Below are 72,089 nucleotides of genomic sequence, written 5' to 3'. Positions count from 1 at the left end.
GTATACGAAAAACGTAAAACGTCTTATCATTTCTATTATCATTTATTATAACTATAAATAAATCGTTGAAAGTGGAGCAATTTTTGCAATGGTCTCTCTCTCTTCGTTTGTAGGTATGTGTATTTACATACATACATACATACATACGTACATACATATATATATATATATATATTAAAAAAAAAAAAAAAGAAAAAGAAAGGAAAAGAAAAGAAAAAGAAAAAATTCAGAGATTTTTTTTTAAATGAAATATTCATATTCAAATTTGATTCTTATTTGTGCAAAAGAAAAAAAAAGGAAAAGAAATAAGAAAAAAAAGAAAAAGAAGAAAAAAGCTGTGCCTAGAAAATAAATAGAGGAGAATGTTTTCAAAGAGGAAGAAAAGAAAAGGAAAAAAAAAGAAAAAGAGGAAGTCAAATTTAATGATGTCCGGAGAGCTACGCGATATGTGAAAGATAAGGGGGAATGTTACGTGACGATTTTTATTTAATATTTTCTTTTTTTTTTTTTTTTTTTTCAATGGAGAGGATTCACCGACTGTAGGAAAATAGAAAGTATATATGTGAAACGAAAAAGGGGCAAAAAGGATATTTATAGAGCTTCACGAAGCAAAAGGAAACACGCATGAACTTGACTTGTTTAACTTATCGCGTACTATATATATATATATATATATATATATATATATATATGTATGTATGTATGTATGTATATATTATTCGTGGGCATGCACGTGCTTGTGTATCTATATCTATGTGTGTGTGTGTGTGTGTGTGTATATTACGTGAAGTAGACTTACATACCGGATATCCTAAGATTAATGTGTGTCCACGGTATTATCAATTGTAATTATTATCGAATGTAGGTGCTAATGAAAACAAAGAAAAGGAAGGGAGAAAAAAAAACAAAAAAAAAATATAAAGTAACAAATGGAAAGGAAGAGGAAGGAGAAGGAAAAATTCAAATACCAATTAGAAAAGAGAATAGATCAAAGAGAGAGAGAGAGAGAGAAAAGAAGGAAGAAAAAAACTGTATATGAGAAAAAAATGTTTGGTTAAAAAAAATTCTTATCGACTAACATCGATCTTCTGATGATGATGATGATGATGATGATGATGATGATGATGATGATGATGATGATGATGATGATGATGATGATAGTAATTACGATGATGATCGAATGAAAAGTAAGGAGGAGAAAAAATTAGGGGTGATGTTAATAGTTCGAGGAAGATCATGCTAAAGGAACGAAAAAGAAAAAGAAAAAAGAAAGAAAAGAAAAAAAAAGAGAAAGAAAAGAAAATAAAAGAAAAGAAAGAACCAAAAAAAAAGAGAAAGAAAAGAGAGAGAGACTGAGAGATCACGTGATATAATTATTTTTTTACTCGCATATTATTATGTAAGTTGAATATTTCGCCGTTTCATCGTGTAATGTTTAATTTTCCTTTTCTCTAATTTTTTTCTTTTTTCTTATATTATGTTTCTTTCCTTTTATTCTTCCTTTCGTTTTTTCTTTTTTTTTTTTTTTTTTTTTTTATTCTGTCAAGGACGAGAAATCGATTTAAAAAAACAAAGAGAGAGAGAGAGAGAAAGAGAGAGAGGGGGTAGTCGCTGGTTCGATCATATTTCTTTATTTTTTCGTTTGTGTTTTCTTTTTTTTTTATCTTTCTTATTTTTTATTATAAATTTTTCATTATAAATTTTTCATTATTTTATGGCACTATTGTTCGCGCGCACACACACGCTCGGCCCCTCCTCCCCGGGTCCCACGTACTTCTTTAATTGATTTTTCATTTCCTGCGTATATATACATATATATATATATATATATATATATATATATATATATATATTTATTAAAAGTAAATTCATTGAAAGTAACTACATAATCGTAAGAACGGATGGTTGGCTGATTTGACGAGTGTAAAAAAGGAAAGACAATCGTTTGCCGTTTGCGGTTAATGCATATTTTATAAATACGCGCGCGATTTGTATGTGTCCTGAGTGTTTAAAAATTAATGTGTGTGTGTGTGTATATATATATGTATATGTATATATATATATATATATATATAGAAAGAGAGAGAAACAGAGAAAGAAAGAGGAAGAGAGAAACAGAAAGATATAGAGAGAGAAAGAGAAAAAGAAAGAGAGATATGTGTATTATGTATACTCGTCGTTTATCTAAGCGAGCGATTAGGAGCACGAAGTGAAAGCACACACTTCTCTGTGATTCTTCGTTCTTTTTATTTTATTTTATTTTATTTCATTTTATTTTATTTTATTTTATTTTATTTTATTTTATTTCATTTCGTTTTATTTTATTTTATTTTATTTCATTTTATTTTATTATATTATATCATGTTATGTTATATTATATTATATTATATTATATTATATTATATTATATTATATTATATTATATTATATTATATTATATTATATTTTCTTCCTCATTTGTTTATTCTTTTTCTGTTTTTTTTTCTTTTTTTTTTTTTTTTTTTTTTTTGTAGTTCGCAAGAGAAAAACGGGAAATAAAATTAAGAAAACGAAAAGGATAGAAGAGAATTAAGTGGAAAGCATCCTCTTTGAGGGTGATAAACAGATTTATTTCCTTTTCTTTTTTATTTCTCTTTTTAGATTAACTCGTGGAATTTTTCGTTTTTTCCCTCCTCTCCCTCTCTCATTTATCCTTTTCTTTTTCTTTTTTTTTTCTTTTTTTTTTTTCTTTTTTTTTTTTTTAAGATTAAAGTCTGTCATCTTAGAGTTGTCAAGCTTTTAATACTTTCATATAAAAAAATTCCATTCTATACATACATATATATATATTTTTTTTTTTTTTTTAATTAATCAATTAATTAATGTGTATTTTCGGATCAGAGAACAAATGAGAGAGAGAGAGAGAGAGAGAGAGAGAGAGAGAGAGAGAGAAAGGTAGAAAAAACAAGAGTATTGTTCATTAAGAAAAAGAAATAAAAATTTCATTTATCCTTGTAGTTCATTTATTAAAGAAAAAGAAAAAAAAATTGTGTTCGTAAAAAAATGTTATATATCTTTTTTTTCTCTCTCTCTCTCTCTCTCTCTCTCTCTCTCTCTCTCTCTCTCCCTTTCTTTTTTTCTCTCTGTTTTTAATTATCTTCAAAAAAGTTTAAATAAAAGTGACAGAGATATTTGGAGTGAGCAGAACGACAAAAAGTGGATTTATACGAGCGTGTTTAACGAGTTTAAGGCCTCGGGTGTTGCGAGCATCGTGCCGTTGCATAATTCATAAGGTCAAACGCGTTCGTCGGGCGTCATCGGGCTTCTGTTCCATGTCACCGATCTCCTCTCACACGATTTCACAAACTATTGAGAGGGAGAGAGAGAGAGAGAGAGAGAGAGAGAGAGAGAGAGAGAGAGAGAGAGAGAGAGAGAGAGAGAGAGAGAGAGAGAGAGAGAAAAGAGGGAAAGATGGATGATAGAGACTCAGATATATTATATATATATATATGTATTATTAATAATGTTTAGTTAAATAATATACATAAACTGAACACAAGAATCGATAGATCAATTCAACGAATTTGAAAAATCAAATAAATAAATAGAAAGTCAAAATGACTATTTTTTTCATTGGAAAAGCGAAAAATAAAAAAAGAGAAAGCTACAAAACATATGTGTATATATATATATATATTTTTTTTTTTTTCTTTATTTTTCATTCTGTAAAAAAAAAGAAAGAAAAAAAAAAGAAAAAATCAATCTTTTTTATTTCAAATTGCAAGTTAATTCGTCTTTTTTTTTTTTTCTTTATATTTTTCATAGATCAAATTTTTTATTAATTATTATCGTACTTCGTATAGGATACTCGCTGAAAGAAAAATTGGAAGAATGAGAGAGAGAGTGAGAGAGAGAGAGAGAGAGAGAGAGAGAAAAGAGAGAGATTTATACGCGTATAATAAAGAGATTTTATGTTTTTCTATGTACCTTGTACCTTGTGTGTCATAATATATTAAATTATAAAGAGAGAAGAAGCGAAGAGGCGATGAAAAAAAAAAGAAAGAAAAATCGATGGCAGTTAAGAAAAAAAGAAAAAGAAAAAAAAAAGAAGAAGAAGAAGAAAAATTAGCAGGAAACGGGCACAGGAGTACATTACTGTCTATCATTATATTTTATTGTCATAAAAATCTTGCGCATTACGTCAGACGAGATCTTTAATGTAATTAAAGTGATAATTAAATAGTAAAGCACGACGTTTAATCATTTTTCAATAGAGTGAAATAATTTGATAAGGAAAATGAAAGAATGAGAGAAAGTATGAGAGGGTGTGAGAGAGATTGTGTATGAGAGAAAAAGAGAGATAGAACAAAACCGAGCGAACGAAATAAATGGCGTGATAAATGTAAATATATACACAAAGTAGCTTTACGTACGCGCATATATTAGTGTGATATCTAAATATATATATACACAGCGATTTTGTTTGTTAAGAGAAAAAGGGTGATGGGAAAGAAAGGAAAAAAGAAAAGAAAGAAGATGATGGAGATGATAAAAGTAGAATAAATGGAAATCATGAAAAAGAAAAATGGACGAAACGTTTATGCGACCGGTTATGTCGTTTTATGCAAAAAAAAAAACCAAGCCCCTCTATTATTAATTCGAGACAAATTGGAAATAAAAAGAAAAAAAAAATACATATATATATATATGTATGTATATGTATATTTATGTGTAAAACGGCACGAATAATTCGTGCACGAATAATAGTATATGGATATATAAAATTAAGTATTAATAATATACATAAATGTACACGAAAGAACACATCCGTCTATTACATCTTTGGAGTATTTCAATAAGATAAATTCGAGATCGATTATCGATCGCTCTCGTATCTTTCTCACATTATCGACATCACTTATTACTATTACTATTACTATTACTATTACTATTACTATTACTATTACTATTACTACTACTACTACTATTATTATTATTACTATTACACTACCGTCTATGTCATGTAATTGTAGCTGAGTAAGATTATTTTTAGTCGTTAAGACTTTAAAACTCATACTTGCTCAAATTTTCTTTGGTCTTGTTAATAATAAGCGGCGACGAAGGAAGAAGAAGAAGGAAAGACAAAAAAAAAAAGAACAAAAAGAAAAAAGAGATGAAAAGAAGAATCGCCTTATTTAAAAAAAAAAAAAAGAAAAAAAAGAAAAAAAAAGAAGAAGAAAAAATGAAAAGAAAAAATGGCGAATATTCTCCCACGAGTTCTCTCTAAAATAATAATAATAATAATAAGAAGAAGAAGAAGAAGAAGAAGAAGAGGAAGAAAAAAAAGAAAAAGAAGAAGTAAACAACAAAATTTATATATACTGATCATTGAAGACGCCGCGCGTATCGCGTGTGTTCCATTAATCCTCTCATACCGACCAATAATTAATGAAGGAAGTAAATAAGTAAGTAAAGAAGGAAGGAAGGAAGGAAAGACGAAATGAAGAAGAAGAAGAAGAAGAGAAAAAAGCGATACAAAAAAGAAAATAAGAAAAAGGGAGGGAGGAAGTGGGTGGGATGGTTGGATGGATTGATTGCGTTTGAGTGGTGTTTAAAAATTTCGTGCCAAAATACATCGAGAGAAACGTCTCGCTATATATTCTTACTACGTGAAAATAATAAAATAATTATTAATACACATGCATTACATACATTAATTAATTAATACATTCATTGCGCGTGAATAACGAGAGAGAGACTGGAATAAAAAAGTATATCGTTTGCTTAACAGTACCGTCCCCCGAAATTTTCAAGATAAGAAAAAAATGGAGAAAAATGTTTTAGAAAAAAAAAATAAGAGAGAGAGAGAGAGTGAGAAAGTAAGAGTGAGAAAGAGAGTGAGAAAAAGTAAACGAATCCATATTTCATCGCATTGTTTCTTCTTTATTCATATTATACAGACTTTTCGAAGGTATGAGGGGCTTATTAAGTGTAATGAAAAAACTTATATACATATACGTATAAAATTATAGTGTGTGTGTGTATACATATATATATATATATATATATGTATGTATGTATGTATGTATGTATGTATGTATGTATGTATCTATGTATGTATCTATGTATGTATCTATGTATGTATGTATGTATGTATGTATGTATGTATGTATGTATGTATATATATGTGTACATACATGTATATCGTATGTGCGTGAAAGTAATTTTCACTTCGTCGTCGTCGTCATCGTCGTCGTCGTCGTCGTCGTGGAATGCCTCGGTGATGCCAGATTTTTCTTATTGTTAGTGATTTATTTTATACGAGCGAAATCAAATAATCTTAATACACGTTGAGTTCTTTTCAACTTTATCGGGATCGAAATAGGAAAAAAAAAAGAGAAATGAAAATGTTTGTAGAGAAAAAAGAATAGAGAGAGAGAGTGAGTCATTGAGTGTGTGTGTGAGAGAGAGAGAGAGAAAGAAAAGACGATCTAAAAATAATGTTACATATATATATATATATATACATACACACACACATACACACATAAATTGTACACCTTTGCGCATAAGTAAATACATACACACATTGGTATGTTTACAAAAGAATTCTTTCTTGGATGTTTACAGAATGTACGTACGAATGATTGAAAAAAGAAATGAAAGAAAAGAAAAGAAAAGAAAAAATAAACAAAATAAACGATTATAAGAAAAAAGATAAATAATATTAAAAAAATAAATAAATATGTATAGTAACTATGCGGAGAACAAAAAAAGAGAAAAGATAGCATTTTCGATCTGGCATCACAAACGAGGCGAAGCAGAATGGCGAAAAGAAGGCAAAATAAATAAATAAATAAATAAGTAAATAAATAAATAAGTAAATAAAAAGAGCACAGGGTTGTACCGGAATAAATAATATACTATATCGCGTTTTACTCGAAAATATGGCGACCATTTTCTGGCGTGATGATCGATCCTCGTGTACGAACGTTAATTTTTTTCCTCATGGAAAAGTGTCATTAAAATCTAAATTGACAAATAAAGTTTAAACAATAACAGCAACAAAATAAAAAAAAGAAATTCTAAATATTTTCTAACGCACACGTTCGCTAAGATCGGATAAAAAACATGCATTAACATGGACGGTGGAAAATGGTCGACCATTTTGTGGCACTAACTTTTCTTTCCTTATTGTCTATCTTTCTTCTTTTTGTAATTATTTTTTTTTATTTTATTTTTTTTTCTTTTCTTTTTCTTCCTTCTTTTTCTTTTTTTAACTCTGTGGTTCCTCATCTTCATTTTGAGAACTTATATAAACAATTATTTATCGGCGCGAAAAGAGTTCGAAGTTCGATCGTACACACGCGTATACGTAACACACACACACACACAAATAAACATAAAAAGAAAAAGACAGAAAAAAAAACATAGAAATCGAAATACCATGATGCGTTCGCGCGTTATTACAAAACACTTAACATATATGTGTGTGTCTGTGTGTATATATATATATATATATACACACATGTAAATAAATATAATTACAAAACCAACATAAATGTGCGTGTATATATACGTAATTAAGTTACGATGCACTTAGAAAGAAAGAAAAAAAAAAAAAAGAAAAAAAAAGGAAAATGAAATAATACGAAACACAAACACACACTTACATACATGAACACAATGAACAACGACGCACGCATATCGCACGAATGCGAATCGTATTGACTATACTACTACTATCACTACTACTACTATACTACTATAATACTATATTATTACTATTACTACTATTATTACTACTACTACCACTACTACTACTACTACTATTACTACTACTACTACTACTACTACTACTATTACTACTACTACCACTACTACTACTACTACTACTACTATTATTATTACTGTTAATTACTGATGATTTACTGGTACATAACTTACGATGGTTAATAATTAAAAGTTAACATTAATCGTTTGTATATTAAGATGATGGTAAACAGAAAAAATATTAAGAAGGGCTCGCGCGTATTTTGCGTGTGTGCGAGATAGAGAGAGAGAGAGAGAGAGAGAGAGAGAGAGAGAGAGAGAGAGAGAGAGAGAGAGAGAGAGAGAGAGAAAGATAGAGAGAAAGATAGAATGCATGTGAATATGCGTGAGAGGAAGAGAAAAAGCGATCGAGAGAGAGAGAGAGAAAGAGAGAGAAAGAGAGAGAAAGAAATATTTACTATTTTCAGCGCGATATATACAAATATACAAATGATGATGATGATGATGATTATGATGATGATGGTGATGAGAATGATAATAAGGGTTGAGTATGATAATGATGATGATGATAATGATGGGCGCCGAGACCTGGTTAATTTCTTTTTTTATCTCTCTGACTTGCCCATGGATATATATATACATATATATATTTATATATATTTATATATATATATATATATATGTATATATATATATATGCCCACATGTAAGAATGTTATAAGGATATCTATAAAAATTGAAAATAAAATATCATGTAAACACCGAGAATATGATCCTATGTCGTTTATTAAACCTATCAAAACGATGTTTTCTTTTTTCTTTTCTTTTTTTTTTTATTCTATTTTTTTCTTCTTTTTCTTCTGGCGTATCTTCAAACGCAATGAAATTTTTTGTTGGAATAAAAATTTAAAAAAAAAAAAAAGAAAAAGAAAGAAAAAAAGAATAAGCCCGTATATATAATTCTATTTTATAATTAAAAATGATGAAGGTCAAAATAAAAAATAAAAGAATAAAAAAATAAAAAAGAAAAGGAAAAAAAATTTTAATTATACGAATTGAAAAAATCGATGAACGAAGTCATAATTATTACTTTCTTCTTTTCTTACTAATTTTTTTTCCTTTCTTTTTTTTTTGTGAAAGCTACTCTTGCATTGGAAAACCTGACAATAATAAAAGAAAATAAAAAAAAAAAGAAAAGGAAGAAGAAATAAATAAAAATAAATAGAAAATAAAATAAAAAAAAAAAAGGAGGAAGAAAAGGGTGGGGAAATGTCGATGACGGAAAACGCAACGCAACTCGTTTCGGATCGAAACGAAACGAAAAGAAACGCGCTTGCGCAAGCTCATGAAGGAAAAGCTGTCGCGTAGAAAATGTTGCGACAGCCGAACGAAGTGAATTCTTTTTCGGCCGTCGCGGTCAGTTGGTCCACGGAATGCGTTTGGGCGCGTTTCTTGCGGACACAGACTGCGGAATCGAGCTCGTAAAATTTGCTTTTCACGCAAACTTATACACACGCTCACGCACATATATATATATATATATATATATATATATATATATATATATATTTGCATATTAAATGAGCGAATATCGATTGAACGATATTAGATGAATGCATTAATGCATTATATTTTTTATAAAAAAAAATAATCGAAGTTTCCCTCTTAAACTTCATATGTGTATATGTGCATATCTGCATATGTGCATTTCTGCTTGTACATATATATATATATATATATATGCACGTATGGATGGAACAGGAAAGATTTCCTATGCTTACAAGAAAAACCAGTTCCTCTTCTCCATTTTTTTATTTATTTTTGTTTATTTATATTTTTATTTTTATCTTTTATTCTTATTATACAATCTTATCTTCGTTATGGTAATTTCAATCTAACCACATTTAAAACTATAATATTATTACGTTATATATATTATATATATATATATGTAGATAGTGAACTCTTAATTTTGAAAGTGACTTATACATTACGAATGTAAATTTTTTTCATTAAACTTAATATTTAAAATATTAAAAATAAAAAATAAAAAATATATATGAATTAATTCATAGGGCAAACAACTTCGTTAAAAATTATAATGTACAAATACACACACACATACACACACACATACACACACATACATATATATATATACATACATATATCACTTTCAAAGTTAATGATCAGTATATATTATTAATGACGATATATCAATCATTTTTGTCTACTCTTCTTATTATTCTTCTCAACTTGTTTTTCTAAAAGGGTCTCTTTCTTGATGCCGACGTTTCTACAAAAGTGAAAGTATACATGCACATACGTATGTATGTATGTAAGTACTTGCGCCTCTCTCGTATGCCATCCATTTAGAAAGGGAAATAAACGGAAGAGACGGAAAAAGTTGGTTCACGGATTCGTACGTGCCAACAACGTGCGAGTCCCATCAGTCAGGATCAAAGTTAATAGAGCTTACGTCGAATTAAAATAGTTGGCGAGAATGTTTTAAACGCGTCTTGCACAATTTTTCGTTTCTACACTTACGTAATATTCTACGGGAATATCTATCTATCTATCTATCTATCTATCTATCTATCTATCTATCTATCTATACATCTATCTATCTATGTATCTCTTTATCCATCTATGTATGTATGTATGTATGTACCTCAATCTCTCGAACTTCGCTTTCTATACTGGCAAGAAATTCTTCAAGACTTGGAAAAAGTCTCTCGTAGAATTTCTAATATGATTGTAAGAAAATTTTGATTATCGTTCATGTACGTAGATACTATACAACTTTAAATATATGTGTATATATATATATATATATATATATATATATATATATATACATTAGTATGTACGTATAAATAAATTTTTAATCGATCAAAAGTAATAGGTTTATTTTTTTTACTGTGATAGAAACGGGGATAAAAAACGAGATAAACGATTTTAATCGATTAAAAGTAATGAGTTTGTGATATTAATGGGACGAAAATGGTGAAGGATAAAGATAGAAAAGAGAGAGACAATTTTGATCAATCAAAAATAATGCGTTTATGATATTACCGAAGCAGCAGAGAAAAAAAAGGAATCAAAAAAAAGAAAAAAATACACACATACACACATATACACAGAAAAAGAGACAAAAGGAGATACATAGAGAAAGGGTAATGTAAAAATAGAAAAAGAGAAAGAGAGAGAGAGAGAGAGAGATAATCCGCAAATAAGATCGCTGATAGAGTTACGACGCAAATGGAATGGAATCGAAGCCAAGGGTGTGGAGGACAAGGCGGATACAATGCCAATCCCATTGCAATTATTATTGCATCACTGTGTATGCAGAATCCGCGTAGAGCATATAAACACGTATTTATATATACATGCATATATATAAATATGTATGTATGTATGTATTTAAATGTATATGTTTCAGTTCGAAAACACACGGTCTTTGAACTTCCTCTTGAATGGAAGTCGACCTTCCGTTCCTCGCTAGTTAATTTGACAAATAAATTCTCATGAATATTACAAATAAATTTTTTTTTCTTTTTTTATCGTCATATTCAAATCGCCGGTTAAAGAAAAACACACACATACACACACACACACACACATACATACATACATACATACACTCATAAAACAACAATAACAAGAAAAATTGAACGAAGAAAAATATATAATAAAAATATTCGCATTAAACAGTATTTGTTGTTCGAAATTCTTAGAACGAAATATCCTCGACGTCCTTTCAATGTCTTCTCGCGTCTATCGTATTAATTGTAAACATATACAAACGATAGGTAAGGAGTGTATATTATATGTATATATATATAAGAAAACACACTCGTAGAGAGAAAAGGACAGCGTGAGCGAGAGAGAGAGAGAGAGAGAGAGAGAGAGAGAGAGAGAGAGAGAGAGAGAGAAAGAAAGAAAACATAAACGAAACGTATAATTAAACGTAGCGAACCTTTCCTTAGCCCATTGTCAGTCCTTATCGCGCTTCGAAAATGTAAAGTCGAAGGATTCGTTCGGTTAAATCGTTGTGCAAAAGACATCGTGCGAGATCCGGGATTCCTGGAAATTACAACGAACTTCTTTAACTCCTCCTTCTTCTTCTTCTTCTTATTCTTCTTCTTCCTTTTCTTCTTCTTCTTCCTTCTTTTCCACCTCCACCATGATTGGTCATAAAAGTTTCTCGAGGTGAGACTCGTCCAGACAGGAATAGGTAGATACCACCAGATTATTAGAAGAAGCCAAGCGAAAGGATCTACGTTTCTTTTCTTTTTTCTTTCTTTTTTTTTCGTTCTTTCTTTATTTCTTTTCATCTTTCTTAATCTTAATCATAATCTTTATCTTTATCTTTATCTTTATCTTTATATTTACCTTTCTCCTTCCGAAGACTGGTTTAACAAGATGACCCATACCAAGCGGACCAACGTCCAACGGTGTTAAAAACCAATACAAATCTCAAGGAATCTTAAATTCTTTCATCGAATTTTTTTCCTTCAAAGAAACATCTCACCAAGATTTCTTTAATCTACAAATTGAAATTTATATGTTCATGTATTTACGTATGTATATTGTGTGTCTATGTGTGTGTATAAATACGTTTTCTTTTGTTAGAAATAATTGTTTTATACGACGTAGATCCAATGGAAACATAGTATAAATAAATATTAGCGAATACGTACAAATGATATTGAAGAATCATAAATAATAATAATAATAATAATAATAATAATAATAATAATAATATAATAATACGTCCGAGGCGAAGAAAGCTGCTATATCTAATTTGTCTAGAAAACTATTACAATTATATATCCTGATTGCGATATAGATTCTTGATCTATTATATATTCTTTACGTCTTGCAAAAGATTATCGCACCGGCACCTATTACAATTTTAATTAATTAAAAAATTCCATTTCGAATTTTTTTTTTTTTCGAGTTTCACGTATTTATAAAATATCACGAATATCCACTTTAGAAAATAATCTTTAGAAAATAATCTTTATATGTAAGAGTCATTATTATTATTAGATGATTATTAATGGACGAAAAAAGAATAAGTGTTTAAGTAAACATCGATAAAAGTGAGAAATATCGATAATATTGAAAGGAAGTTGGAGGTGGCTAATAAGTACATATATGTGTGTATATTTATATATATATATATATATAAAAGAAAGAGATAGGGAGAGAAAGAGACGCCTCGAGCCACGTAACAGCCTACATTTTATTTCGCTGCACTTTTACTCCGGTGCACACGGGGCGGCCTTGTTGCGGCCTGAATACCTCGTCGATCCGCGCCGTGTCCGCCGTGACCGCCGTCCTATCGCACTTCTCTCTCTCTCTCTCTCTCTCTCTCTTTTTCTTTCTCTTTTATATATTAGCAAGCAAACGGGGACCCTTTCTATCGACGAGACCGCCTTGCGATTTCAGTATTCGCCTTTAATGCCGACTATCAGCCTCTTCCGCGAGCATCTTGACTTTTACTTTCGTTTTATTTCATTTTTCTTTTTATTACTCCGACATATGGATACTTTATCGTTTCAAAAATTTATATATATATATATATATATATATATATATATATTAATATACAACGAAAATATTCACCAGGGTTATTCACGAACTTCAGTGATTTTATTGTTTCTTTGTATTTCTTTTTTTTCTTTTTTTCATTTTTTTTTCTTCGAGAAAACCCACACACACTTTTCAGAAGGTGATAAGTCTTTTTATATTATGTCAATCTATAATGAATTCAGATAAATTCTTTAAACGAGGGGTGACAACACTCGTTTGAAAATGTTCGATGTTAACAGGGGATCAAATGGGGTGCGTCATTAATGCGCTTCAACAGGTCTTTCAATTCTTTTTTACTTTTTTTCCTCTCCTTTTCTTTCTTTCTTCCTATCTTCTTTCCTTTTTTTTTCAGTCTATAGTTCCATCGGACAAAATGCGATTTCAGAGAAGTTTCAGATTTTGCGGGAAAAAAGAATAACTAAATAAAAAGAAAAGAAAAAAAAAATGTTTACTTTTGTAAGTTTTTCTTGATTGATACGTAGAACATTCCGCAATTACATCCGATGTAATACGATAATGTGTGAATTGTTAGAACGTATAACAAAATTATTGGTTCACTCTTTTTTTTATTCTTTTTTATTTTTTCCATTAAATAATTCGATCGTAAATAATCGTTTACTTTGATTTAATTAAGAGTTAAATTTATTCATTGATCTTATAAATCTGAATACGTCGGAAGAAATGATATTCTTTTTTTTTTCTTTTTTTTTTTTTCGATGGAACACTCCCGTATTGTGCATCTTTGATACAGCAGTAAAGAAGAAAATAAAAGAAAATAATATTAATATATATATATATATATATTAAGGTCGTCCTTCGATCGTCGAAAGAATATTTGTGAGGAATTTAAGGAAAAAGTATTATCCTTGCGAATATATATATATATATATAAGGTGTATGTATTCGAACATATGTGTGTATATGTGTGTATTTGTATATGTATATATATATATATATATATAAATTGTTATCATTTCGTTATTATAATTAGTTATTACATTTTAATTTAATTATATACATATATAAATAGAGATATAAAATAAATCCATAAATACAACGTTCTCTCATAGATCCGAATAGATATACGATAGATCTACATTTCGTATCTCGTACCTAAGTAATCCTAAGAAATCTCTGATTTGTACATTGTGTTAAAAGAAAAATGATTGTTATTTTTCATTGTTCAAGAGATTTATCGGGACTCAATCGTCAGAGACTGAAAAAGTATGTATATACGTATATATATATGTTTGTGTTTATGTGTATCTATCCTTCCTATCGATTCTTCCGCTCGACCTCATCCAAGGGCATGCGCGTGCACCTTCTTTCGCCTTGATCAATCGAGATCAACACTTTCATCGTTCGAATTCTCGCGCGCAAATTTATTTATTGTTTTTCCTTTAAAAAGAAAATAAACGATGAAAATATTATCGTCTATATATATATATAAAATATATATATATAAAATATGTATATATATGAAATATACATAAATATATTATATGAATATATATATATATATATATATATTCCTTCGATGTCCTTCGATCATCGAAAAGAAATTACTTATGAAGAATTTAAGGAAGAATGATTATCCTTGCGACTATATGTATATATACATATATATTTATGTGCGTGTATGTATGTATGTATATGTATATCCAATGAAGGTACGCGCATTCGAGCGTATATTACGTCAGCTTCTGCCGGATATCCTGGAACAGATGACGGATATCGACCATGACACAAAAAAGGATTGATCGGCCGATCAACTTTCATAAGATCTTAATTAACACCATTCGCTTTTCTTAATTATAACGTTAATTATGTCATTTACATGTGTGTATCAACGGTTTGTATATTCAACAGTTATATTCAATAATTCCTAATCATTTTCTCTCTTTTTCTTTTATTCTCGATATATTATTTGAATTAGGTTAGATTTTAGTACGGCTTTAGTCAATGTGTAAATATACGTACTACTTTGGTCAATGTGCATATTCTCGAACTACATTAATTAATAGTAAACATATATATATATACACAATACTTTCTCTTAGCGAACAAAGACTCTCATGTTTCATGGCGTGTAATGTTATTTACGTGTTGTCTACGTTCCACGCGTGTAAATTCGTACGTTTTGCATTTAATCTTATTATATCAGCCTCGCATTACATAGTTATGTATGTATATACATACATACATACATACATATATATATATATATCCAAGAAAAAAGAGAAACTTTTAGTACACATTACACACGCATAACCTATACATACATACATATATATATATATACACTTTCGATATTATCGATAATATAATACAAAACACTTTGACTTTATCTCGATCGATAAAAATGTCGTAAGAACGTTTTGATAATTCTAAGATAAAACGTTACGCAATAATTTATATCATCGTGATATCGTACGTGATTACAAAGGGAACCCCTGATAACGTCGTTGATACGCGTTACTTATATATTTATAAAAAAAAATTATATATTTATATAGTAAGTACAATAGACCATACTTTTACGTGATCTAATCGAATAAAAGAATCTTACATTTTTTTTTTTATACACATACACTTACACACATATATCACATATATATTACATACATACATATATTATATATATATACATATATATTATATATTATATATATAATTTATATATACATACAGAAACGTAGGTAGGATAAACGAAGGGACAGTCGATGCCCTTCAAACGATATAAAGTCAAACTTACGAGCGAGAAGGATAGAATGAGTGTGGATATTTGTCGACGCACGGAATTACCCGAAGTAAATATTCATTCTCCGTCGGTTCTCTTCGGTATATATACACGTACGTATATATATATATATATTCACAGTATGTTTTTGCATAGAATACGAATCGGTTTATATCGGACGGTACATACATAAGTACGTGCATACATAGCTCTGCGTATTTCTGCATGAATCTTATTGCATCCTGGCCAAGATAAGGACTTGGCTGATGGTGTCCAGGACGAGAGATCGGAACGATTGGTAATAAATTTCGAAGAAATGTGCCTACGTAGTATTCCTACATACCTACCGATATCCTCTTGAACTTGCTTATTCGTTTCTCTCGTCGTCTCAACGAAGGACAAGTTTGCACTAAACTATATATATATATATATATATCCATATATACTATACACACATACACATATATATATAATACGTAGGTAGATAGAGAAAGAGAAAAGAACGATTCGTGCGATAGAAAAAATAGAGAGAGAGAGAGGAGAGAGAGGAGAAAGAGAGAGAAATTGATGGACATGAAAAAGGATAGAAAATAGTAAGGAAGAAGAGGAATTTCTTTTCTCTCTCTCTCTCTCTCTCTCTTCAATGACTATACGAAGACGACCCAACAAGAGAGAGAGAGAGAGAGAGAGAGAAACAAGACGATGTAACCTGTTGCCGCAGGGGAGCACTTTATATCCATCCACCTCGTAAACCGTAATGGTTAAGTGGCATGTAGATACGATCGAGCTCGAGTTGAAGAGAGTGAGATAGAGAAAAAGGGAGACAGAACGAAATAGAGATAAAGAGAAAAAGAGAACGAGAGAGAGAGAGAGAGAAAAAGGGAGACAGAGAGAAATAGAGATAAAGAGAAAGAAAGAGAAAGAGAGAGAGAAAGGGAGGCAGAACGAAATAGAGATAAAGAGAGAGAGAGAGAGAGAGAGAGAGAGAGAAAGAGAGAGAAAGAGAGAGAGAGATTAACGTTCTATACAGTGCGACGTATGCAAGCGCCCATATAAAGGGCTTCACAGGAGGAATTATACTCCTTGGTATATAGTGTTATTACATACATATGCCAGTCGTACATTAAAACCATATTACGTCGTCGTGTGCGTAGCGTGTTCCGTACGATTGCTTCGACCGTCGTCTGTAAACTTAACGGGGGTATCGTAAATTAAGCTACGGACGAGCGGCCATTTTCTTTCTTTCTTCTTTCCTTCCTTCCTTCCTTCCTTCCTTCCTTCCTTCCTTCCTTCCTTTATTTCTTTCTTTCTCTCTTCCTTTCTCTCTACGGGCAAAAATAGTTTTAACGTAACAAAGTTCAACGACGTTACTGCGTCAAAATGAAATTATATTGCTGATCAAGACCAAACGAATTTCGAGGAACAATAAACGCATATACGTATGTATATATGCATCTTGGTATATATGTAAATACGAACGTGCGAAAAGACGACATATCGAGGTACTTCAATAATTTACAGTTACATATACTTCTTCTGCGAATATACATTTGATCTTTTTTTTCTTCTTTCTTTTTTTTTTTCTCTCTCTCTCTCTCTCTCTTCCAAAGATAAAGCAGTAATATACCAGCGGAGTATTTTATATATAGGTTATATTTATAGGTTATATCACGTATAATATTTATTTGGAATTAAAAGATTAATCGGCAAATATTTTTCCAAAAAATTCGTATAATCACCGATAATTACCGATATCGATCATCAAATATGAACAAATGCACAAAAATACACACGCACGCACACACACACACATTTATATCTATGCATATAAATTTTTCCGGGGGTGTGCTTAATATATACATACGATTACTTAATTTTTGTTAATTGAAGCGACGTAAAAGTTAATTTAGAGTTAATTAAATGAATATACATATAAAGGAAATGTGAGGTACAATATGTATGTACATATATATATATATATAATATGTATAGATGGTGCGTATGTATGATATGTATTAGTACATACGTACGTACGTATGTACGTACAAATAGAGAGGAAAGTTTTCCCCGATTGGTTCTACGATCTAATTCTCCTCGTTTGATTCTCACTAAACGTCGAACCAATCAATAGATCGTAAGTTAATCATAGTACCCATGTATGTATATAATAAAGCAGAAGTTATCATCTCACGGGCCACCGTCGTAACATAAAGGCGGATCATCGACGAAGACAGGAGAATTGCGAAAGTTATTGCGACGTAGACGAGTTTTGAAAGCTAGAGAGGATTCTACGCCGTATATCGCATTAAATTATTATGGCGTTGTATTATTTCAAAGTTGTGATACATTATATATATATATATACATATACATATATATATATATATCGTATATATAAATTATATAACCCATATAGTAACGAACTATATTATATATATATATATGTATTATATATATATGTTCGTAATATATATATATATATATATGTTCGTAATATACATATATATATGTTCGTAATATATATATATGTATTCGTAAAATTAATGAAAGTTTATGATACATGGAAACCGGATGTATCGTTATTGGATGCCAAGGAGAGAGACAAACGAAATATGTCGCCCTTCACTCCTCCCTACTTATCGACCGAGCCAGGATGACGATCGAGTCGACCTCGCTACTATTTCTCTTCGCTTTCCAAAATTTTTCAATTAATATCGTTCGATACGCGTGAAAGGTAGTTTGACATTGAAATTCAGAGGGGGGTGGGCGGGAGAGGGGTCGATTTATTCGATCATTTAACAATAAGTTATAACACGTGTGTGTGTGTATATATATATATATGTATAGGGTGTCCAAAAAGTATGGTACTAAATTTATATTGCGTATTACTGAGATCAAATGGATAAAAAAAAAAAAAATAAATTCATATAAACTTATATCGGAAAATACTTTTATTGAAAAGATATAGTTACTTTTAAAGATATTTATGATTTATTATGACACATATAATTTCTCCTTCTGCAAGAATACAGGGGTTACTTTCTTCCATTCGTCGAATCAGTTCTTATATATACTCTTTCAAATATTCCAAACTATATTGGAAGTAATACTAAATGCATTTTGAATACATTTACGAAGTTATAATTTTCTAGTTCTATCTTATCTCCATTCTTACGTATCGATAACTCGTGTAAAGAATAAATGAAAAAAAAAAAAAAAAAAAAAAAAAAAAAAAAAAAAAAAAAAAAAAAGAGTTGGGCTATCATTAATACGTATATCTTTTCAATAAAGCATTTTTGAACATAACTTTGTATAAACTTTTTTTTATCCATTTGACCTCAGTAATAAGTTTGTTCCTATGTTTTTTGGGCACCCTGTATATATATATATGATACATATCTTGATCGATAATCTTCTTTTTCGTCTTTTTCGTATTAACAAATATAAAAAGAAAATTTACTTTTCCGTTGTAAATGAGGTTTTAAATTTTCATTTGCTTTATGCTTTGGTATATATATATATATATATATATATATATATATATATATATATATATATATATATGTACATACGTATGTAAATAATTGTTGAAAATTTTTTTTTTTTTCTTTTCTTTTATTAACAGACATGAAAAAATAAAGAACGTGTCGCGGAATCATGCTCGAGTTGCACAGATTTGCGAGCTCCAACATTCACCGGGTCAAGTAAGGAGGAAAGGTTCCCTTGGTGGGAGAGGTACCCCGCTACCTTACTGGAGGACCCTCGTCCTGACTTCTGGTTACAAGGAGAAGGAGCTCTACTCTAAACACACACACATATGCGACATGCACACATACATATTGATGCATTGCGCAACAATGCACCGCCACCTGCACTCGTTTCGTCACACAGCGGCTTTAATCGGCTCTCGACGGTGCCTGCCACTGACTACTCGCATTACTTTCGCCAATTAAACTTTGACGGTCGTCATTGTGTTTAACTTGAATATGAAATTATAGTCGCCGCGATATTTCAAATATCAAAACGATCCAAATTCCAAAATAATTGCAGCCATTTAAAAGGCATCAGAATGAAAAAAAAAAATCAACGTTGCTCTTCTTTGTTTCAATTTATTTTTATTTGTACCTCTTCTTTTTTTTTTTTTTTTTTTTTTTTTTCTTTCATTTTACTTCGTTTCTTTCTTATATCAGGAAATTTGTTTATGCTAAATCATGAAGAATATAATGAGCAAAGAATAATTCGTAGACAATTTCGTGCATATCGCGATCGTCGATTTATTTTAAATTCAACATGAGCATCATAAGGGTCAAATATAATGGTAATATATTATGATAGAATCGTAATCGTAATTATTTATTAATGAAACGAATTATTTAGAACGTCTTTCGAAAAATAATGATGACGATGGTAATGACATCGATAAAGAGATCTTGGTGAATATTGATTGTCCTATTGGACTTATATTAGATTACATTCGAGAAGTAATACGATTGGATAATACCTGTATATAAATATTTTATATGTTAATTTATATTTGAAATATCGTTTAGATCTTTTAATGTTTAATGAATGAATTTCTAGGTAAAATTGATTTATGCGATGAATTGAATTGTCAATTAAGAAATTTGTCTATCGCTGAATCATCTACCTCAGGTTTATATCTACTACAACCTGGAATCACCTATTTCGTAGTTATCTTTGGAAGTAAGTTTTCTATTATAATATATATATTTATCATTTCATAGGATCATTTTATATGCAGATAACGTTAATGATCAAACTACAACATTAATACCACTTGTAAGTCAGAAGATAGGGAAAAAGTGTATGGAAATTTTCAAGAAAACTCGACAAAAGAAAAACTTACAAAAATAATTATACAAACTTTACATCCTTATGCGTATTGTTTATATGAATTTTGAATGAATTTGTATGATTTAATTATATATCGTGGAACATTAGGAAATATGAAATATTGTGTATACAAATTATTATATTAATCTTGTCGTTAAATGTCACACAAGACTTTTATCTAATTCTTTGAAACTTTTATCCTCGTTTGTAAGATTATAAAACTTTCCGTGTCTGCCTTTACCTTCTTCGACAAACTTCTTTGCACCTTGTATGCCTTCTTCTGTTACAAGATGAAGGGCATTGTCTTTTTCAAATTGCAATGCCTCATCTATTTGTTTAGACGAAAAAGTAGCAAAGTGCATAGAGGTACGATCTGCCAGTAAAGTTTTTTGCGGAAATTTTATCAATGATTTTGCATAATTGATAGCTGTACCCAGACCAGTACCGTGTGCAGTACATTTAGTGGCAAGTCCAATATTGAAAGCTTCTTCTCCGTTAATAGCTTTCCCTGTTAAAATTAGATCCATGGCTCTAGCATATCCAATCATTGCTGGTAAACGAACTGTACCACCGCATAAAATAGGTATTCCAAAACGCCTATTCAAAAATCCTATAATAGCATTTTCCTCAATGACTCGTAGATCACACATTAATGCCAATTCTAATCCAGCACCCAAGACATATCCATTTAAACAAGCTACCAATGGTTTACTGGTCAATTCGCTTTTATTGGCCTGTTTTAATCAATTAAGTTTTATTATGTCTATGAATAAATGTCCATAAAATATTTTCTTATATAAAGATATATCGACTTGCCAGTGTTCCATATTGTGGTAGATTATCTTCTTTTTCTTGATTATAATTTGCAATTTCATGTAAATCAAAACCTGAACAGAAATTTCCACCTATACCGTGTAATACGCCCACAACAGCATTTTCATCCTTATCAAATTCATCCAATGCATCACAAAGTAATTGAGCTGTTGCACTGTCCAAAGCATTCTTCTTCTCTGGCCTATTTATAGCGATTAAAGTAATTTTGTCGCTTTTATTAACGATAATACTTTTCTCTAAAAAATAAAACAAAAAATATTTTATTATATATGTATATATATATATATATTTTTTTTTTTTTATAGAAATTATAGAATCTTACCTTTTTCTGTATTTTCCACTGCTACCTCGGCCATAGATTCAGAGGTTAGGGATCTTTTTACATAATTTCTTATAGATTTATTTAACGAAAAGGATAGTCTTCTTAAAGAATACATTTGAGATGTTTTGTAAATATAACTAAATTTATTATTTAATTATTACACCCTTATTTGTAGAAATACACTTAAAACGTAATTACAAGTTTTATGGTTTGAACGATTAATCGAATACACATGGAATTAATATTATCGACTGTTGGTAACTTTATCGACCGTTCTTTTGCAAATGGCGGGGAGAACTGTTTTTATTTTGTTGTCATAGTAACCGAATGTAGAGTTTGATGAAATTATTCTATTCGGTCTTAATAGTTTCTACTACGTAGAAATAGAATTAATATAAGAATATTTTTATAATTATATAGTGAAAGATGGTTCGAACAAATTGGGAACAAATATTTTCTTTAAATATTTCGTCTTTAACTGACGAAGAGATCGAGGATCTATGTCCTACGATAATGCGTTGCAATATTGATGAAATATCCGATGTACAAAATCTTCAAATGCTTATGAGAATATCTCAAGAAATGTTGCAGTATAAAGACAATCAAGTATGTCAGATTCATTTTTTTTTCCATATATGTATATATATATATATATATATATATATATATATCTATATATATACTTTTCTATGTGATTTAATGTTATAATCATTGTCATATTTTTTGTATATATTAAAAGTTTTTATTGTTTATATATATATATATGTATGTTTATACATTTAATTTATATTAATAGGTAGAATCTTTGCTCATAGAATGTGGAGAATTAAAAAATACCATTTCAACATTGAAACCAGATGTTTCTAAGCAAAAACTTAAAGGTAAAAAATTTCTGACATTTGTGTCTTGTTTATATCTTAGGTTAAATTTCTTTTTATTTAATGACAGGTCAGATCGTATCTGATTCACAGTATGATGATAAAAACTTCATTAAGGTAACATAGATAATGTTTTCGTTAACTATATGTTAGAATTTGTAAGAACATTTTAATTTAGCAAGTATTATTTATATTTTCAGTCATCTGACACAATTGAAACTGCCAATCATGAGACTGTGATACAAAATAAAAATGAAAAAATAGAAAAACTTTTGACCGAATTAGAGGTAAATATAATATATGATAGATCAATTTGAGAAAATTTCATTGTATTGAATATTTTAGGGATTAGATAGAGAAAATATTATTTTGAAGGAACGATTAGGAATGTTGAAAGAAGAAATGGAGGATGCAACTGAAAGAATGAATGAAATGACAGATGGATTAAGTTCTGCACAATCAAAAGTCCTTGAATATAAAGGTCTTAAAATTGATAAATCATTGACAATTTAATTGTATTTATATATTTTATATTATTAGAGGAACATCTTATTTTTCAGAAAGGATATTAGATTTGGAACGTGAAAATATTGGTTTGCTCAATCAAATAGAAGAATTAACCAGTCAACAAATGGATAGAGATAAAGTAATAGATGAATTTGGAGTAGCAATAGATTCTAGAATAGCAGAATGGAAGGTAAATTAATTTTTATATAATTTTCCCTGTTAAATCTAAGAAATGATGAAGTAATTTATGACTCCATTGATATTTCATATAATTAGGAATTATTAGATGAAAAGGATACAGAGATACATCGTTTAAGAGAAAATTTATCCCAATCGTTATTGCAATCGGTTACATCAGTTAAAGAAGAAAATAAATCACAGATAGTATATTTAAACGAAGAAATTGGTAATCGTGATAAGATTATAACAGAATTACAAAGTAAACTTTCTGAAGCGGTTACAGAAATAAATGAAGGAGCAGCTATTATAGAGAAGTTACAAGCCAGTACGAAAAAGTGGGTGAATTTATTTTTAATTGTGAAAATTTGAAGATCTTGCGAAATATTATATATTATTCTTTCGTTGTAATCCTTTTCCGTAGGCCAGAAAAAGAAGAGAAAAGGAAGGAACAAAAAGAGTTATTAAAAAAAATGCAGGATGCAAATAATCAGATATCTGATTTACAAAATGCATTGGGACAAACGCAGGAGGATTTAAAACTAAAGAGCACTGAAGTTGGATTGTTTTTACAATTTGTCTCTATTAAAAATAAATTGTATTGAATATGGATTAAATTTTAAAACGATCTTTTTTTCTTTTTTTCTTTTTTTCTTTCTTTTTAGTTATGTGAAGTATTATCAATATTGAGAAAGTATGAGGACGAAAATCATGGATTAACAGAAGCATTACATGAAATCAAAGATTTAAAAAATGAATTAAATCATAAAAGAGAACATATAGAAGATCTTGTCAATGTGGTTAATAAGTTAGAGATGTTAAATTCTTATCAAGAAATGGAAATCTTAACGCTCAGGTATTTCTATATAAGTTTATAATGTATTGAAATTTTCAAACGTTATATTCGAGAAAGGCATAATTATGACTTTGTAGAGAAAAATTAGGGATATCGGAGGATGAATCAATTTCCATAGATAATATTATTAAAAAACGTAAGGAAGAAGAGAAAAGGATGGAAGAGCTTGTTCAGGAGAATAAAATATTAATAGATGAAAATCTTGAAATGAAATCGACCGTAAGTCGATTGTATAAATACGATTCGTCATATATATATATTTATCCATTTAATTTTGATGCACTAGCAATAATTTTTATTTGGGTCCATACGCCTATAATTATTTTACGAAATCGATCGATATATAATTTTAATTCCTGAATTTTTATAGATAAGGCTGTTAAAGTCAAATAGATCGCGTTTATCTGCAAAGAAATTAGATTTTTCAAGTGACACGATAGATAACAGCACCGACTTTTTGCACTCCACTAAATTATTGGAAACTGCTGCAAATCGGGTAGTCGATTTTGAATCCGTTCGGATATATCATAAAACTGATAAAGATATTAGAAAAGAAATGAAGCTAGTTATAGATGAGAATGAAGCTCTTAGAAGAGGCATGCATGAAATTCTGGACAGTATACGCAGTCAAGACGGTGAATTTTCATAATGTTAATTGTATTATAAAGACTGCACTATACGATAATTTATAAATGCACGATTATGATATATTTTTAATTTTTCTTTATCTATATCATTTTTAATTTTATTTTATTATTATATATACAAAATACAATAAAAACGGTGTATTGTACGTGGCGTTGAAATTCGATATATAACATCAATAATTTGTCATGTTATATATACGGAATATTTCGTTTAATATTGCAAGTTCGAATCATTGAAATATATTCCAGGTAAAAGTTCAGTAGAAGTGCATTCATATACATTGGAAAGATTATTGGAGGCATTAGATGTAAGACATTTGGCTGGTTGGTATCATCCTGCTATGAGATTACAAGAACATTTGAATGTTATACAAGGTAGTAATGCAGAATTAAGATCTCAAATTAAACAGATTAGGTAAGTTTTTTTTTTCTTTTCTTTTTTCTTTTTCTTTTTTTTTTTTTTTTTTTTTTTTTTTTTAATAGAGATTCTAAAATGCTAATATTAACGATTTAAATTATATACGGGCGTTTAAAAATATTTGTTTATAGAAAGGAACTTAACAGAAAGGATGCTATATTGCAAGATTTAGCATTGAGCAAAGGAATAGATTTAGAGAGATTAAATACCGATGATTCTGATGATAATAAATTAATGTATATTTCGGAAATAAAAAATATTGAAAGTATATATCAAAGAGAATTAAAGGAAAGGGAAAGGGAAAAGGAATCATTGATTGAAGATAATAAAGATTTACGATATACGATCGATAATTTAAATCTTCAAATAGATATTTATGAAAAGGATCGGATTAATTTAGAGACTAGTGAGGACGAAGTAAAAAGAGCATTTGCGATTAAAACGAAAGATTATATAATGGTTGCTAACGAATTGTTATTATTAAATAGGAAAATTGTACTTTTAAAAGATCTTCTTAATAAGGAATCTATTAAGATGTATGATTATCAAAAAAATGTGGTAGAAAAAGAAGGTTCTTTAAAAAGAGAATTGACCGATGCCAATAAGCGTAATAAAATGTTAGAATGTGAGATGATAAGATTACAAAGTAATCTATCTAATTCGATGAGTATTACGGAATATAGCGATTTAAAAGAGAAATACGAAGAATTAAATATACGTTATCGTTTTTTACTTGAGAAGAATACTAACTTCTACGTAGATAGATCTGAAATTGAATTGTTGAAGGATGAATTGGATTTAACGAGAAAAGAAAAATCACAATTAATGGATCTATTAAAGGAAGATATTTCTAAAATGGATGAAAGTGATATTGTTAGACAATTAAAGGATTACAAAGCTAATGAATTAATCGAAAGACAACGTGCCGATCATATGACCAAATTGCACGTGATATCTCAAAGTCAATTAGCCAAATCTGAATCGAAGATACAGGAAATAACAAATATTAATTGCGAGTTACAAGAGAAATTAATCGATGTACATAAGAAATTATCAAAAATTGTATCCTCGCAAAGTCTTCGAGAAAATAATACGGATGATATTGAAGAATCGTCGAACGAACAAATGGAAAAATTGAGAGTCGATAATGAAACGTTGAAAAGAAAATTAGAAATTGCCGAGGAGGAGGCCAAATTGCAATATACATTGAATTCGTTTAAAACGTTGGAATTAGATAATCTCAGACATCAGATTTTAGATTTGCAAGCGATTAGCGAAGACAAGGCTACGATATCGAGACTTAATTTTGAATTGGCTGGTAAGAAGAGTACCGAAATGGAATTGAACGCACGAAAGTCACAGCTCGAAAGTGAAATATCATATTTGCATGATGAACGTGAAAGATTAATGATAAATTCCGATAAGATGCGTGCTAACGTGCAATATTGTCGAAAACAATGCGACGATCGTTGCAGGTAATCGTAATCCAGTTGAATGGACATCATTTTTTCTTTTTTTTTTTTTTTTTTTTTTTTTATTTTTTTTCCCCCCCTTTGAAAACAAAAAATCGTTTTAAACGATCGCGAAACAAAAAATCTCGTTCTTGCAGGATTTACATAGACGTAATAGATTTTTTACAAAGCCAATATGCAGGATCATCTTCGATTAGCGCTCTCGACAGATTAACGTCAATGATTGAAAAATTCAAAACTGATCGAATGGAATTAGATGTTGAAATGAAGAAGACGAAGGATTTTAATAATCATTTGATATCCCAAAAGGAAACTTTAACAAATCGTTTGGAGATTGTCGAACGTTTGAAGGATATATTGGAGGAACAAATTGGCGGTGAAAGCGTGCAAGATATTTTGCAAAAGTTTTCCGAAAATTCCCAATACGTATTAAACGTATGTTATAAATTACACGTAAAGATAATTATTATTATTATTATTATTATTTAATTTCGATCGATTTCGTTTTAAGTTTTACAATAAAAATTATTATATACAGAGAATCTTGATTACTTTTTATTATTTAATAAATAAATAAATATAAAGCAATAAGTTGTATATATATATATAAACAGAAAGAGAGAGAGAGAGAGAGAGAATCTCGATTATTTTTTATTATTTTATTAGGATTTGAAGCAAAAACGAAGGATATCCCATTTGGATAACGAATTGCAAATGGTAAATGACAAAGCCGCGAAATATGAATCGGTTATTACGAGTATGGAGAACGAAATGATTAACATGCAAAAGACTTGGAATCGTCAGGGTGAACAAGTAGTGTCAAGGACCGATGTACAAATGAAAGAAATCAAATTTGATACGATAGAGAAACGATCGGTTTTCGTTCAAGTAACGATAGAACACGATTCGACGGAGGTACAAACAGAACCTTACGATTGTTGTTTAAACAAACGAAAAGGAAAAGAAGAAGAAAAAGAAGAAGAAGAAGAAGTAATAGTAGTAGTAGATATGGTTGATACGCCGAAGGAAAAATCTGTTCGAGAAGTAGGTAACAATACGGATATAATGAATGATACAATTTCTATGATGCAATTGAACGAACGTTTAGCGGATGCATTAAAACTCGCGGCAGATCGTTCTGAAATAATAAACAATTACGAGTCAGAAATATTGGATTATCGAGAAAAAATAGATGCACTTAATAAGGAAATTAAAGCAATGGAATTGGAATTATCGAAAAGAGAAATAAATAATATCGTTGAGCCGACATTAGATATTCCCATTATTACAAATATGGATTGTACCGACAAATTGGCATTGAAGTCTACGATTAACAGTTTGCAAAAAATTGTCGCACAAAAGGAAGAGACGATAGTGAGATATCAAAATCTTATGAAGGAGGAAAGAGAGGAGTACATTGGGGTTACGTCTAATTTGCAAAGGGAAATCGATGATTTGCATTATAAAGTACAATTGTTGGAAAGTGAAAGGAAAGTTGACGATAAAAAAAATAATGATGTTACGATCGAGCCTGACGTTGACGATGAGCCAAAGAAATCTGTTACCGTTTATAACGCAGCCAGAGAAGAGGAAATTGCTAGAATGATAGAAAAAATAAATACTTTGGAAGCAGATTTGCATATTACGAAAGAACTTAGTGGTCGATGGCATCGATTGGCAGAAGAGAGATTGAAACATATAGATCGTATAAGAGAAAGGTATGAATACATCCAATGACAATACATTGATATAATATCATTGATCATCTTGATTATATTAACTCTAGTTGTGCACATCTCGAAATAATTTTTAATTGTGCACACCTCGAAATAATTTCAATTTGTTCAATTGGGATGCGTTACAGTCTATAGGTGCTTTGAACAGTTCGGTCATTTATACGGAATGAATGATTTTGATTAAAAAAAAAAAAAAAAAAACGAAACTAATAATAATAATAATCAGGTTTGGAAACGCATTTCGAAATTCTACCATTATAAAAAAAAAGAAAATTCATGAATCATGCATGCAATGTACAAATCGTTTTAATTAAGCTCAAAGTTGATCTGGAATATCCCCATATGCGCAACTAGGGTTAGTTAATCGTGTACAATAAGGAAACAATTCATAATACGATTTATTCGTTTTAACAAGAGTAGACTCGAAGAACAACATAATACGGAGCTTGAAATTTATCGTTCCGAGATTAACAAATGGCAGTCAGAAGCTGATACGCTCAGACAACGATTATCGGAAGATCGTGTCGTTCATACGAAAGGGAATATATCACTTATGAAGGAATTGCAAGAGAAAGATGATAAAATACACGAGCTTAATTTTAATTGTCAACAATTGCAGGTATCTCATCGTCACTTAATATATCTAATGATTTTTTTTTTTTTTAATTTTGTCCCTCGAATGATTCATTTATTTATCTTTTTATTTTATTTTATTTTATTTTATTTTTTTTTTCTCCTTTGATCTTTTCACGATAGAACGAAATCGAATTGTTAGGAGCCACGAATCGATCATTGCCAGCACGTGTTGCGATCGATCATCGTGACGAACTTAAAATCCACGATATCTTACCTGGTACTCAACGTGATCAGACTCTATCACAGAATCAAATAGATATTTTACGTAAACAGTTGCAATCCCTGATGGAAAAGGAAAAGATGTATAAGCATGAGATTGCTGAACTGAAGCAACGTGTCAGTCGGGGGTATCGTGATACTTTTCAATACGTAATTAACGATCAATTCGATAAGGTAGAACGGATTATACGTATAATTTTATTTGTAATATCTGTTTTCCTCCCTCCCTCTTGTCCCCCTCCCTTTCCTTTTTTTTTTTTTTTTTTTTTTCTTTATGACAGATACATGGCGGTAAAAACGCAAGAGAAAAGAATTTCTCAGCGCGAGATGCAATTGGAAAGGAAGGTAAAGTCTTTGGAGGAGGAGTTAGAAAAAATGCGGACTCAGTTAGAAAGGGAATACTTAGTTCAAGAAACTAGAAGGGCGAAGGTATTGAAATAAAATATCACAAATAAAAGTATATATATCGTTCGAAGTATACTCATTTGAGTTTTTTCTTTTCTTTTTTTCTGTTTTTTTTTTTAAATTACATTTATAATAGACAGCTGAGGAACTCTCGTTGTGGGAGAAGCAAAAGAAATGGCAACAGACTGCAGAAAAATTGCAAGAGAAGTTAAAAGAGAAAACGAACGAGTATATCAAATTAAATTCGAATCACGAAAAATTACGATCTTTGGTTTCCTGCATGGAACGTGAAAAGTGGTTTCTAAAGAGTAAAATAAAAGGGGAAGCTCCTTCAAACGTGTTGAATGATATACCGTCTAGACCGATCTCAGCTGCACATCAGAGTCTCGTGATTGATTTACAGAAGGAATGTCAAACGTTGAGAGAACGTATCGGCGAATTGGAAAGGGAAAATAGTCATGAATTATTAAAGAAAATAGACGAGCAAAAGAATTGTATAGCTTCATTGGAAGCTGTCACGAAGGTGGTGGTTAATTCGTTTCTTTTTTTTTTCCTTTCTTTTTCAATTTTTTTTTTTCAATTTTTTTTTTTTTTTTTTTTTTTTTTTTTTTTTTTTTTTATAATAATCGCTTCGAAATAATATTCTAATGGGATGAATTTTTTCATCAGGGCAACGAGTACGTTGTCGAGAAATTACAAAAATTGGAGACTACCAGGGATATTCTCGAGAGAGCCAATTTGAAATTGGAAAGTGAAAATTTTGAATTAAGATTAGAAATAGAAAAAGCTAACGCGGATACGCCGCGTTTGCGGGAAAAAGTTGAACATTTAGAAAGGTGTGCATCTTGTAATTATTATTTTTTTCTTCTCCCTTTTTTTTTTCTTTTATGCTTATGACAATGTCATTTCATTTCTTTTCTTTTGTCTTTTACTTGGGGTTTTTTTTCTTCTTTTTCTTTTTTTTTTTTTCTACCAGATACATCGAATTGTTGAAAGTAGAGAAATCGTCGGATTCGACACCTAGATCGTCGAACAAGGAACATCAGGAATTAAATTCCAAAAAGTCTGTTTTAGAATTAGAGAAAACGATCTTTACGTTAAAGAGAATCATTGAAAAGTTACAAGCGGAGAACAAAAGGCTGAAGTTTAATTCGAGAAGGAATTATTTCGTATCTGGTCAAGTATGTATAAGGGAGGGAAAAAAATAAACAAACAAACAAACAAAAAAAAAAAAAGAAGAAGGAAAGAAAGAAGAAATATTTGGAAATTGATTGAAAAACCATTGTTAACAGGTAAAGAAAGTTAACACAGGGAGCGAAAAATCTTACGAGAAATTGTACGAGGAAGCTCAAAAGAGAATGATAGACTTGGAAACGGATTTGCAACTTGCCGAACAGAGAATAACGATGTTGGAAGAAACACAAAAGGAGGATGACAACGGCGAGATTAATATCTTGAAACAACAATTGACACATAAATCAGAACTATTGGAAAAAGTGAAGCAATTGTTGACGAGGGCGGCCATAAATGAAAAGACACTTCGTCAACGTGTAAGTGAAATTTCGAGAAGGAAAGAACAAAGTTGGGATAAATGAAAATTTCTTTTCTATTAAAGAAAAAAAAAGACAGAGAAAGAGAGAGAGAGAGAGAGAGAGAGAGAGAGAGAGAGAGAGAGAGAGAGAGAGAAAATGAATACTTCCATTAATTTAGTTTCGTTTCATTTCAGCTTCAGCAACTGGAATCTAAACAGACATTGTCACCGATACCAGAATGTTACGTGACTGTACCTAATTTAGATTGATAATAATACAATATTTAAATATTTCACAGGGATGATATTGATCTTGATCAATAATTTATTTTACATACAACAAGTTTTACAACGTATATATTTATGTTTGTGTATGTGTGTATGTGTGTGTATATATATATATATATATATATATATATATATATATATATATATATATATAAATAATACTGTGTATGTGTATATATATATATATGTAATCACGACGATAATTTATATATTTGTACACGAAGGCGCTTTAGCGAATGTAAATACGTCTTTACGAACTTAGCTTTTGAGCATTAAAGCGAGCTAAGGGTTAAAATTAAGTACTTTCATTAATGGGGTTGATTATCATGGAACACACGTGACTAGATTGTAAAACGCTCGCGGAATATGTTTCCGTGGCATTAATAAAATTAACTAATGAAGAAATACATATTTTTTTTTCTCTTTTTTGTTGTTGTTGTTGTAATTCGTTGTAAAGAGATATATCGTGCGATATTAATAATCTCATTTACGTTTAAACAATTCTGAAAGGCAATTAATTTGCGAGATTGAACTGTCGTTGAAATGAATTGTTACATCTTCTGGACGGATATTTTATATATATAATATATAAAGATTTTAAATAAATTTTTAATCGTCCTCGTCAGCCTTTTTAAGGAATGGCGCGATAGAATCCGCATCCACGCAGTCAGGAGTGAGTTTCCCTTTGAATTTGATGCACGCGTTCGCACACCTTTCACCGGCAAACCACGGTCCGAACATTCGCTTGCACTGAGCGCAGTTTCTTATGCAGACACCTGTGTAGATAACGTCACAATAGAGGAGTCAAATATTTTACGGCGAGTATATTGTTTTCATATATCTAGATTTCTTCTTTCTCTTTTTTTTTCCTTCTTCTTTATATATATATATATATTTTCATACGATTATATAAATCTAGCTTCATAAAAAAGTGTTCCATATATTTCGTCAGGAAGATAAAATACCAATTCGTCATTCTCATGTTTTAGGCTTGATCGTTGATGTAAAATAACGAAAAAAAAAGAAAAAAAAAAACAAGAGGACAAAAATCTAACAGAATCTTTATAAGATATTTTTTTCTTTCCTAGGTTTTTTTTCTTTTTTTTTCCTTTTTTTTTTCCTTTTTTTTTAAGAAAGATATAAACAGAAATACTATTTTAAGAATATACTCACCGAACCAGTCTTTCGATTGACCCAATACCATGCCAAGTATTGTGACAGTGAGAGCGAGGAGCAGAACGATGCGCAGAGAAGAATTCATAGCTGCAAATAGACGCGTAAATAATTTTATCGATCGTCGAATTCGTTAGAGATCAAAAAGAAAAAAAAAAAATAAAGAGAAAAGAAAAGAGAAAGAAAGAAGAAATTAATTCGAGAGAGTTACATTGAGTTTTCTTTCTAACAAATAATAAATGAAATATAAATTATTAGATAAAATTCAGCGTTACAGATTATTTCAATGGCATCGAAAAATTATTTTTCATTTATTTATTTATTCATTTGTTTATTTTCATATCATCAAAGATTGGATTTCCTTCTTTTTCTCTTTCTCTCTCTCTCTCTCTCTCTCTTTTATTTATTTTTTTTCTAAGCATATCCCAACAGTTAGCCTTTATGAAGTTACCAACCATGTTCGAATCGATCAATGGTACTCAGTTGCTTACAACAACTTTAGAGATTTCAATGCGCGCGAAGACGGGACCGACGTTATAATAATTCATCACCTACGCGCGTATGTTGCGGGTTTTATTCATCGTCATATATCAAAGATTCTAATCGTTATTTAACAGAGACAGGATGTAAATACCTAATACCAGTTAGCCTTTAGAGATGCCAGCTCGATTCTTTTCAAATAGTTAGTCCCTCTTACGATTCAGGTCGAGAGAATGAAAGAAAGTGAAAGAGAAAGAAAGAAGAAAAGAAAAAAAGAAAGAAAGAAAGAAACAAAAAAACGAACGAACGAATAAAGAATAAGAGAGAGAGAGAGAGAGAGAGAGACAGAGAGAGGGATGATGTTTAATAGTATCGTTGATGTAATTATGAGATTTGCCTTGATATAGACACAATTGTAAATCGTAGAATGCAATAGTAGTTAAAAAAACTGTCGGGTTTTTTTTCTCTTCTTTTTTATTTTTTTTAATTCCCTTCCTCCACCCCCTCTCCCTCTCTTCCTCCCTCCCCTAGAAACTTCCAATTACCGTTGAATATAAATTGAACCTGTATTGTCCTGACTATCTGAAGAACTGAAGGCTCTTCTGTCTGACTATTTTAATTTGCTTGAACAATGCGCGCGTGTGCACTAATACATATATAACACTAACACTTATCAGTGTGTATTTATTACACTCACATTGGTTACTCACTTTGTGTGTGTATATATATATATATATATATGTATTTATGTATATATGCATGTTTATGAATATGTATATGTGTATATATAGATGACATTTATAACCGGAATCTGTCTCTTCCGCGTTTTCCTTATTGGACAAACTGTGAACGTACCGAAGTTATAAATATGGGCACTTCTGTTTCTCTCTTTTTATTATTTTTCTTTTTCTTTTTTTTTTTTTCTTTTTTGCAACAGCACTCGAAGAGAAGTCCGTTTTTTTCTTTTTTTTTACTTTTTTTCTTTTCCTTTTTTTCTTTTTTTTTTTTTTTTTTTTTTTTTTCGAAATGATCGGTAAGGACGCGCAAGAGTTAAGAAGACAAAGAGAGACAAATCGGAAAGTCGTACTTGCCTGATTCGTTCCTTTTATAAGGACGGGACGACGAAGCCGCTATAATTGTTAAAACCAGACGAATGACACCGAGGAGAGTTCGTCGAGAGACTTTATATATCCGTAGAGTCACTAAATTCACCCCTCGTATACGGGGGAAACCATGCTGCTTTACCTTACTTCGTTCATACGTCGTTCATCGACTCCTTCTTATACTCTCTCTCTCTCTCTCTCTATCTCTCTTTCTCTCTTCCTCTTCCTCTATCTCTCTCTCATTCTCTCACTCACTCACTCTCATTCTCTCTCTCTCTCTCTCTCTCTCTATCTTCTCTATTTCTCTATCTCTTTATCTTTCTTTCTATTTCATTTCTTTCATTTCCTGCACTCTCGACTCATCCTGAGTCATCCTGATGTAATTCCCCAACATACCCTTGTTTATTTAATTATTAAGATATTCTAAAAGTATCTTTCGTTTGTCATTTATTTTTTTTTTTTTATTCTTTTTTTCTTTCTTTTTTTTTTTTTTTGTTAAGTCAAAATACCATCGTCGATTTTAGTTGCGTCTGATTAAGGTTCGTGATTGAAATAAAATTACATTTTAAATCTCTAACTATGTCATAGAGTTGATATAATATTGGTTTTATTTAAAATTTATTTATACGTATACAAACATACACGTATATATATATATATATGTATAACAAACTTTGTGTGCGAAAAGATAACGAGTGAAATAGTTAAACGTATTCGTGAGAAATTTATCATTATCAATCATCGCCTCGTTAATAATTATTAATCATAGTGATAAAAGAGAAGAAATTTATATACGAGCCATTGATTTTAAAAATTGGACAGATAGATTTTGTTTGAATGAAGAAGAAATTAATTCTAATTCTTATTACAAATTAATATAAAATTTATGTTTTTATTTGTAAAAAAAAAAAAAAAAAAGAAAAGAGAAAAAGTAAAAAAGGAATACAAAAAATAATGGACTCGCCTCACTTTCAAAACCAACGGCTCATATATATAAAAAAATATAATAATATAATATAGTAAGAGTGTAATATTATATATCTATATATATATATATATGTATTAGTAAATTTTGTTTGTAGATAATTTAATAGGAGTATAAATTGATCGGCGCGTATATCTTTTCACAAATCTTTCTAATTCATATTTTCTTCGTCTCTTTTTATATCCTTCATACCAGGCAACTTGTACTCCAGAGACCAATAATTCTTATAAAAGGAGGGAGCTTTTTTTACACCGTCCTCGATATCCTTATTCACTTCCTCGTCGAATCTTGAAATTCGATCCTTTTTCTCAAGAATGGATGACAAAGTTTTTAAGTTCCTCTTCTTATTTTCTTCCATATCTTTCCTTTTGTTTTCCATGCGAATTTCCTCGTCCGAATTCGCTTTTAATTTGTCGACAACGTCCTTGGTAAAATAACGATCGAGAAAATCTTTTTCTTCGCTTAACATGTCGTCGTTTATTCCAATATATTTCTTTGTATCCTCGGAAGGATCCTCGTTGTTGTTGTTGTTGTTGTTTGCATTTTTCGACATAAAGGAATAATTATTTTTATTATCATCCGACGATGGTTCCTTACTGTTTCGTTTATTGTTATTGTTATTTTTGAGTTCATGAAAAAATGGTTCGTTTTTTAAAAAGTCATCCAAATCGAATGGCTTTCTATATTCGTTTATATCAAAATCAATATTGGATAGGGCGAAGTCATCACTCGACTTATTTTTAACTTTGGACTCCGAACTCTGAACATTATTCTCATTCATTTTCGTTTTTTCACGATTAATCATATCGTTCTTCGAAGGATCAGAAATTTCGAATGATTTAACGTTCTTCGTAGCCATTGATCGTAGCGATTGATTACCATGTTTGTCAATCGTTTCATTTTTTTTCCCCACTGAATACGCCTGATCGGACGTAGTATTTATTATTATCATCGCTCGGTCAATAGAGTCAATCGATAAATTCTTAGAATTTGAATTTTGTGATTTAGCACGTAGACGATCCTCCTCGTCTAAACTTTCTTCCCTTTCATCCGTATAATCGGGTACCTCGACATAAGGGATATTGTATAGATTGTAATCGATTGTAGATTTGTTATTTTCCACAAATTTTTCTATTGGCACGGAAGGAGAATAATTAACGATTTCCTTTTTGCTCTCATTTTTAGGTTCTTTCGAGATATCAAATGATATTATATTTTCGTTTGAAGAATATCCATTTCGATTAGAATCAACATACGATGATGATTCATCGTCAATATTAGAGATAACTTTGTGATCGTTATGAAGCATTTCATTCTTCGATTCGAACGATGGATCAAATGTTGAACGATTGCCGACGTGTTTCGTATCAATTACTTTAACATACTTATCAAACTCATCCTCCTCTTCCTCTGAAGGTCTTTTCTCGTCGAAAGGTACATCGGTAAATGACTTCTTTTTCTCGTTCAAAGACCCAGTCTCGTTATAAGGAAGATTTAAATCCTCGATTTCCGAACTGGACAATGCTACTTGTTCATCCTTGAAAATATCTTTCTGCGTTTCTCTCAATGTTCTCGTAGACGGTACCACGATTTTAAAACTTGGACGTGAACTGTTAATTATCTCCCATATGCGTTTATAAAAATCATTATTAACGTTTATACTCGTATCGATATTCTTTGATTTTTCATCCTCCTGAGTGAATTTAGGATGTCGATAGAGTTTCAAATTGTTATGAATATTTTCCATTTTTACGTACGACGAATTATTATTATTATTATTATTATTATTATTATTATTAGTATTATTATTCAGACCTAATGTGGAACGTTTGAATCGTTTACCCGTAATACTTTTACCATTTATTTCTCTCGACAATCGTTTATTCTTCGGTGTATTAATCCTTTTATTTTTTTCACGAATTTTTTCGATGATCCTGTTAAAATCGATGACGCCATCGATTACGGGAACACGTTTAAAATCTTTATCGAATATCGTATCATTTTCTATGCTCGTTGATAAGACGTCGATCGTCGTTACCGTTCGTACGATTCTCGTCCATAATACGGATTTATATTTATTAACATTTTCGTCTTTTTTCCCAAGGCTTTTCTTTTTCGAATTGATTTCGAATGATCTTTGATAGGGTTTAGGTAGAAAATGTATCACATCTCGATTAGGTTCGCGAGATTGTCGACGCTGAAATTGACGAGTTTGATGTATTAAATAATGTCATTGTTAAAAAATTATTGCAAACCAAGTCTACGGTGCAAAAAAATTCTCTGCAATAATACAGGATAATAGATTAAATAAGGATTAAAAAGCGTATTCCTTTCATTTTAATGGCACTATTATCAAAGTGACTTTATTTCTTGATGCTCGTTAATATGTACAAAGTATATGTATATGTATATGTTTATGTATATGTATATGTATATATATATATATGTAGATGTATAGTTAATATATAATCAACAACTACAATGGGAGGGAGTGAGGGAGGGTTCTACAATGCAGTGGCGCAGAAACGATTTGACTTTTTTTTTTCCCTTATTTTTCTTTTTGTTTTCGTTTTTCATTTTATCCTTTCAATTTCTTTTTCACGTGTTAATATTTAATATTCTTTGCAATCCTTTCAGAGCCACTGCAAGGGCGTTATTTACATAATGCATTTTACGATATATAATACCTTAAACGGCTAAGGGGGAAAAAAAAAAAAGAACTTATAGTCAAGTGCTAAACGCACATATTCGCGGTTCATTTGGCACGGCAAATGAATAATAATTATTTTCATTGTAATTAATTCGACATTAAGGTTTGTGACATCGAGTAAGATTGGTATATATATATATATATATATATATATATATGTACATATGTATATATATATATATACATATATATATAAAAAAAAATATGTATATATATTTACGTATGTATGTTATATACAGTCGAAGATTCATTTTATTAACTCACTTTAAGATGTATGCTCTACGTAAATCTAATTTACACGAGTGTTTTAAAACAAAAAAAATCAAAAAAAAAAAAAAAATAAAAGAAAAAGCAAAAGAAAAGAAGAAGAAAAGAGAAAAAAAAGAAGGGACAAAACAAGTGCACTTGGGCACGTAATATGCTAGTTAGATTAGTTTATATCGATTGTATGACTTTTTCCTCTCTTTCTTTTGCCGTTGCTCCTTTCTTTTTTTTCCTTTCTTTTCTTTCCCTCTTTTACTTTTCTTCCTTTAATTTTTCATTGTTCTTTTTCATTTTCATTTTCTTTTTCTTTTTCTTTTTTTTTTTGCGAAATGATTATCAGTAGATGGGCCCATCTCTGGTGTGCTTGTGCGCGCGCGCATTACTTTCTCGTGATGCCCAGATACGAAGCAATGCCGTTAATACTCTCAAAGAAGATTCGCAAAGCGTCCTGTTTCTCGTAGTGGTCCCGTACCGTGTCCGCATTCGCCGGACGTCCCGGCACGTCAAGCAAACGTTCCTCCACCAAACGCTACAGTACAATAGTTTTTTCTTTTTTACATTTGTAGCTTGTGTGCCGACGACGGTGGTGGTGCTGCGCAAAATAAATGGCGACGGGAAAATCAAGGACAATGGACGATTAGGATGGATGGATGGATGGATGGATGGATGGATGGTTGGATGGATGGATGGATGTGTATATACGTGTAAAATGTACGTATGGGTATGTGTGTGAATGTGTGTGTAAGTATGTGAATATTTTTTGTTTCACTTATCAAAGTATCAAATCAACGAAATTTTAGTCCAATCAATGTGCATAACAATAACGGCGTGAAAACGTGCGTAATATATTATTAATAGATAAATTGATTTCTATTTCAAACTAAATTTTAAACTGTGAGATGATTGAAGTGTATAAAGATAAATAGAGAATTCTATTTATATATATTATATAGAATCGTATATGAGTGTGCATGTGTATATGTGTAATTAATATATGTGATATAGGTACTATGTTCGCTATGCACCATGCAAATTAAGTCTTCGACCTCTACAGGATCTAAGAAAAAAAGAAAAAAAAAAAAAAAAAGAAAAGAAAAAACTCGCTAAACTCTAAATTGCATACGGCAATTAATATTAATGATAAATTTTGATTTTACTGTCACTCTCGATACGCCGTTTAATACGTAATATAAAATACATTAAATTAGTTCTCTCTCTCTCTCTCTCTCTCTCTCTCTCTCTCTTTCTCTATTTCTCTCTAACATTTAATTGAATGAACTTATAAGTTATGTATGAAGAACTAATGAAAAGCTTTTTCCTCTGTTATACGTATCATCTATCATGCAGCAAAATTAATTATTCTTTCGTCGTTTATCGATTCTAATAAATTAATTTACCTTCCTTCAAGATCTTTCTTAGTTTTCTCAAAGAGAGAAAAAAGGAAAGACAAAAAAATGGCAAAATAAAAAAAAAAGAGGTTATCACTCTCATTCCTCCTATTCATTTCTAATGAATAAATTACAAACGTGATTATGGCTGCATACAAGTGCAAAAATAAAACAAAACAAAACCATAAAGAAAAGAAGAAAAAAAATTCGATATGCGTGATAGATGTGAAAATTTATGCAAGAGGAACGGGGATAGGGGTGGGCCAGTGGGTGGTGAGCAGCGGGGAGAGGCGGGCAGTGCAATATTATACCTATTTTTACTAGACGACGTTTATGACGATTGTCTTAAGTCTATTACGTTTTGTTGTTGTTGTTGTTGTTCTTGTTGTTGTTGCTTTAATTGTTGTTGTTGTTGTTGTTGTTGTTGTTGTTGTTGTAGTTTTTATTGTTGTTGTTGTTGTTGTTGCTTGCTTGCTTGCTTGCTTGTTTTATTTTCTGCGTGCATGCCTAGGCAATGTGTCTTGGATTAGGATGTCCTTGCTCGTGAGGCATGCTACGTGATGGTGGTGGTGGTGGTGGTGATGGTGGTGGTGGTGGTGGTGGTGATGGTGGTAGTGGTAGTAGTGATAAGTATGTAGTATCCCGGTGTATATATTATATATATATATTTTTTGTTGTTGTTGTTGTTGTTTTTTTTTCTCTTTTTTTCTGATTATTTATTAATATTTTCTAGGATGGAACGTGGATGAGGCCCTTTTCTTACTTCCCAAAAGGCCCGTACTGTCGCGCTAGATTACTCACATATTGCGTTGAATGGCTCGTTGGAAACTCGGCCCATTTGCTCAGGTCTATACTTGGTAATACACCACTACGGCATGGTACTCGTGGATTGCTGTTAATAATACATCGTTAGAATTGCTCTTAGTTTCGTAAGAAAATTTTAATCGAATAATGTATAACAGATAGAATTTCGAACGAATTTAAAACTAACATATGTAATACTTACTTTTAATTACGTTTTGTATTATTTGCAGAGATAAAAAGAAAGAAAAAAGAGGAAGTATAAAAAAAAAAAAAAGAAAAGAAAAGAAAGAAAGAAAGAAAAAAGAAAGAAAGAAAGAAAGAAAGAAAAATATGGCAAACTTACATTTCATGATCAGGCAGAACCATTGGATATATTTGTATGGTGTCTATCAGGTCTGTGTTGTCGCATATCATTTTAGCAAGTTTCGTTTTACGAATTTCATTGAGTTGATCTAGAAAAGTGAAAGCGAGAACGACCATTAATATAATTGTAATATGGCCTTGTGGAACAAGAAACTCTCGAGAGGATTCGAAAGGATCTTACCGAGAGTGAAGGACGATGGTTGGTTCGGTAATTCGTACCAAAACCTGTCACCACGTCGTGAATGGCTAAATTGCGTAGCGATTACACAGGCAAAAGTTGGGCCAAGCATACTACCCGGAAGTGGTCGCTCTGATACACCACCGGACCACAAATCTACGTCCGCTGGATGTCTGTTTGAAAATCGATATCATATTTATCGATGCATTCATTGCGAACGAAACTTTGTTTTTTTTTTAATTTGGAAAAAAAAAAAGAAAAAAAAAATATTTTTTTTATTTTTTTTTCTTATTTTTTTTTTTTTGTTCTTCTATACTCACTCGAAAATGGAGCTATACCGTCCAATAGTCTCGTTTGGCATGGATCCGAACAATTCGTCGAAGGTCTTAGCCTCGGGTAATCCACAATATTTTCTAAAACGATATAACATTATTATTTATCACTTTAATATCGTTGGATCGAATGACATTGAAAGTTGAATTGTATAAACTAACCGGAAGTCCATGTAACTCGGTATACCAAATTCTCTTCCACGTTGCATATTGAATGATACCAAATCCATTCCGAACTTTGCACCAACCTTTTTGAACAAATGATTTGTCACCTGGAAAATATTATCATTGGAAAAGTTTTTAACAGACAATCAATACCTGATCATTTTTATTCTTATTATTGATGTTAATGTGAATTATAATAATCAACACGTTGTTACTTCTTGTGTTATCGAATCGTCCATAGCTTGGGCAACTTGATTCATTAATCCCATAAAGTATTCGTCCAAAACTCCAGCGCGATATAGATCGTACGGTCTTCTAATTAGATCTGATAATCTTTTCGAAGCTTAAAAAAAAAAAAAATAAATAAATAAATAAATAAATACACAATCGTAATTTAAAAATTCTTATTGATATTATAAATATTATCGTAAGATTTATTTACCAATAAATTTATGAGCTTTGCTCCAACGTTCGACCGCAGTTGGTAGCAAAGAATGTCCAAATCTAAATGCAGCAGCGGCGAATGCATCGATAACACCAGGATTTACTGTTGGATCGTATCCATCCCAATATACCTACAAATGTTATCAATTTATTTTTGTAAAACATTATTGAAATACCAATCGATCATTATTTATTTCTTTCTTTCTTTCTTTCGAAAAAATATCATCTTACATTTTTCTCAAGAAGAAGTCCAAACTTCTCCATAACATCTTTTCCCAAAAGTATCGGGAGGAATTCATTATAAGTGATATGTTGGATTTCAGCGATGACTATGCGTCTTGATTCCTGGAACAACGTCTCGTCATCCCAATGAGGATTAATACGAGTGAGTATTTTAGCAATCCTGTTGTGTTCTCTTGCTACCAACGTATGCATACACGTTAATACCAATTGCTCGTTAACTCTAATTTCACCTAAGATTCAAACAAAAAGATCAAATCAAATCGAATCGAATCGAATCTTAATTAAACGAAACTTTTAACGATGTTACAGTTGTACGTAATATTTTGTAAAATCATGAGAATTATTTTTAAATATGTATATTTATCGAGATTCATAAAAGATATTCAGAACAATTCTAAGGCGAGCTCTTGAGAACTTTCCATTAAAGCACCGCGTAAGTTTTATTATTATGGAAAGTGACTCCGATTGTAAATCATTTTCCATAATACTTTCCCACGTCATACCTTTCCTAATCATAGATCAAGGAGAGCGTAAGTTAGTCCGTGTGAAAGAAAACAATTCAATTACATCATTTCTAGATCATAATTGATGGCCGATGCAACGTTAAATTTAATTAATTAACTCGGAAACTTTTCTTTTTTTTTTTTTTTTTCTTTTTTTTTCCCATTGTTATCAACGAAAACAAATCTTACCTGCTTCGAAACAGTACATCGATTTGTTCGGACGAGTGCATCCTTCGTCTGGTATATCTAATTTCAATGGCAATAGATCTTTCAATCCGTACTCATTAAAAACTGGATTCATTCTTAACAATCCGCCATAACCGCTTCGGAGTTTTCTAAATTGGGGAAAAAGGAAAAAGGGAAAAAGGAAAGAAAAAAGATTATAACGAATAATTAAAAAAAGAAGAAGAACAACAAAAAAAAAAAAGAAACGGCACAATTCTATTTATATTAATATAATTTCGTAAAAGGGCATCAATGTAATTCGTGTTTAGAGAAGTTAGAATTTCGAGTACGTGATTGCATGGGATCAACAAAGTCCGGATCATAGATTTTGCAACAGTGGATCCTATGATGTGAGCCTGCTGATAGAAAGTCTGGGGAATGGTCTAATGTCTCTAATACCAACGTTAGAAAATATAGAACGACGTAATGCTGATTTATTGTCCTGAATATGATGTAACGAATGTAGGTACATACGTATGCAGGCTAAATAAACTTGATTTGACCGATATATATATATATATATATATATATATATATATACATACATACATACATACATACGTACATATATATATATGTATATATATGTATATATGAACGTAGCCTATCCATAAATCGGTTTAAAGTGTTCAAACTCGACAAGGGCAATCTGGATTCGCACATTAATCATCGATTCCTCTTTGATTTTGTTTAATCGATTCACGATATTGTAAGATCCTTTGAATTTCGTTCGATATCCCAAAGAATATATATACATATATATATATATTCTAAATGGATATAATAATTTTTTAAATGATGAAATGAAAATTTTCAATTGAGAGAAATATTTAATTAATTAATAAATTTAATCGTTTGTGAATTACCTAGAAAAATTCTCCGTAATACCGTAAACGGTATTTCCATCCAAAACTCCGGTTAACAAATTGAAAGGTATACGTGATCCAAGACGACATCCTGGTCGGACTGCTGGAAACGCTCGTACAAAGTCCATACATCGAACGTTAAACAATCTGTAGAAGTAATCGTCCTCTGGTATATGTATCTCGTTGCAATATGGATTCTTCAAATGTGGTGGACGAGAACAACATTCTTCCGGATCATTACGATTTAGAGGATCTAGAAAATGTTTCAATTTCATTGAATTCAATTCTAACGTAACGTTAACGTTCATTTAACGTTACTTTTATTTCCTTGTTTTTTTTGTTTTTTTTTTTTCCTCTTTTTTTTCTAATCATTTCCCTCTGATACTTCAATGCGAGCTTGTGCAAAAGTGAAAGACAAGAGTTGACTTTATTTTTCTTTTTAGAAAAAATGGATTTCATGGAAACAGTAATAACGATTACACCTCGTTGGAATAATCTTGCCGCTGTGATCGTTCGCTTTCTCTCGTAGTTATTCTCCTTACGATATAAGGCAAATAATATATTCAAAATGGAAAGGGTTTAGAACCTACAAGTTGCTACACACTTAGATCTAACATAACTTCTCAACATCTAATTGGAGCACAACGTGTATATACATATATACATATACATATATATTTATGTAATATTTTTATCGGTCTGATATTCGGTAATCAAGAATTATATTTACTTTCTAACGTTTAATTTCTATTCTAATTAAGTATCTAGGGCAACATTCTTAGATACATTTTGTAGATTAGATTCGCGATATTTTAGATCGTCATTGTCATCGTTTTAACAAGAGATTGATCGATAAAATTATTCAAGTCACTTTCTTTTTTAAAATACATACATATATACAATGTATATATATATATATATATATATATACACATATATAAAGAGAAATGTATTTCTTTCGAAAGTATAAACATATATTACCTAAGGGCGTTCCAGTAAGCGTGTAATCATGATCCATGAATTGGCCCCAGGCTATCACCATGACAGTACCAGCATGATCGTGATATCCCTCATCTGGATGCATCGTACGGGATACTATTCTGGACAATGGTAATTCTCGTCCACTTACGGCTATCCTAGGTGCTGATATACCATCGGAAAATCGTGGTGGCATTAATCTAAAGAAAGAAAAGAAAAGAAAAAAAAAAGAAAGTAGATTAGATATCGATAAGATAAAATGTTTAAAAGAAACATCGTAGATAATTATATTCGATATTATTATTATTATTATCTTTTTTTTTTTTTTTTTTTTTATGTTCACCTTGTGAATGGCGACAAAGTTGAACCCCATGTTGGATTTTGTAAATTTGTACATAGCCCATCGTATCTTCGATATTTTCCCGGTCGACATTCGACGTTGCTTAGAAAAGCGGGACATATCTCGCGTATCAATGTTTTCGATGTATCGATTAATGGAAGATTTTTCTCAATATCCTCAAATGTCAAGCCGTATCTATTAAATCAAATGATAAGTTTAGAAATCGTTTGGTAATTCTTATGTTTAATATTTGTCACGCACGTGTATTCGTGTGTGTGTTTTTTGTCATTCGAAAGTTGTTCATTGATATTTTACAAAGCTTCGTCGACGAACGTGTTCCTTGTACTTACATTTGAGCTAAATTAGTTGATATGTCAAGTAAGAGTTCACCGACCGTAGCCAGATCCTCGGGTCTCCAGATTTCGTGTTTAGGCTTTGCGACGTCTATTAAATAAGAAATAGAAAATATTAGAATCAGAATTGATACGGATGATAATTATTTTTCTTTCGTTGTAAAGAAGAAGAAAAAAAAAAAAGAAAGAAAAAAAAAGAATTTATACATTTGCAAATAAAATTACACAATTTTTTGACTAATCGTCGAAGGGAGCAACGAAAGCAATTATACTTGGGAATCGGTGTATGAATAATATACTATGGCCGATTAACCAACGCAGCATGATGGAACATGAAATAAACGGTTTCAATTGTATATCGAAGAAAAAAACTTGACTTGGATTGAACGATTCTATAACAGAGAATGATGACGATAATAATCGTCTTACTTACTGATGCGTTTCCTCGCCTCGATATAGGCATGATTAACGGCATCGTAGGTGATACAGGTCTGCGATCCCGCAGTAGGTGGACTGCAAAAGAGAAACTTAATAATAATAGAAAACTAAAGACGAGAGAAAGAGAGAGAGAGAGAGAGAGAGAGAAATAGAGGGGAAAAAAGCAAAAGAGAAAGAAAAAAAAAGAAAGAAAAAAGAAAAAGAAAAGAAGAAGAAGAAAAGAAGAAGAAGAACTCAGCGAGGATGTAAAACGAAGGCGCGAGAGACTATGATCTTTGACTCCTAGAGTATTATTTACAGCTTCCCTTCTCTCCGGCTTAATTACCTAACGCGTTCTAGCCTAGTTTACATCTATTTCTATCTCTCTTGAAAACACCGTGCATTTAGAAACGCGTTTATAAAACCTGTATAAAGTAGGTAGTAAGTTGTTACCGGTAGGAATTGAAGAAGATGCAAGCAATCTAGCAAACAAGTAAACAGGCACGCAAGCACATTGTTTCATTCTTTTTCTTTTTTTCTTTTCCCCTTCTTCTTTTTCTTTTCTTTTCTTTTTTCTTTTTCTACGAATTTAAGAATAGAAAATATCTATAATAATGCAAGGAAATTAGAAAGGGAAGAATGCATTAACGATTTGAAAGTATATTAGTATAAAAAAATATACTTATATATAATACATATATATATATATACATGTATATATATATATATATATATGTATGTATATATTATATTCTATGGTATATAAAATCCACGTACGAAAGCTTACATTTCGAGAGATATTCTGTATCTAGGTAACTCGAGACTATATATTTCGCAGAGTATCCTGAGAATTGACTCATATATCCTGTTTCTCCTAGATACGAAATATACTGGCATTGACGTGCTGCCCGTGGCTTTTACCATCGAAGGTTGACCCACTGGCCACTATATTATATCCCAACACCATTTACTTTCTGATCTTTTATTTTCTTTATTTATTTATTATCTTACGTTAGAAGCCATTTCTTCCGCGTTACGACGGACCTCGGACACACCGCTCCAAGGTATGACTCACTTTCATCCTACATTATTTTTGCATACGCGCACATATACTATATCTACTACTATTATTATTATTATTATTGTTATTGTTGTTGTTGTTGTTCTTGTATATCACACAGAAAATAATTCTATTATCATTGTTATTATTTTAAAATAAATAGGAAAGCTTTTGTTATTCTATTATACTCTCTTTTTCTCTTTTATCTATCAAAGAAAATAGCTTTTCTATTTTCTTTTGGAGGATGTTGCAAAAAAAAGAAAAAAAAAGAAAAAAAAAAAAACAAAAAAAAGAAGAAAAAGAAGAAAGAAAAAAGAATGATTACAAAGAGAAAATAGCTTTGCGAAAATAATATAATGATTTTATCGTATTAATAAAAATGAAATGATTATTGGTAATAGAATGTTCAGAGCTAGTTTGTTCGCCTTTCGTTGCATAAGAGTGCGCACGATTTGAAAACGTTCACGCATGGCGGAGTAACCTAGATAAAGTATATATTAACTTCACCCACCATGTTTCTTATATATTATTTATCCAAACGTCAATATATTATTTTATTTGTTGCAATTTTTCCCAACATAGTAAAACATTAATAATATCCATTTTACTCTTACTTTTTCTTTCTTTCCATTTCATCGCGGTAAACGTTCGTTTCTTACGTTGTATAATTTGTTTGTTTCCTCTTTTCCAATACAGTGGCTGTTAACGATTATTATTATTATTATTATTTTTTTTTTTTTCTTTTTCATTTTTACGATATATCTATCTGTCCATCGCGTTATTCCAACGAGCTCGTTTTTTCTCTCTTTTTCTTCTTTTTCTTTTTCGAAAACGAAAAAAATAGTTGTAAGAATGAGACGAAGGAATTGTTGATCCTAACACGCGAAAGCACATTACCATCGCGGAATGGAATTCCGAGTTCGCGTCCTTCTCGGCAATGCCGAATGCAATCTCGTCTAGATTGTCTAGAAAGTACTCGTTAAAAGTGCGTTCATACCGCAGTACTATATATTGAATCAAAGGAGCAAAGAAAATGTCAGGAATAAACGTACAATGCTCCCATAGTTATCGCATTTTACGCGATAACAACTATTATATATCGACATATCCGATCACATCGAGGGGGTCATTATACGTTTCTCTTTCTTTTTTTTCTTTTTTTTTTCTTCTTCTTTCCGTTTTCTTCTTTCCTTTTTCTTCCCGTGGAAAACTATCTCAACGATGCATTCTTCAATGCAATTCTCTCCTTATTTCGAGATACTTGATAAATATTATAAAGAAATTTTTGACCTAACAATAAACGATTAATATCTTTTTTACTTCATATACATGTGTGTGTGTGTGTGCGCGCGTTTGTATATGTATATATATGTATATATATATATATTATGGCTCCTACTGTCAATTATAAATTCGACCTTGAACGATCTCATTCAACGTTATGCACCCTTTCGCTCGAACTTTCGTAACATAAAAAAAAAAAAAGAAAAAAAGAAGAAAGGAGAAAAGCGAGAAAGAAAAAAGAAAGAAAATAAAAAAGAAGAAACCTGAAAGATAGGACAATAAAATGATGACAAGAAACTCGTTTCTCTTTTGCGTGAACACCCTTAAAAAAAGAAGGACGGACCCGTTAAAAACTTCTTATTCTCTCTTTCATTTGGTACCGAGTACCGTATCGCAATAAGACGCACATAATTTTTGAGAATTCCCTTTACGTAATTCTGACCGCTGTCGTAATGCATTCGCGCGTACGTATATATGTATATATGTATGTATGTATGTATGTATGCTCGTTTATGCAAGTAAACTCCACGGGACAGCAGGAGATACCTCAGCGATCGAGTCCGAGTACGTAAGACAGAAATGGAAAAGGTGAACCATGGCACGTTTCTATACACACACACACACACACACACACACACACACACACACATATATATATATATATATATATGTAATTCTTTTTTATTCGAATTCGTTCGAATTTCTAAAATTTCTCTTGAAAAAAAAATACTTCAATCAAATTATTCTCAGCTATGTTTTCGTAAGCTACGTTTTCCCTTTTCGTTTATTTATTTATTTATTTATTCTTTTTTATTTATCATTTATTTTCCTTTTCTTTTTATTTTCATTTAATTTCTACTCATTAGAATTATCATATCTAGTGTTAACGAAAGTTTATGTCAAAAGGTCAAACACATATATTTTGTTCTTATGTTATCGGTGATTGACGATAAATATATATATTCATACATATAAGCATACTCGAGTGAAAGTAAAAGTTGGCCTTATGTTTCATTTACTTAGTCATAACGGAACTCGATCGTTTCCTCTTTTACATATAGAATATCGTAATTATGTTTATTTAAATAAAACATTAATAAGATAAATAGATAGAAAGATAGATAGAGAGAGAGAGAGAGAGAGAGAGAGAGAGAGAAAGAGAGAGAAAATACTTACAAATTTCCTCGAAGTAAATTATAAGTGTAATCGAAAACGCTAGTCCTGCCAGGACCATCTAGGATCAAAGCACATTCCTCGGCGTTTCCATAAATCTCAACCGGTTGATATTGCAATCCTTTGCATGCATGATCATGGCTGTTAAATCCGATCAGTAACGCCACGATTCCTATTATCGTGCTCCGCGCTATCGCGAATCTGTAAAATAACAAATTAAAGATTGGTCAAATAGAATTTCGTTTGGATCTTTTCCTTTTTTTTTTATTTTTGTGTATACGTGTGTATGTGTGTGTGTGTGTGTTTCTGCACATTATTCTTATATTTAGAAGTAAAAACATCCGTGATAGATTTCCTTTAACGATAAATATATAAATTTTATATAATCCCTCGGTATAGAAAATATAATATTATATACTTCCGAGGATCTATCCAATCGACGTCAATCATGCGTTTCGTTCGATCGATTCATTTCTATCAATGTGAAAACAATTTAAATTGTAACTCGTAACGAATCGCAACGAATTCAAGCGTTATTCCGATCACGTCGAAATGCGAGAAATCGGAAATCGTAAGAAAGCGAGAAGGATTCGAAAACCGATGCTTTTTGTACGATAAGCGAAGCTTTCACCGATTTTTTTTTTTTTCTCAACTATGCATGAATAATTTATTTTCCTTTTAAACGTGCTGTTCGTTAAAACGTTCCTTACAAAAGAACATTTCGTTAATAATATTAATATCAATATAATTTCGTTAATAAAATTAATATTAATATTAATAAAGCATTGTAATATATTGACAAAATTTATAATTGTTCGATCAATACGATACCATTGATCTATTTAATAATCTATTTAGTAATATAATTATTAGTAATATTATAAAATATTGTATTTCGTTTAAATTAGATCAAATTGGATTTCTATTACTATTAAAATAAAGTATCAGATAAAGTTCGACAGATTCGGTTCGATTTGAACGAACCGCAACGCGTTAAAGGAATTATGAAAGTATTAATTTGTCTCGATCGCCTCGGTGGTTACACGTTCGAGAAACTATCGTTGCGGGTTAAACGTCAAAGCCGTCGTCGAGCTTTCGTCGACTATCTCGTTGTAACATCTTTTAATTCAAAGCAAACGTCGAGTGTGGGCGGACAGTGATTAAGAGCTCTCTCTCTCTCTCTCTCAACTAATAACGCTTCTTATTTTCCTATGCAGTCGTTCAACATTTTCTCTTCTCTTTATTCCTTATTTTTTAATAATTATTAGAAACTCTGTATGTTCCTTCTTTTCTTTTTTTCTTTCTATTTTCTTTTTCTTCTTCTTTCTTTTTTAACCGGTGAAAGGATTTCAAAGTCACGGGTAATAAAAAAAAAAAAAAGAAAGAAAAAAAAAAAAAAAAAAAGAAAAAAGAACAGATTAAAGAATAGAGATCAATTTTCATCTAGCAAAAAATGAAGAAAAATGAAAAAAGAAAAAGAAAAATAACAAAAAAGAGATTTTTGTCGGGTTCTTTTTTTCTTTCTTTTCAAATTAATTACATTAAATCCTTAATCGAAACGAGATAGAGGAATAAGGTGGAAACATATTATTCATCAAGGCAATTACACTTGTCGAAATCATTCTCGGTTCTAAAATGATCGAGATAATTCATCCTTGTAATTCTTTAATAATGACACGATAAAATAAATAATTTTGCAAGTTAGCCGTTGGATGTGAGGTTGAATTGTACGGACGATGCAGCAAGAATCACTTCCTCGTTACATAAGGGTGTGCGCATCGTAATGGAATTGCGAAAGTCCCTTCCCCTATTGGTCTTTACCGCGAATTATTTTACGTGTTCGCGGATTATGACATAATACTAGGATATCTATCCTATAAGCTGGACCTTCCGTGTGAAACTCACCTTTTTCCATCTATGCTCTCAATAGTCTCGATAATTTAAAATTTTATCTCAATCATTTCATTATATTATATATAGGACGTTTCAGAAATTGTTCGTTGAAACTTTAATCGCCATTATATTATTCTATTGACAGTAAGAATTAAAGAAAGAAAAGAAAAAAAAAAAAAAAAAAACAGAAGAAAGAAAAAGATCAAGTCATAAATATGGATCACAGTAAATGCTTCTTCCATTTTCGAAGTTACGAACAACATTTTTTACAATGCATCACTTTGAGACGTTTGACGCATTAATGCGGAAGAATATCATTTCGTGAAAATTTCTTTGATGATAGACGATATGTTGCAATAGTTTTTAAACGTTTCTCTTTCTAAGATCTCTTTAATGAAATAGAAAGAAAAAACAACAAAACAAAAAAAAAAAAAAAGAAGAAAACAGAAAAGATTTACAAGTGGAAAAAAAAAGTGTTTCGGGGGTCTTCCTCACGTTTATGATAATTTTTTTTTTTTTTTTTTTATTCGTCCTTACAACGAGCAGAATTAGATTTCTTTAAAGTTCGGCGATTTATTTTTGAAACAACCTGTATAATATAATATCTATCATTAACGTTAACACCATTAACGCCATTAACAATTTTTATTGAACTTTATCTGTTGTTATTTGATTTGATTTAATTTGACGTTTTTCTTTATTATTATTATTATTATAATTATTATTATTATTATAATTATTATTATTATTATATTGATTATGATTATTATTATTATTATTATTACTATTATTATAATGATTATTATTATTATTATTATTATTATTATTATTATTATTATTATTATTATTATTATTATTATTATTATTATTATTATTATTATTATTATTATTATTATTATTATTATTATTATTATTGTTATTATTGTTATTATTATTATTTTACGGTTGGAGAAGTCGTTTAATTGTTTTACGGTTTAAAACTATGTCCTCTCAGTTTGAAGATGAGCGACAGATATACATTGTCACTTAACAATATATATTGCGGAAAATTTGCAAAAAATTTACTAAACCGTTAAGATAAAAGACCGTCCATAGCGGAATAAAATTGAGGATTACTTTCTCGATGCGATGCATAACGGATTCTCCTTTCACTTTGCGTAGTAGTCAACGAGGTTAACGTGCAACTCGCGTGATAGAGATCAAACGAGGTTTCGTGAGATCCGACGAAATGAATGTCGATCTCCTTAATTAAAATTACGTAGATACATATATTTTTTTTCTTTCTTTATTTTTTCCTCACTTTCGATGATTATTTAACTTTCGTCTAATTTAAAAATTTGTTTATTGGTCGTGCACGTTGAAACTATTTTTTCGAAGCGGTTATCATTTCAATCGAAAGAGAGAGAGAGAGAGAGAGAGAGAGAGAGAGAGAGAAAGAAAGAAGAAAAAGAAAAACAAAAAAATAATAAAAAAGCTATAAAAAAATATCAAAGAACGTGTCAAAAAACTCACCCTTCGAGCATCGCGCTGCCTGGTCACACGCGATCCGTACGTTTTCACGAAACCAACGTTGAGTTGACAAAACCAAAAAGGGTGGACGTGAGGATGAAAGAAAGGGAGAGAAGGGCAATGAAGATAAAAAGAGAAAGAGGGAGAGAAAGAGAGAGAGAGAGGGAGAGAGAGAGAGAGAGCAGACAGAAAGACAGAAAGAAAGAAAAAAACAAGAAAGGGAAAGGAAAAAAAGAATGTAGACAAAAGAAAAATGACAAAATCGAAAAGAGGGATGAAAGGAAGTCGAGGAGACTTTTGTTTTCCGGGAGAGTTCGTTTTAAATCGAACAAAACGAAACGTAAACGGAACGAAACAAGAGAAGAGAAAAAGAGAAAAAGAAAAAGAGAACAGGAGGAAGATAAAAAAAAAAAGAAAAAAGAAAAGAAAAAGTACAATAATAATAATAATAATAATAATAATAATAATAATAATAATAACAACTATAACAGTAACAGTAATAACAATCACTCCCGGTGATAGATAACGATGATAACACACGCGTGTTTAATTCGTCCCTTTGCTCAGCGTGAACACTTCTTTGGGAACGAATAATTCTTTTTGTAAGTGCTAAGCAACGCGTACTCGGCAATGCGTTTGGATTGTTGGAATAACGTCGTCCACTTCTACTTTTGCTTCCTTTCGGCTAGCTCCAGTTCGATTCTCGCGATGGAATGAATAGCTCTAGCGATGGTGTCTCTTGTGGTACCTTTACTCTCCGTCTTTCACTCCGGCGGTCGACGATTTACTGACCGACACACGTTTTACTCCAAGCTAAAACCCGAACGGTGCCCTCAGTTACATACGCGAAGCTAATAACGGCGATGATATCGATAGATCCAATCCCCTCCTCCCCCTCCCCCTACCCCCATGACTTTTGTTATTTATTCTCAAATAACTTACTTGTATGAGTGTTCTTATTATTATCATTGTTGTTATTATTATTACTATTATTATTATTATTATTTGTTTCTTCTTTAATACATTGGTTCATGCTCCCCCGAAAAGTACATTCTCCGTTTGTCTCGTTCTCGAATTGGACGAGATTTTGTGAAGGTAGGAGGTAAAATGTCTACGGACTCGTTCTAACCCCCACCCCCCTCTCACTCTCCCACCTTAACCTCCAACCCCTTCCCCTATACCATCTCCCTTTGTCGTTAAGTAGGAGAAACGTACATCTTGTACATAAATCCTCCTCATGTAGTTGCTTGTTTTAACATAACATGAACCGAAAACCTGGTACCAGTCACGGTTGGTAAAGGCTCGTTTAATGTTCCGACATTAAACAGGAATGATGTACATTTTTTTTTTTTTTTAATTTCTTTTCCTTTTCCTTTCCTTTTCCTTTTCCTTTTCCTTTCCTTTCCTTTCCTTTCCTTTCCTTTCCTTTCCTCTTTTCTTCCTTCCTTTTCTTTTTCCGATACTTTATGATACGTTTGCTTTTGAATTCGTATAATTAGATGGATGTGAGGTGAATAATAGGATAATGGGATAACAATGAGTAATTCACTAATTAATTTTACGATTTATCTTTGTTAGATCGAATGAAAATTTTCTGTAGAAAGTTCCTGCATGTATATATATATATATATGTATATACATATTATATATTTTTATGAGATGAGAATGGAATCGATTATGAATAAAGAATAAAAAGAGATGAGGAAGGATAAGGAGAAGGAAGAAGAAGAAGAAGAAGAAGAAGAAGAAGAAGAAGAAGAAGAAGAAGAAGAAGAAGACGGTCATAGTAGAAGGGAGGAGGCGTAGCTACCGTTCACGTTTTACTTTCCTTTCTCTAAACGAGCGTCACACGACCGCTGCCCTCGATTCGAGAGACAATCGATTGTCTCTCGAATCGTTGACGAATCTCGGCGGACCTTTTAAAGTCCTAAAAACTTATGGAAACCAAAGGGGAAGTAAAAAAAAAAAAAAAAAAAAAAGAAAAAAAAAATAAACGAAAAAGAAAAAAAGAAAATAAATCTGAAAAAAAGTGAAGTAATCGAAAGTGAAAGCAACTCGCATTACTTTCTAAAGAAGTTTTAGACGGATAGAAACGCAAATTAGAGTGAAAGGGTGTGAATGAATGTGTTATCATTTGTTATCTTTCTCACGGGGATATTCTTGAAGAATATTGCAATAAGGAATAAAATAAGAAAAGGAGAAGGAAAGAGAAGGAAGAAGAAGAAGAAGAAGAAGAAGAAGAAGAAGAAGAAGAAAAGAAAGAAAAAAGGAAAAAAAAATAGTTAATCTTACAACGAGTCCGATTACTTTCTTTTCTTTTCTTTTTTTTCTTTCTTTCTTTTTTTTTTCTTTTTCTTTTTTTTTTTTGACTGACTCACTCACGGACGTTCGAAATGAATTAAATAAAAACTTTCTAAACACATAGATTACGGATAAATATCTTGTATATCACCTACACGATTTAGTTAATCTATCGATCAAACTCAAATCAACGAAATGGAAGCCTCGAGCTATGGAGATCTATTGCCCAATATCGATCCATTTATCTCGAAGGTGTCCATGGTCGGCGTGCCAAGTCATTCATTTAAAAAGTATAGGCTCGTTAAACGAGCTCGCAATTTTCTCTTCTCCTTCCCTTTCTCAATTTTGTACTATGTCTACCTAACTACGTATGGTATGTAGGTAGGTAGGTAGGTTGATACGTACGATACGTTTTCCACGATTTTATCGAGTTTTACTCGAACGACACGCCATTTTACGAACAAGGGACGCAGGAGGTAAACGGATCTGTTGACATATATATATATATATATAGACTTTAAATGGAAAATCTAATAAAATTATAGGATAATTTTAATGGGTTATTAGTTAGATTGTTCCATGGTCCTTCAATTCATTGCGTTAACTTCTTTTTTTTTTATCACGTCGTAAAATTATCTACAACCGTGAATAATAATATAGGCGAGAAGTCGACGAGGATTATCGAAAATGAAATATAAAAGAAAATTACGACGTCTTTAACGAAGTTGTATTTTATCCGGTTAGTTGCATGAATGAAAATTATATATAAGCTCTCTCTCTCTCTCTCTCTCTCTCTCTCTCTTTCTTTTTCTCTCTTTGTTTCTCTAATATTCAATTTCTTTCTATCTTTTTTTAACTCCTATCTCCCACCTCTCACTCTCAATTTCTTTGTTTCTCTCGTTATCGGTAATAAATCGTTTAAGGAAAAAGAAGAAAGAGTCAAAGAGAGAAAGAGAGAGATTATAAATAATTCTTACATTATTATTATTTTACAAAATAAAAGAACGTTTGTCAAGATTACATGGTCAAACGATTCCGATAGAAAGTATAATAACGAGTATAAATTGTATTGAATCGGTGAGGCGTTACTTTGAACGATCATAATATCTATTTAGTTAAGTATCATCATACTTAACTAAAATACATACATATATATATATATATATATATATATATATATATTGTATGTATGTATATACAATATGTTCGGTTTAAATGTATATGTACGATGATTTCTCTAAGTATTCAAAATCCAGGAAAAGGTTTCGAACGAATTATTCATTAACAATTCGAACGTTGTATAATATCGAAGGACTATTAATAGTGATGATAATAAGTGGTGTAAGTGAGGAAGGGGAAGAGTACGTCGTAATGATAATTATTTGACACGTTTTGGAAAATGTTTTTTAACGAAATCCTATATTTTTCATTACGATACTCTTGTTGCAGATATCAAATCGTTTCGAAAAACATTACATTTAAAAAAGATATATTTCGTATGAGTTGTTTTCTGATTTTAATTTAACGTAGTCTATCATTAGAATTAAATAATAAATAATTCCTAACATTAGTATTATCTATCGTACATCGCACAATGGAAGGTAGTTTTTTTTTCCTTCTTTTTCTTCTTTTTTTTGTTTTGAAAAAAAAAATTTGTATACCTTTTTGTATGTCTTTAATGGGAATCGTGCAATTGACGTCGTCAAAATATGTAAATGTATTATTAATAGCGTAGAAACTGTGAATGAATAAATGGACATTCATTTCAGTGGGACATGAATTTTAAAAACGGGATAAAATATATCAGAATACAAAAGAAAACTGAACGGTATCGGACTGGAATAAATATAAGAGTAGGATCGGATCGGATTAGGGTGGATAGGATTGCTGAAAATAATAAAGGATTGTTAAAGATCAATTATCGAAGATTGGCTGATCGAAGATAACTAAAGATCCCATAAATTTATCAAACAATGTCTTTAAATTTAATATTTAAATATATGTTAATAAATCATCGGTTAATCTGTGTACCTGAATATATAATTATATTTCAAGGCCATAGATATTAATAGGATTTATATAATTGTTTCTTTTACAAATGCCATACTTTATGGACGCATGCCAAAATGCCATACAAATATATCTAGTAAGAAATCTATTATATGAAAATTATTATACTTAGTTATATATTTAAATAATTATTGTGATGTTAAAAACACAAATTTTTTATTATTAAAAATAGATCCGATTTTCAAAATTAAGTTACATCTTCGGATATTTTATGTATTCTCCAAAAAAAAAAAAAAAAATATTCCAATTCTTTTACTCTAATCGAACTGGAATATTTGTTCACGCTAATCGAACTTTCTATCGGGATCACATGATACTCGAAGAGGTAACATGTAAAATCATATTACCTCTTGGGAAGTTATGCTATCCTATTAGAAATTTGAAATTTTCGACAGGTATTCGATTTATATCATTCGTAAGTACTCTCGTTACATATAAATACAATATTCTCGATGACGTTATCGTACAAATTTATTTTTTTAATAGTACATCATTGGACTTGTTTCGACGTCATTTACAAAATATATCGTAATCAAATTTATACGTCGTCGTACAAAAGAACGAAGTTATTCTCGATTTTATTATCGAATAAATTTTTCTTTTTCTTTTTCTTTTTTTTTGGTAATTCGTCGATCATCGAGCATCGAATGATCTGTTTCTTTAGAAAATTTTTTGTTCAGTCGCACTATCGATAAGCGTTCAAAAATACTTTCGAGAGGAATTTTGTGCTTAGAAAAAAAAAAAAAAAAAAAAAAAAAAAGAAAAGAAAGAAAGAATAGAACATACAATGTAAAGGAAGTAAAAAATGAATTGAAGTGAAGAGAAAGAGAGAGAGAGAGAGAGAGAGAGAAAAAGAGAGAGAGAGTAGGCACGTAAGTAAATTTTATAGAGTGAGTTTTAAAAGCTGATTTAACATGTCTAGAAGAATTTGAGGATACGCCGAGAAACATTGGATCTTAATCGCGTTAATCAACTTTTTGATGCGGGCGGGCGTTCGTGCATACATACATATACATATATACATATATAGTATTTATATATGTACGTAAATGCGTGCGTGTATAAACGCACGTACTGCGAAAGAAAGAGATAAAGAGAGAGAGAGAGAGAGAGAGAGAGAGAGAGAGAGAGAGAAAAAGAGAAAGAGAAAGATACTATCGTGTATATCCTTGATCGGGGCGGCTCCGGAAATTCCCTCCGAATGATTTTTTTTAAACAGGTTTGGCTTGTGGTTGCGCGCATGCGCACTGGCACGCGTTTTGAAGCATGGATACATATTGAGTATGACATAACGCGTTTCTTTCATTTTCATCGAACCGTAATTATCACTAGAATCGTTAACGTCGTGTCCGATTGAAAGGAAAAAAAAAGAACGTGAACAAGAAAAAAAAAGAGGAAGAAAAAAAAAATAAATAAAAGTTACGTCCACTCTCGTCGAACATTTTAATTGATATTTCTCTTTAATATACCTTTTATTTCTCTTTAATGTAACTCTTTATCTTACAATTGTTCAATGAACATAGGGAAACTATGCCAGTAATATTTCAAGGAACAAGGAAGTCGAAGTTTATCGATTATTTCGAAAAGAAAAGGAACAATCGTAATTTGACGTTTTTATTTAAAGAGACATACGTAACAATAAACCCTTCGAATTTGTTTTGCAATACCATAGCTACGACGTTCTTTTATTCTCAAGATATATTCTCAAGCTCGATCATTGCAAAATCAAGATTACAGCATCCGAAACTCGATCATCTGTGGACACCTGAATGTCTTGTTCTTTTACAATATAAAATTGTGTATCGAGAAAAAGGAAAGAGTGGGGGAGATGGGACAGAAAAAAAAAGAACTCACTCCCGTTAAAATATTAACACGAAATAATTATATATATATATATATATATATATATATATATATATATATATGTATGTATGTATGTATGTATGTATAAAAAGGAGATCAATGGAGAAAAGCAAAAAGAAAAATGTTGAACCTTGGTATTCCACGCATTTCTGACCCAAATTTGGTTACCGCCCTTCCATTACCTACCTTTCTACCTTGCGTATTGATTAATAATATTTTTTTTCTCTTCTTTTCTTTATTCGTACTTTTATTTATTCTTTTTTTAATTTTAATTTATTTTTCACTTTATATATACGTATATATATTTTTATTTATTTGTTTATTTATTTATTTATTTATTTATTTATTTATTTATTTACTTTCCAATTTACATTTCTATTTTCAATATGTGAACGTCTGAAAGTCAATACAGGAAATATTATCCCTACGTATGCATGTCCGTTTAGCACGCTGAAACCGATATCCTTCATGAATGGCAAGACCGAAAGTGATAGTCCCGAAGGCCAAGCCTTCCTCTCTAACTTTCTATGATTAGAAAGAAGAAGAAGAAGAAAAAAAAAAAGAGAAAAAAATGAAAGGAAAAAAGAAGGATAATTAGAGAGGAACACGTTCGATCGGTAAGCGGAATCGGACGAAAGGAAGGAAGGAAGGAAGAAAAGTGGTAAAGAAAGAAAGGATGATCACAATTAAATATAATGATTGTATTATTCGCTCGTTTTCATATTTCCTCTATTATAAAAACAAAAAAAAAAAAAAAGAAAACAAAAAAGAAGAAACATCAATTATGGATATATATTCATTATCGCGCATTAATTGTTTTTTTTTTTTTTTATAGAACTAATGAAATAATGACAGACTTATATATTATTATATATCGTAAATTTACGATCAAATATATTCAATATAATTATAATTCAGTAACGTATCATGGTAAATATTTCCTGTTTCTAATATAAAATTTCTAAATGATCTATCTTCATTTTGAATTTTAAATTGGCGAGAGTAGAAGAAGAAGAAAAAAATGACGAAGAGAAGGAGAAGAAGGAAGAAGAAGAAGAAGAAGAAGAAGAAGTGGAATAAAAATAAAAAGAAGAAAAAAAAAGAAGAAGAAGAAGAGAAAGGAGTCTTTGATGCTGCGAAGAAGGCGATCAAGCGCAAGTTGGTGAAAGAGATCGAGAGAGAGAGATCAAGAGAGATCGAAAGAGAGATCAAGGGAAAAAGAGAGAAAGAGAGAGAGAGTGAGAGAGAGAGAGAGGCGTCCCCTGTAAGTAGGACGGATCGGGTCTCGTGATACGATTTTTTCTTCAACAATTACCTACCTCTCTGTTAATAAATCTACACGCGAGCACACGGCTTGTTGTGTCGTAAGAGATTGTAAAAGACGAACCAGAGAATTTCTCCGAGAAAAATACATACATACATACATACATATATATACATACATATATATATATACACATACGTACGTACTTACGCACATATATACATATATACTACTTATTCACCCAATTGTTCGTCTACGTTTTAAATCGTATCAATGGTTGACAATTTGTAAATATATGTTGAAGCTTTTCCCTTACCCTCTCTCTCTCTCTCTCTCTCTCTCTCTCTATTTCTATCACGTTAGAATGTGAAATATTATCCATAATCCGGCAAAGGTAACGCGATATTAAATAATTTTTCTTCTACTTATTATTACTTTTTTCCTTCTCTTTTTCTGTGTGTTTTTTTTTTTTTGTTTCTGTTTCTATGTCCTTTTTTTTTTTTTTTCCCCTCGAACTAGATCAGATTTCATTGTTCCCTTGAGCTGTCATAAATAACATAGAATAGTAGTAGTGGTAAACTCATTAAAGTTTAACGATAAATGAAAGTATCAATGTTGATATTCGTGATCGATCGAAGTCGATTAATTGCGATTACGATATTGGGTTTCCCGTGGACGAACATATGACTAACTAACTAACTAACTAACTAACTAACTAACTAACTATCTAACTAACTGACAATAAGTATAAAAAGTACTTACCTGTGTTCGAGTATGTCTAGCGTGACTTGATGAAAAAGAGAAAAAGAGGAAGAAAAGGAACGAAAAAAAAAAAAGGAAGGAAGTGAGAAAATAGAAAAGAAAAAAATGATTTTCACTCCGCAAGTCCGATTAAATTTGCGTAATGATATGTTACCGAAAATTTTATAACTTAGACGACGTTTGTTAAAATAAGGTTATTGTCGAGAAATTACAACGGTACGCGACCCTGATCGTACGCTATCGAGAACCATATTCCAACTTGTAGCAAAGGATCAACTTTCGCTTCGTTGCACCTCTGCGCACTCTGCGCAATCTTGCATCTCGATGCACATAACAGAGATATACACGGGATATATTTCGATCGTAATCGAATTTTTCTTTTGTACATTTGATTTTTCATTATTATTGTTATTATTATTATTATTATTATTATTATTATTATTATTATTATTATTATTATTATCGCGATACCGATACGCGCAAATACATTGTTCGTTTTTAATTGCGTTCGTTATTTCTTTTTTTCTTCTTATTTATTTATTTATCTTTTTTCTTTCCTCATTTTTTCTCTTGTTATCTTTCAAAATCTCGTTTGATTATTATTATTATTATTATTATTATTATTATTATTATTGTTATTATTACGATACCAATACGCGCGAATATATTGTTCTATCTTAATTGCATTCGTTCTTTTCGACGTTATCGTCTTTGTTTGTCCCTTTTTTTCCTTCTTATTTATTTATTTATTTATTTATGTATTTATTTATTTTGTTCGTTTTTCTTTCTTCTGTTATCATTGAAAATCTCATAAACGACAGCTTTTTCTTAACATTTATAAGGTACATTCAATGATTCAATGATCGTCCAACGTCGTCGTTTCTTATTCGCGAAAAGATAAAATTGTCGAAGTAAAAGTCTTCGATACTTTTAAGAAGATATCGATCTTTAATAATATGTAATTATGCGTTAATTGTAATTAATGTCGATTATGTTTAACGACGATCACCCAATGATAATTCATCGATAATCAATTTCCCATAAACGTATGCAGAAAGTGAGAGGACATAAGATCCTCGTAATACCGTACGTTATATACGTAAGTACTTATGGCGTTACTTTCACAACGAGAGCAAGGTCTCGTTTTCTACACTTCGATTCGCCGTAATCTTTATCTTTCCGTCGGTATGGCGTGTTCAACGTTTGTGTTCGTCATTTCTATCGTAACAGAACGGCTTACGACTGGTATTTCATTCGTTGTTATTTCTCTTTTCTCTTTCTCTCTCTCTCTCTCTCTCTCTCTCTCTCTCTCTCTCTCTCTTTCTTTCTTTCTTTCAGCGTGTCGATGATACAATATTGAGATGTAACGATAAATAACAATTTGTAATCGAGAGAATAATAGATACAATATGAGTACTTGCTTTTTATTATTAAGTAGATAAAGTATATGTGGAGTTACAGAAAAAAAAAAAAAACAAAAAAGAAATGAAAAAGAAGTATTCACGTTTTCTTTAAACGCAATAGATAGATTCGAACATATGAACAAACCTATGAACATTATTAATTTATCATCGTATTTATAATTGAACATGCAACGCCATCTTGTATTTGTTCGATGAGATGATCAACAATTATGAGATGAAAAATCACTCGGATCAATGATCCCTATGTCGTAGTACTTGTAGTAGGTGTTGTAGAAGTTGTTGTTGCAGAAGAAGTTGATCCAGAAGAAGTTGATCCAGAAGAAGTTGATCCAGAAGTTGTTCCAGAAGTTGATGCAGGAGAAGTTGATGCAGAAGAAGTTGATGCAATCGTACTCATTGTCATCCCTGAACTCGACGTAGTCGAGGATGATACACCACCGGTCGAAGTGGATGTACCTGGCGTCGTCATAACTATCGGCGTCGATGTAGAAACGCCATTTTCCGTCGTCTGTGCGGACGTACTGGTGGTCACAAGTAATACTAATTCAGGACATAATTTCAAACATAACGAGTTCCAAATGAAATTCCAACTGTTGAGATCAACGCAATTTATTTGACAATATAAACGCCGTGTCGGTTCGATTATCTTGAAAATATCGATCGTAGATTCGACGTTCTGAAAATGACAAATGAACGAATCAAAATTGAAAAAGAAAAAAAAAATATATATATATATATATATGTAAAATATATAAAAAATATATAAAATAAAATATACAAAATATATAAAAAAAAAATTAATATTTTTTCCATGGCAAATAGAAGGGGAACGAGAGATTAGAACGACGAAGTTAATTTTAAAAGAAGTTTTACCTGAAAACGAACTGCACCGAGAAGAAGAAGAAAAATGAAGACTGTTCTGTTGAATCGGAACATTGCTTTTGAGAAACGACGAGTGATTTCTCGTTTGGCCGTACAATTATAACACGTACGATGGGCTCGACCAGCTTTATTTATAGGAAAAACTGAAATCGTTAATATTTGCATATGTTTTTTTTTCTTCTTCATTTTTGTTCTTCTTTCTTTTTTCTATGAGATAAGACTAAACGTTTCGTGATATTGTCGTCGGGTAATTATTTTCAGCGATAGCGTATGGCTTTTAGGTTAAAGGTATTTCTTTGACGAAGAAGGACTTACGTGCGACGACGGTATTATTAAGATATCAAAGAACTCGTCGTCATTTCTCTACGTATACGTACGTTTGTTTTGTCGTTGCGTAAATAATTGAAAACAAAACAAAACAAAACAAAATGAAAAAAAGGACAAAAAAAGAAAAATAAAAAAGTAAAGAGAAGAAAGAAAAAAGCTTAACCGACGAAGTTGACAAGATGAAAGAACGCAAACGTGTCTTTCGACTGAGAAGATTAGAAGGGATTGTCACGACGATAACGAGTCACCTCGTGGATTAACATATGAATGGATCTTCTAATCGGAAGAGATTACTTTTGATTTTGCATTGGCATATGGACAACCTGAATTTATATAGCTCGATTTGTATGCACGTCTATACGAGTTGATTCCAATGGTTTCGTTCATATAAACGTTTAATATTCTCCTATAATAACGACTGATCGATAAATGTTTCATTTAAAAAAAGAAAAAGAGAAATAGAAGAAAGAGAAAAAAAAATATATATATAGAACTTTTTTCTTTCTGTAATATCTATCGATCAAACAATACAGTATATTTTAATTGTGAATATTTACAATTTATGTTGCATTGTATAAAAGAGAGAAAGAGAGAGAGAGAGAGAGAGAAAAAGAGTGCATTTTATAAAAATCCATTCTACGAAAGTGCATCTCTGGGAAAAAAAATGTAGCCTCCAGGAAAAAGAGATATACGTCGCGTGATCTTTGCTATCTCTTTTGAAAATAACTCCGACGGGTCGATAACAATAAAAACCGACAAAGGGAGCTCTAGAGCATTCCTTTTTTTTTTCTTTCTTTTTCTTTTTATTTTTCCTTTTTTTTTTCTCGTTCATCTCCTTCCAGTCGTTCCCTTTTTCTCTTCTGTCATTATCGATCCTCATTCTACGTTGCATTTTTTCCTTCTTTCGTTTTTTCATCACGAACTTTTTCAACGTTTCATAATAGTCAGACTATTTGCCTTAACGTTAACATTTATAAAAATGTTCTTTAGAAAATTTATTTTCTCGCTTTAGTTTTCCTTTTTAAAAATTACGTATTAATACAAATATACACAGCGAATAGATAATATTGGCAGGATATATATATATGTATATATAGTATGATTAAAATAAAACGAAATTTTACAAGGTTCGGCCAAAAGTTCTACATGATTTTAAAAATCGATTATTCTTTTATACGAACTTCTTATATTATTAATCTTTCCATTTCTTTTTTCGCTTTTTATTATAAAAATGTTCTACGCTTGTAATTTTACAATTTAAAAAGAAAAAAAGTTAGCTGGAAAAGTCTGGAAAAAGTGTAATTGATTTTTAAAATCGCTTAAAAAGTTTTGAATTATATAGAAATATTTGGTTCATCCTATATAAATATTTACTAAGGAGAATAAATGAGGTAGAGTAAGTTCGTGCTTACCGTCAATAAGGTAGAAAACTTATTTATCCTTCTTCGATATTGCGCGCTCTATCGAACATGGTAGATAATTCGAGATTTTATTCCGTAATATCCCGTCGATAATGAAGTTCTCTTCGTCGATAAAAGTTTTTCCTAGGTGTCGCTTCGATGCCATCAACGATTCTTTATATATATTTCCAAAAAATTTTAAATACTTTTATGAAATATAATTATCGTCGACGTATATCGATAAAAAATAAAAGTGATAATATTCGACGAGTCGATTATATTTAATCTATATAACAATTCAAATAAAACGTAACGATCTAAGCGACGATATATTTTCAACGTGGTATAAAATTGATATTAATTATAACGTACAAAATTTGCGTCATGACATAAAAGACTAAATTTGATTGGCCGAATTATCATAATATTCACACGTACTTCATTTGGACCAATAACAAGGACTCTTATAACGCGATTTACCGTTTCGGAATCAATATTTCCTAAGAGAATGTATATATGTTCGTGTTTACGTACATTCGACATCAGTAGTCGTCGATGAATACTTACGATGAGGACGAAGGGAAAGACGCGAGACGTACGAACGTTAGATAATCGTTTCGAGTCGTGTTTGGTTAAAGGGGAAAGGACAAAAAGGAATAAAAGATGAAAGGAAGGAAAGAAGGAAGAAAAAGAGAAAAGAAAAGAAAAGGAAAGAGAAGAAAGAGATGAACGGAGAGATAAAGAGAGATAAAGAGATAGAGAGAGAGAGAGAGAGGTGAAAAAAGAGAAAAAGGAAAAATGAAGAGGAAAAGGATGAGGAGGAGGAGGAGGAGGAGGAGGAGGAAGATGTAAAAGAAGAAGAAGAACAAGAACAAGAGGAAGAAGAAAAAGAAGAAGAAGAAGAAGAAGGAAGAGAGAGAGAGAGAGAGAGAGACAGAGAGGAAGAGGAAAAAAGAAAAGCGAGAGGGGTAAGTACGGAGGAGTTTTTCTTTGAACAGAATTCTGCCAGTAGTCGGCTCCTTGACGTTTCTCCAAGGGGAGGGGGTGTAGAAGGGGGAGTTTTCAACCTTGCGCGTAAGAGTAGAGACTGATAGTGGCAAGGGGTGCATATCGGAGAGAAGATGAGAATAGAGGGATGGAAGCAATGGGTAGAGAGAGAGAGAGAGAGAAAGAAAGAGAGAGTGGGTGACCACGATGAAGAGCGAGCATCAAGGTGGGAGGAAAGGAGGGAGGGAGGACGGGAAGGATCGAGAGAGAGAGAGAAAGAGAAAGAGAGTTGCCCAAGGGAGTAGTAGTAGTAGTAGTAGTAGGAAGAGGTGGAGAAGGAAGAGAAGGATGAGGTGGAGGAAGCGGAGGATGAGATGGAGGAGGAGGAGGAGGAAGAGGAGGATGGGAAGCGAAGGAGAGCAACGGTGGTTATGGGCCGAAGTACAAAAGAGAAAGGAGAAGGTAGCGGCGGAGAATGGGATGGGACAACGAGAAATGGAGGAAGCAAGAGGTCGATGGGGAAAGAGAGACAAGCAGGGAGTAAAAGAGAGAGAAAGAGTGTGAGAGAGAGAGAGAGAGAGAGAGAGAGGGTAGAGAAAGAGAAGGGTTGGGAAAAAGGGGGAGAAAAAAATACGAAGAAAAGGAAACGAGAAGAAGATAGACTGCGGAGAAGAGAAGAGAGAAGGGACGAGCAGACAGTATATGTATATATATATATATGTTTGTATATAGATATGTATGTACATATATATATATGTACGTACATATATATATATATACGTATGTATGTAGGAGGTGTAGAGAGTTCGGAAGCGAGAGAGATGAAGGAAGAAGGGAGAGGGGACAATTCTCCAGCGAGGTATATATAAGCGAGTGAGAAAGCGAGAGAAACTGTAAAAGGGGGATGAGATCTGTGGGTTGGGGGAGGTAAAGCAACCTCGAAACAGAGAGAGAGAGAGAGAGAGAGAGAGAGAGAGAGAGAGAAACAGCGGTAGGGAGAGAGAAAGAGAGGGAGAGAGAGAGATATAGACGGAGAGAAAGAAGAGAGATGAATAGATAGGGAGAGATAGAGAGAGATAGAGAGAGAGGGAGAAAGAAAGAGAGATGAAAAGAAAGATAGAGAGTGGGAGAGACGTAAGAGAGAATCGGAGAAACAGAGAGGGAACGAACGTCGAGACGTCATAGTGATGAGGTTAGAGTGGGACAAAGGTAAAAGCGGAAAGAGAGGGTAACGAAGAAAGAGGATGGTGATAAGGAGGAGCGGTGGGAGCGAGAAGATACACGGATAGGAGATACGAAAGAGGCAGAGCGAAAGAGTAGGAAGGAGGAGGAGGAGGAGAAGGAGGAGAAGGATGAAAAGGAAATGGGAAAGTGCGAGAGGGAGATGCTTGCTCGCGAAGGAGATAAAAAGAGAATGTAGTGGAGCGCTGAGAGGAGTGGTGGGAAGAGGAATGAAGAGGAGTGGAGAGGAAAGGAGAGAGAAGAGAATGGCTTGGTGAGGAGATTGAGGGAGGTGGGGGTGTAGTAAACGAGAGAGATGAAAATTTCGGGTGGGAAAAGGATCGAAATACGAAGTATATATATATATATATACATATACATAACATATACACGAATATATAAAGTATATATATATTATATATATATAAATATATATATATATATATATATATTAGATACATATATATATATATATATATATATATATATATATATATTAGAGAGTGTGAGAGAAACCGTGAGACGATGATAGCGAAGAGTAGAGTGGGAGTGAGCGAACGAGCGAACAAGTGAGAGAGACAGAGAGAGAAAGAGAGAAAGAGAGACAGATAGATAAATAGAGAAAGAGAAAGAGATAGATAGATAGATAGATAGATAGATAGATAGAGAGAGAGAGAGAGAGAGAGAGAGAGAGAGAGAGAGAGAGAGAGAGAGAGAGAGAGAGAGAGGAAAGCAAGCAGAGTCGACTCGGATATGAGGGTGTCGCGCAAGCCGGTCACGCTGAGGTTTCCATGGCAACGACAGGCGATAAATCAACCCGCAACATCCCCAAGTACCGCCAGATAAAACCGCATACACATATGGCCCTACGTACGTACATACGTACGTACGTACGTATTTACGTATGTAGGTATGTACGTATCTATGTATGTTGGTATGTATCTACATATGTATGTATGTATATTTGTATGTATGTACGTATGTATAACACCTATGTATATATACGCGTTCGTCGACGCCGGCACCGCGTCGCTGGCGACGCCGCCGTGCAAGATACCGACTGCTAACACTCCGCGCCCAAAAACTTTTCCCTTCGGCCGATTTATGCCGTTGGTTGGTTGGTTGGTTGGTTGGTTGGTTGGTTGGTTGGTTGCTCGCACCGCTAACGAATTTCTTTCTTTCTTTATCTTTTTCTCTCTCTTTCTCTGTCTCTGTCCCTCTCTTTCTATCTTTTTCTTTCTCTTTTTCTCTTGTTCGTTCATGTTCGTTCATGTTCGTTCATGTTCGTTCATATTCGTTCATGTTCGTTCATGTTCGTTCCTGTTCTCTCTCTCTCTCTCTCTCTCTCTCTCGATCTTTCTCTCTCTCTCTCTCTCTGTCTTTCTTTCTTTCTTTCTTTCTTTCATTCTTTCATTTCTTTCTTTTTTTCTCCCTTTCTTTTTCTCTCTCTTTCTCTCTCTCTTTTTCTCGTTCCGTATCACGTCGTACATATGTATATACATAGGTACGTACATATACACAATGTGCATACGAATATACGCGTATATAGATATATTTATATACGTAATATATATGTAGATAGAATGTGTATATAGGTCTATACACTACCGATGCGGAATATAACAGAGAATAGAGGGATATGCATCGATGGCGCTAGTCTCTATCCTATCCATGAAGGACATGCGTCGAATCTTAAATTATCTCATTTATGTTTATCACGAAAATAGTAATCGAAGAGAATGAACGTATCTTTCTTTTTTTATTTAAGATACAATCGATCATCAAAGCTAATTCTATTTCTATTACGACGCACGCGAGAAAGAAAGGGAGAGAGAGAGAGAGAGAAAATAAATTCTGTTGTCGAGTGTGATACGAGAAAGGAAAGAGAAATAAAAAAGGGAAAGAAAGGGAAAAAAAAAGAAAAAAGAGAAAAAGAGAAAAAAAAGAACGCTAACGGGAAACGTCCAGCAGTATTATTACGAAATCTCTAGGGATTTTTTTTACTTCTTTTTCTTTTTCTTTTTTTCTTTTTTTTTTTTCTATTTTCTTTTTCTTTTTTTTTCGACGAACTTCCAACGGACAGGTCAATTTTGTTTTCGAAATGGACGGATCCTTGTCATGTATTCACACATTTTAAGGGGTTGATAGAGAGGAGATGAAGCGAGCAAAAGGTCGACAAGGAGAAAAAGGGATAGGAGGACGACGACAATCTTAAATATCTTAAATGAGAACTGGAGTCAAGTCAGGAATATCACCTGAAAGTTCCTTTGATTTTCTTTGTAATGAAATGCTATTTTCTTACTCCTTGTTTTCTTTTTTTTCTTTTTTTTTTCTTTTTCTTTTTAACTAATTCAATTGTTCATTTCTCTCTCTCTCTCTCTCTTTCTCTCTTTTTTTTCTTACTTTCTTTTCTCTACGAGAATATTTATAATACAACGTATATCCCATACGAATGCATCTCTTAAAGAGAACTTTAACGATGCATAATCGAGAAATATCGTCGTAATGTTACGTCGAATCTAATGTTAAATATCACGTGTAACAATGTGTAACACTTAGGATAGATATTTTATTGTCGCATGGCGGATTGACGATGGGCCAGTTGAATGTTTAACAAAATAAATAAAAGCGCTTTTTTTATCTGAAATACGAGATGCACTATTACGGGAGGTATCGACTAGAAATTTAACAAAGAGAAAAAACAGAGAGAGAGAGAGAGAGAGAGAGAGAGAATAAATTACAACATTGGCATAGGAGCCCTGTTGCCATTTAAGATTTTTAAGAATGTAGTCGGTTCCCCTTAGGGTGAGAGGGAGTTAGAGAGAAAGGGATGAAAGATGGGGTTGAATTTATGACGTGGACCCGTGTCCACGCGTCGAAAACAAAAACGACGTATTAGGGATTTTATTTTATTTTTTTTTTCTCACAAAAAAGACCACAAGGTAAAGTTATAATAATACCAATGGACATCTTTCGTTTGCACGATCATGTATGTATGTACGTATATTCGTAATAAAATACACGTTCGTAAACAAGTACTTCACGCATCGTCCATAGTTATTCTATAGTTCGATGACTTTGAGTTGTAAAAAAAAAAAAAAAAAAAGAAAAAAAGAAAGTTCGACGGACGTATTAGTCTCTCTTTGAGTGGGTCAATGCTATCTGCTTGCACTGGTGTTTATAGACGAAAAGAAAAAGAAAAGTTTTCTAAATTTCACGATCTAATTTATACACACACGCATACACACACATATATATATATATATATATATATATATATATATATAGACGATATAGTTTTTTTCTTTTCTTTTGCTTTCTCTTTTTTCCTTTTAACTACAATTTAATATATATTAATTTCTGAATTTTTTCAAATAATGTTTTATCATATTATTTGAAGTCTTTCTTCTTTTTTCTTCTTTTTTTTTTTCTTTCTTTTGCCGATAATATAACATTCGTCGAAGATTACACGAGAAATATTAATTAACGTTATACGTATAGGACATGAACTTTTCTTATTCGAGCGTACAAACAAGAAAGAGATAGAATGCGTGGGCCGCAAATAAAGACTAGCGCGCGAACCTAATCTCATTCGGTACGGCACTGACGTCATTAGAGGCGCCTCCGTGACGTTGTCGGCACCGACAGTGACGTGCACTCGTCTCTTTCTCTCTCTCTTTCTCTCTCTCTCTCTCTCTCTCTCTCGATCTTTCTCTTACTCTCGCTCTTTCTCTCTCTCTCTCTCTCTGTCTCTCTTCTCTTCTCTTCTCTTCGTCCTTGCTAAGAATGGTTAAGGTCGCTCTGATAGAACGTGTTTCTACGCATCACCCGCGTCCGTGTCCGCGTCCGGGCGGACGTGCGCCCGCGCGCGCTTACGCTTTCACAAGTACGCCATAGTATATCAATTTCACTTTAAAAGATTCTCTTGAACTTTGCACTCTGACATTATTCTAAATGTCAACTAGATAGATATTCATTATTTTTGAAACACGAAAGAACGTGTTTTGCGAAGAAAAGAAAAAGAAAAAAAGATTCCATATATATATATAAATATATGGAATAGATTTTTTAATGAATTTTACGTCGTATTTCGTCGATAAAATTTCCAATTTTACAATGATATTTATTTAATATTTCGTTCTCCATTGATATCTCTGTCGATGAAGAAATGTTTTAAATGATATTAACGATTTTGCAATATTACGTATCATTCATTTCTAACAACTCGTTGAATTAAGTACGAAATCGAAAGAGTTACAACGATCTGCTGGGATTTTAGCGCGTAGTAGGTATACATCGAATGATCAGCTCGCGGGGGACACCTGTTGCTCTTTAATTTGACGTAACGCGTATGATGCGATCATAAGCTCGTTCAGCTCGTCGTGGAAGGTGAAAATTGAAAAAAAGAAGGAGAGGGGGGTGGGGAGAAAAAGAACACCTGAAAAAGGGGAAAAAAAGGAAAAAAAAAAGAAGAAGAGGAAA

The 72,089-nt window shown here is 31.4% G+C and overlaps 5 protein-coding genes across 13 annotated transcripts in view; 2 read left to right on the top strand and 3 right to left on the bottom strand.

Moving 5' to 3' along the window:
* LOC118442312 (terminal nucleotidyltransferase 5C) overlaps positions 1-4,047 on the top strand; it is a 75,764-nt gene extending 71,717 nt beyond the window's left edge. For all 4 annotated transcript variants that reach the window (XM_035867758.2, XM_035867764.2, XM_035867762.2 and 1 more), the window contains exon 2: positions 1-4,047. This exon is cut by the window's left edge and continues 5,936 nt beyond it. The gene's annotated coding sequence lies outside the window, so the exon portion shown is untranslated.
* Positions 4,048-17,183: 13,136 nt separating this feature from the next.
* Cep290 (Centrosomal protein 290kDa) lies at positions 17,184-31,957 on the top strand. 2 transcript variants are annotated; one of them, XM_035867718.2, is made up of 25 exons: positions 17,184-17,595; positions 19,719-20,797; positions 22,524-22,709; positions 22,900-22,984; positions 23,052-23,098; positions 23,182-23,268; positions 23,327-23,462; positions 23,542-23,678; positions 23,765-24,003; positions 24,090-24,222; positions 24,331-24,521; positions 24,599-24,740; positions 24,892-25,156; positions 25,418-25,583; positions 25,718-27,061; positions 27,196-27,493; positions 27,725-28,776; positions 29,215-29,413; positions 29,551-29,777; positions 29,931-30,078; positions 30,191-30,577; positions 30,724-30,890; positions 31,031-31,235; positions 31,347-31,604; positions 31,781-31,957. In XM_035867718.2, the coding sequence occupies exons 3-25, from the start codon at positions 22,530-22,532 to the stop codon at positions 31,853-31,855; spliced, it is 6,168 nt and encodes a 2,055-aa protein (XP_035723611.2). In that variant the 5' UTR covers positions 17,184-17,595; positions 19,719-20,797; positions 22,524-22,529; the 3' UTR covers positions 31,856-31,957. The 2 variants fall into 2 exon arrangements, with proteins under 2 accessions (XP_035723611.2, XP_085517917.1); XM_085661791.1 differs by lacking the exons at positions 17,184-17,595; positions 19,719-20,797 and having other exon boundaries at positions 22,405-22,709.
* Positions 20,796-22,354, bottom strand: LOC118442319 (uncharacterized). Its single transcript, XM_035867775.2, has 3 exons — positions 22,104-22,354; positions 21,764-22,017; positions 20,796-21,681 (listed from the first exon to the last, which is right to left on the bottom strand). Exons 1-3 carry the CDS (start codon positions 22,216-22,218, stop codon positions 21,109-21,111), a joined length of 942 nt encoding a protein of 313 aa, XP_035723668.2. The 5' UTR covers positions 22,219-22,354; the 3' UTR covers positions 20,796-21,108.
* A 93-nt stretch (positions 31,958-32,050) lies between the features above and the next one.
* Eh (Eclosion hormone) lies at positions 32,051-41,174 on the bottom strand. The gene is made up of 4 exons (XM_085661852.1): positions 41,124-41,174; positions 40,778-40,868; positions 33,047-33,136; positions 32,051-32,649 (listed from the first exon to the last, which is right to left on the bottom strand). Exons 2-4 carry the CDS (start codon positions 40,812-40,814, stop codon positions 32,483-32,485), a joined length of 294 nt encoding a protein of 97 aa, XP_085517978.1. The 5' UTR covers positions 40,815-40,868; positions 41,124-41,174; the 3' UTR covers positions 32,051-32,482.
* cysu (peroxidase homolog) lies at positions 33,116-53,958 on the bottom strand. 5 transcript variants are annotated; one of them, XM_085661851.1, is made up of 17 exons: positions 53,110-53,949; positions 49,708-49,905; positions 46,204-46,283; positions 45,768-45,861; positions 45,421-45,612; positions 45,081-45,277; positions 44,100-44,352; positions 43,198-43,343; positions 42,494-42,735; positions 42,261-42,393; positions 42,034-42,161; positions 41,816-41,925; positions 41,642-41,734; positions 41,325-41,494; positions 41,124-41,232; positions 40,778-40,868; positions 33,116-33,136 (listed from the first exon to the last, which is right to left on the bottom strand). In XM_085661851.1, exons 1-17 carry the CDS (start codon positions 53,118-53,120, stop codon positions 33,131-33,133), a joined length of 2,253 nt encoding a protein of 750 aa, XP_085517977.1. In that variant the 5' UTR covers positions 53,121-53,949; the 3' UTR covers positions 33,116-33,130. The 5 variants fall into 5 exon arrangements, 3 of the variants coding, with proteins under 3 accessions (XP_085517977.1, XP_085517976.1, XP_035723600.1); XM_085661850.1 differs by lacking the exon at positions 33,116-33,136 and adding an exon at positions 35,599-37,811 and having other exon boundaries at positions 53,110-53,958; XM_035867707.2 differs by lacking the exon at positions 33,116-33,136 and adding an exon at positions 38,528-39,117.
* Positions 53,959-72,089: the final 18,131 nt, after the last annotated feature.

The sequence above is a fragment of the Vespa mandarinia genome, chromosome 16 (assembly GCF_050613455.1).
Source record: "Vespa mandarinia isolate Hongniang chromosome 16, ASM5061345v1, whole genome shotgun sequence".
In the NCBI taxonomy this organism is placed as follows: domain Eukaryota; kingdom Metazoa; phylum Arthropoda; class Insecta; order Hymenoptera; family Vespidae; genus Vespa; species Vespa mandarinia.
The sequence above is the reverse complement of the archived record's forward strand: the minus strand, read 5'-3'. Positions and strand labels throughout refer to the sequence as shown.

What these genes read in the sequence shown, in the direction of transcription:
- Cep290 (XM_035867718.2), top strand. Translation starts at nt 22,530, where the DNA reads ATGGTTCGAACAAATTGGGAACAAATATTTTCTTTAAATATTTCGTCT. An exon ending in AAGAAACTAGAAGGGCGAAG is followed by an intron (nt 30,079 to 30,190) that starts GTATTGAAATAA and finishes CATTTATAATAG; the next exon opens with ACAGCTGAGGAACTCTCGTT. An exon ending in AAAAGACACTTCGTCAACGT is followed by an intron (nt 31,605 to 31,780) that starts GTAAGTGAAATT and finishes GTTTCATTTCAG; the next exon opens with CTTCAGCAACTGGAATCTAA.
- cysu (XM_085661850.1), bottom strand. An exon ending in CGAGGCGAGGAAACGCATCA is followed by an intron (nt 45,862 to 46,203) that starts GTAAGTAAGACG and finishes CTTATTTAATAG; the next exon opens with ACGTCGCAAAGCCTAAACAC. An exon ending in GCTTACTGGAACGCCCTTAG is followed by an intron (nt 44,353 to 45,080) that starts GTAATATATGTT and finishes AACATTTTCTAG; the next exon opens with ATCCTCTAAATCGTAATGAT.
- Eh (XM_085661852.1), bottom strand. Translation starts at nt 40,814, where the DNA reads ATGGGCCGAGTTTCCAACGAGCCATTCAACGCAATAT. An exon ending in CGAGCCATTCAACGCAATAT is followed by an intron (nt 33,137 to 40,777) that starts GTGAGTAATCTA and finishes GTCTATTTGCAG; the next exon opens with CTATGAATTCTTCTCTGCGC. An exon ending in TCAATCGAAAGACTGGTTCG is followed by an intron (nt 32,650 to 33,046) that starts GTGAGTATATTC and finishes TTATCTACACAG; the next exon opens with GTGTCTGCATAAGAAACTGC.
- LOC118442319 (XM_035867775.2), bottom strand. Translation starts at nt 22,218, where the DNA reads ATGTATTCTTTAAGAAGACTATCCTTTTCGTTAAATAAATCTATAAGA. An exon ending in AGTGGAAAATACAGAAAAAG is followed by an intron (nt 22,018 to 22,103) that starts GTAAGATTCTAT and finishes TTTATTTTTTAG; the next exon opens with AGAAAAGTATTATCGTTAAT. An exon ending in TACCACAATATGGAACACTG is followed by an intron (nt 21,682 to 21,763) that starts GCAAGTCGATAT and finishes TGATTAAAACAG; the next exon opens with GCCAATAAAAGCGAATTGAC.